The sequence below is a fragment of the Bidens hawaiensis genome, unplaced genomic scaffold (assembly GCF_021521415.1).
Source record: "Bidens hawaiensis isolate Kalapana, Puna unplaced genomic scaffold, B.hawaiensis_p1.1 tig00009309_1, whole genome shotgun sequence".
Lineage (NCBI taxonomy): Eukaryota > Viridiplantae > Streptophyta > Magnoliopsida > Asterales > Asteraceae > Bidens > Bidens hawaiensis.
In genome coordinates, this window is record NW_027491686.1 from 787,852 (window position 1) to 859,940 (window position 72,089).

Sequence of the window (72,089 nt, forward strand, 5' to 3'; positions counted from 1 at the left end):
CTTGAATATTTTTCTGACTATATGTATTTTTTCTTATAAAAAGTTAAAGAATATAATAACTGAACTACGTAAAAAGATAAAAATACAAAACAAATTGAGATTTTAAATAGTGAACATTAAAGATTAATACTATTACGGACCAGAAGAAATGAATTGAGATTTTAAATGCTAGCCATTGAGGTGTGATCCATCACTCATATCTAGCTCAGCTAGGAGAAATTTATAAAAAGAACAAATCTAATAAATTTTATTCCAAAGTTATATTAAACATAACCACTTTTGAAAAGTTATTTGAAATGTAGCAAACACAATGGTAGCTCTATCTAAAAGAATTGTCCCCGTAACTTCAACGTGTGCACGCATAGCTTATTGTCACAGGCCAAATATTTGAAGATTGATATGCCTGATTTATGTTGAAATGTTTGTGTTTGTTGGCTGTCTCAGACTTCATCGGGCACAGCCTCAGCGGGAAAGGAGACATGCATGCCTAGTCGTGCTTGCATGACGTACGCATCGCTGACAGCGAGCTGTTGCCATTCGTCTTATGAGCATCCCCATGAGGGCGTGCCAACCTAGCACCCCTCGGTTCCGTACTAGGGGAATGAAGATGATCGGGTAGACCAGTGGTCCGACAGTAATCTAAATTTTCGTTAATGAAAATAATAGCAACGAATGTAAGGGGCCACATAATTTGCAGCAAATGCCATCCAAGTATTAAATTAAATTTATATTAATTTTACACCCGACTTGACAAACCGTTTTGCATATTTGCACAACTCCCAAATCTATATGGTCAAGCTCGACGAAAGCAGCTTCGATGCCGTCGCCGTCAACTGCTTTGGAGTAGACGGTTTTGGGGTTGAACAAGGAATCCGACGAGTTTCATTTATAAAAGTTCTCCGGTCTTGTCAGAATTAAAACACGTGGCAGCATAGTATTGGATCGTGAAACTCATCGGCGCGAATCCAAAAGTGTTGCCTCCGATGGTTTTTGCAGGTACATTTATGGAATGTTTCAATAGTTTGGATCAATTTGGGGTTCTCTCTCTACAATTAGATCATTTTGGGAATTTTCTCTTGAATTATTCGTGTCAACCGGCAACCTTTTTGGGGGCGGATTTTAGTAGGCATTAGGGGTAGCGTGGCCTACTTCTCAACTTCGTCGACGAAGTGAAAATATTTAAGGTTGTTAGCATTCTTAGGAAACCAATATATATGTTATGTTTAACAGTTTAATAACATCATCTGGTTTTGTTAGGGTGGCCATCTAACTTCACTAATAATTGCTTGGACTCTACCCACGCAAGTTCAAAACCTATTTTCTACATTTTTTTTCCAAATTTTAACTTATTAAAATGATACATTAACGATTAACTGTTTGCAAAATTAGTCCTCAACTATCATTTGAACGGACCCACTTTCAACCTTCAAAAATCAGATTGATAAATTAATTATAAATTGTTTGCAAACTTAGATTTCAATTAGTTTAAAAAAAATTAGGTTACCCTTGAACATTTCTTCTAGATCCGTCACTAAAACATGTCAAATGGAAACTTTAAACAACGAAAATTTAATTTCAACTGGAAACTTTAAACAGTGAAAATTAATATGGCAGGCAAGAAATGCTACATCACCATGCCACAGGAGTAAATGCTCTACAACATCTGGCGATGAAAAAAATAAGGGTCGTTCTAGTGGGACACCCCCTTGTCTATTTAGACACCCCTTAATATGCCCTTATTGCCCAATATGGAGTATATTACCATACCTACACTTAATAATATGCAAAATGGATGGGTCCCACATGTCAAATCTTCAACAATATGCTCCACATTGATCAATATGGAGCATATCAGGCTTTCCCTGTTTCCCATTTGGAGACAAAAGCATATTCCCTCCTACCTACTCATAATCACATGCATATCGTAAGTCAAATCTCCCACAAAATACTCCATATTGGCCAATATGTAGCATATCAGGCTTTCCGCATTTCCCATTTGAAGACAAAAGTGTATTCCCTGTTACCTACTCATCGTCACATGCATAATACAAGTGTGTATTCCCTGTTACCTACTCATAGTCACACGCATAATACCGTCAAGTCTATCTTTTCTGTCAATATGTTCCATATTGGCCATTATGGAGCATATTTGGTATTTATATAACACCATCCATCACCTACGAGAAACATTCATTCTCATTTCAAAACCTTTTTTTTTCACATGCAATAACACTCATTGTCAAAATTGTCACAATGTCGTGGTGGAACGCCATCTATTGTTTCAGCGAAAATTGTAATGAGTGGGTTGTTCCAGAGTCTTACGATAGGCCAGACATTCCTGATTCTTTCGAGAAATCGTTGCATCCAACCCTAAACGAGGAGGTCACCATTGGTTTTCATTCACAAGACAAGAGACCCGTGTTGCCCAACCTAAACCAGGCAAAACATTTATTTCTAAATTTACAATTGTCTTAAATTTATGTTTACCTTTTAACCATAAACATGTTTCTGGAGCCTCTCCATCATGGTGAATCTTCATACAAACAACAGGGTTACGCGAGCTACGGATACGGGGGTGAACCTTCGTATGCACAACACGACTGCTCAGAGACAAATATAGTTGTGAACTTTCATACGGACAGGAAAAGTACGGGGATTATGCCTACAGTAGTGAACCTTCGTACATACAGAAAAACTATTCAGACCAGGCATATGCAGATGAACAAATCAAGAAGGAGTTAGTAGATGACGAGGAAGGCCATTACTCGATAGTTTCGTTCGAAACTGACCAGGTACGACAGCTCCTTATTTACGCCCATTTCCATAAATCTAAGTCTAAATGTGCCTTTTTTAGGAACTTAAATCGCTCGAAGAGTTAAAGGATTGGGTAAAAAATAGGGGAACTGATAACGGTTACGTCATTGTGACTAGAAGATCGAAGAAAAAAGAAGAAAATGGCGCGCGTGTATGGCTTCAATACAGTCTTAGCGGCGAGTACAAAAGTAAAGCCACGGTTAGAAAAACTTGCAGCAAAAAAATAGGTTGCCCCTTCAAACTTAAAGGGTGGTAAGACACAACACATAAGGTTTGGAGGTTAGATGTGTTGAACGCGGCACATAACCACAGTCCTTCTGAGAATCTGGAGGGTTACATGTATGCTATAAGGCTTTCTTCGGATGAATACAAACTGGTAGAGCAGCTGGAAACACAAAACATCTCGACACGTAACATTTGGAAAACTATAACAAAACAGAACCCCAAGAGCAAGTGTATTCCAAAATATTTACACAATGCTATTCAAAAGATTAATGCTGAAAAGAGAGTCGGTGAATCTCCCATGCAGCAACTCGAGCACTTGCTTTTTTCGAAAAAATACACTTATTACACTCGGGAAAATCCCTCCACAAACGTTATTGAGGAGGTTTTCTTTGTTCATGAATTGTCCTATAAGATGTGGCGTGCATTTCCGCATGTGTTGATGATTGATGCCACCTACAAAACCAACATGTATAAGCTTCCATTTGTTTAAGTTGTGGGTATGGAATCAATAAACCAGTCGTTTGCTATCGCTCATGCTTTTGTTTCGAAAGAAAAGGAAGAAAACTACATATGGGGTTTTGGAGATGATCAAGTCCATGTTGGAAGAGTGTATGGAGCCGCGTGTCATTATAACAGAAAGGGAGCTAGCACTCATGAACGCGTGTGACAAAGTTTTCCCGAACGCGTATAAGTATCTTTGCAGGTTCCACATTGAACAAAACATTTTAAGGAATAGCAAGAAGCGCTTTCCTAAAAAGGAGTGGGTCAAATTTACTCGTTCGTTTGCTAGATTGTGTGAGTCTCCCACGCCAGAGATATACGAGTATAACATTGACAACCTTACTGAAGAACTCAAGGCAGCTGATTATGAATGTAAGGTTTTATAAACACACACACATACATACATACATACACACATACATACATACACACACACACATACATACATACATACATACATGGGTATATTGTATTTTTTCAGATGCTTGTGAGTATATGATTACTAATTGGTTGGTACCCTACCATGAAAAGTTTGTATCTGCATGGACCAATAGAACCATCAACCTTCACCAAACTACAACCAATAGAGTTAAGAGCCAGCATGCTGATTTAAAATGATACCTTGACAATCATAACAATACTCTTCAAAAAATTGTTGGGTTTGTCGATGATCTTGTAGTTAAACAACATAAACTAATAAAAAAAATTTCGAAAACATCCTTAGAAAAATAATGAACCACCACAAAGTGATGCCTATTCTTGACAACCTACGTCACAAAGTTTCCCACCGTGCTCTTGACCTGCTAGAGCTTGAGCTACATCGGAGGCTATCCGTGCTGCGAACATATGGTGCAACCTGTGGTTGCCAGCTTTTCACGAGTTGTGGGTTGCCGTGTGCTTGTCATTTGAAAAGGTTAGAAAATGCAGGTAACAAATACTAGACATATAGCCTTTTCACGATTGCCACCTTGTTTTCATATGGTCGCAAGATTTTGACTATATATTTGTTGCAGGTCGAAAAAATCCAATCGATCAGATAGACATATTCTGGAAGAAGCTTGACTTCAAACCGTCAAAGATTAAGGATGAAGAATTTGACGCGGACCAAGAATTTGAAAAGTTGAAACAACAGATTATGCCACAACCTACGCAAATGAAAAAGAATATGTTCGAGAAGGTCTTAAAGATGTTTAACCCAAGCAATACTAACAAAAAAGCACCTGTGGTTCAACAAAATACTCGCGTTCGTCCATCATTGAAGATGCAACAACAAAGGAGAGATGATGCTGCCCGAAACAGCTCATATGAAGCGTCGGTTCTATCGTCTAAACAAAGAAAGTACGACCCCCTCGGCACAACTCGTATATACCATTACAGGACTCTCAAACACCGAGTTTCGTCATAAAGCCCGTAATGCGACGTAGTCGCTCAACAACTTCAAGAAAAGGAGAGCCACATGATAACCCCGAGTTTCCCTTGATCCAGGGGAATACATCAATAGCTGTCATCAGGCGTTATAAGGATCAAATTCCAAAACTGTTTCACCCATGCATATCCCGTATAAAGGATGTTAAGCCAGATGGTCATTGTGGGTTTCGCTCTGTAGCTGTGGCATTAGACATGGTACAAAACCAACATCTTTCTATTTGGCAACAACTTATACTAGAGTTGGTGGAACACCAACAAATTTGGATGCACATTTTTAATAGGGAAAAAGAGGGACAATATGAGGAAGTGTTTAACATGATACAGTTTGAAGGGGTTGGTGCAGCACCCTGTAAGAATTGGATGGAGATGCCTCAAGCGGGACTGCTCATTGCCCAAAAATTTGGTGTGATTGCTCATTGGTTCAGCATAAATGGCAGTGAGACTATATTCCCCCTATTACATGGTCCTAACGAAGTCCAAATACCTCATCGTGTGGTGCCGCTTATACATGTCAACAACAACCATTTCATTTATATAAAATTAAACGGGGAGTATCCGATGCCTATACCAAACGCACTTTGGATGGATTACCGAAGCGACGCCACAGCAGGTTGGTACGATGAATACAAGGACCAAATAAAGTTATTTAGGCAGATAATGAATCCTTTTCCAGACCTCAATGCCGAGTATGTTGGGTAATGGATCCATATAAGGCTGATATGTAGCACCCTTTTCCTTTTAATAAAATTGATAAAAGAAAACCATATATGGTTCACATTGGTCAATATGACACATATCAGATCTCCATATAAGGATCATATGCATCATATCGGCTCTTCCATATCGTTAAAATAAGATAGAAATTAAGAAAAAAAACTATATATGGTACATATTGGCCAATATGAAACATATCATGTCTATATGCATCATATCAACTCTTCCATATCTTTAAAATAGGATAGAAATTTAAAAATATATATATATATATATATATATATATATATGGTACATATTGGCCAATATAATACATATCATTTCTCCATATAAGGATTATATGCATCATATTAGCTCTTCCATATCGTTAAAATAAGAAAGAAATTTTTAAAAAAATAAAAATAAAAAATTGTATGGATCATCTTTCCTATTACCCAAACACACACCGAAAACACAAACGAACCGACCCGGCTACCCAACGGTTTTTTCGACCGATTTCAGACTATTTCGCCGGAAAAGGTTAGTATTTTTTACTCCTAATCATGAATTTGTAGTTTGTATGTATAGATCTAGTATATATTTGGGGAAGAACAATATTTCACCGGAAAGGTTATTTGGCAGGAAAGGTTACTTTGCCGGAAAAGTTACTTCGCTGGAAAAGTTACTCCTAATCATGAATATTAGCTTGAATCTGAGTTTTTTTTTTATATGGGGAAGAACAATATGCATCATATTAGACAAATGATGCATACTAGAAACTTCGCCAGAAAAGTTACTTCGCCGGAAAAGTTACTCCTAATCATGAATATTAGCTTGAATCTGAGTTTTTTTTTTTTTTTTTTATTTGGGAAAGAACAACATGCATCATATTAGACAATATGAGGCATACTAAAATCCATTTAAGCTAAATCCTAATTCTAGATTTGGGTTTTGCAATATTAATTAAACAATCAGCATTCATATTAGTTTATATTAATATTTCATAGATAATTTGCTATATTAATTTTAAATTCAATATTACATACTATACAAGTCTAACTTCCCGATTTAATTTTCTTATTTTATTTAATGTCATATTTAGCATTGAAATTAAGTTTAAGCAACCTTATACTATACTAGTAGTTAACATTTACCATTTGTAGGATGGATATGGATGAGGAGATGAACGAGGTCCCACATGATGAGAACAAGGGGGTTGACCTACTGCTCGGTCACCCTTATTTACAATTCGAGGATGGTAGCATAGCGCAACAGAACTGCTAAAAGCCACGCGGGATGAGTATCGAAGGACATGTCGCGATCGACTGGAAGATACTAGAGGATCTCGACGAGGCTGACAGAGCTCGGGAGATCATCGGGCACGATACGCTATGGGACCGGTTGTTTGAGACCGCGTTCCAGCCGTCGTTTAGGAGCTGGTTGTCGAATTTATCTCCTCTTTCACTTTCTCTCCTAGATCGGATCCAGAGGAGTTGGACGACCCGGAAGACCCGTTCGTAGAGGTTCGGTTTAATTTAGCGGGAAATTGGTACAAGATGTCATTTTCCACCTTCGCGATACGTAGCGGCTTGTACACTGAGCCGGAGACGGTGATGCTGCTTTACACGGAGGGGGTCAAAAGATACGATAGGCAGACCCTCGTTAGTTTTTGGATGGTGATTGCCGACACTCCTTTTGGTAAATCGACGAGGAAGGTTAACGCCATTACAGACCCCCTCTACCGGTACTTGCACAGGCTCATTACTACATCCATTGCACCACGGGATTATAGTCGTGACCAATGCACGTCTTGTGATTTGTTTTTCTTATATTGTCTTCTCTACCGAGGTCGTGTGCCCTCGCAAGGTGCTTGGTGGATTACTTCACGACCGCCTATCATCGTCAAAAGCGAGGGTCATTGTACGGGGGGGCGTACATTACCATTATCGCTCGGTCTTTGGGTCTCTTTTCGGACGGTGACACACAGTTGTCGCCACCGATCAAGCCGAAGAGGTTTGATAAGAAATCAGTGATTAGCATGCGTTGTACCCGCATGTTTAATGGAGCCCTTTGATTTCTCTCTAGGGACCACAGGAATTTTGTTTCTGTGCCATTGTCGGTGGTCATCCCGATTTATCATGAGGTGCTTCTGGGTGAAAGCGAGGCTCATGTTGATGGTCCGATCGATCATGATCTACCACCACCTCAGCCGCAGCTGCAACCACAACAGCCTCAGTATTCTCAACAAGTCTATTTGGATTTGCCTCCGGCTGCACAGGTGCTCGCTCAGGACTATGGTCGCCGGATCGACCACATTGAAAACTTGTTGGGGTGGACGGTTGAGACGTTGAAGGATTTGAGGCAGCCCTACAGATTGCAGGAGCGACCACTACCATTACCACGACAGTATCCGGCGGCCGGGCGAGATCTGCAAGCCACTCAGGATCCGCTAGCCATTCAGGATTCGCCCGCCCCTCAGGATCCACATGCCGCTCAAGATCCGCATGCCACTCAGGATTCGCCGACCGTTCAAGATTCGCTGGCTGCTCATGATCTACAATCATAGCTTAGGTTGTTGATTATGTTTAATTTCAAGTATCAGTTGTAATTTTGTTATGTATGTACAAACTGATTATCTATTTATGTAAATTTCAGTTGTTCATGTCTTTAATGTATGTTAAAAATGTTCTGAATATTTGGTTAGCTATGTATGACTCGAGAACTTAGTTTCGATTAATTCTATTTTTTAGTATAAATTAACATAATCACTCAAATAAAATCTACTTTTTATAAATAAATAAAATAACTTTAAAAAAAGTTCATAGTTTTTTACTACAATATGAATGACATGTACCATATAATACTTCTCACCATATAAGGAACTTCAACAATGGCAAAAAGTTATCACACTGTAGTTCATATGGTTCATATCGACCTTATGGTGCATATACTTGTCACCATATAAGCAACTTCAACATTGGCAAAAAATTTTCACTGTAGTTCATATGGTCCATATCGACCAATATGGTGCATATACTTAAGCAGCTTCAACATTACCAACAAATTTTCACACTGTAGTTAATATGGTCCATATCGACCAATATGGTGAATATTGACGAAGCCGCCAGACCGAAACTGACAATGACCAGCTTTTTGTATGTTTGGTGGACCAATATGCCTCATATTGATCAGTATTGGCATAACAAGGGTGTCTAAATAAAAAAATAGGGTGTCCAAATAAACGGGGCCAAAATGAATTATTTGTAGTGGTTGGAAGGGTTTATAGAGTCGACAGGCTTAAAATGACATTTGCAAAAAGTAAGAATGGCCCATACTTTATCCTAACGGGCGACGGCAGCCGTAATATATCTCCGTCCTCTCTCTGTCTCTCAACACGTGCTTCAATTGATCTTAGTATATCATTTTCATTATGTATTAAATAATACGACTTCTGATTATATAAAGTTATAACAAGGTTTATAAGAGCATGTTAAATTTATTACAGCAAGAGCTTAATCGATTATATTTATATACATTTTAAAGTAGCATGTCGTATTTACATGCTAGCATAGAATTTGGCACAAACTAAAATATGTGATATGAACCAGACATGATACAAACTTCAAAATCGTGTTGTGCAGATGAATTCGAATACGTCATGTGCTCACTCACAAGTTAGCAACAAGATAGACGTATTAGACTGGCTTCATTTTAACTTTTTTGCTTGTTAATGATTTAAAATGATAAATTTTCAATTAAAATACAAATGCTTATGATAATCTTTTACTAATTCTAATAAAAGAAAATAATTTGAGACACATGTCACTTAGTGATTTATTCTTAACCTAAATTTTTCGCTCAAATTATTTTATATTTTTAATGAAAACGTATTTATGTCAATGTGATCAAAATATATCAATCTATCATTTAAACAAATAACTAATTACCTAAATTATAGAGATTAAAAATATGTAAGTGCTTATGTCAACATTTATATCTTTTATGAAATCATGTCTATTTTTTTTATTAAGTAAATTTATATACACTTTTGAGTGTATGAGATGAATATGGTAAAAGCCAATGAACGACATTTTGAGTGTATGAGATAAATATGGTAAAACTCAATGAACGATGTTTATATGTCTAAGATAATAAAGAATAAATTATGAATGAATAACAATTTTATTCTCACATGGATCTATGGCGTTTTTATCCATCTCTTTCGAAACTGTAATTGCGTGCTTTATTCTTGCTAATTTTATATATGATGCTCTTTTTTATGTCATTTATAATGAAACATCTTATCATCTTTTATTAGAATTCGTTAGTCCGTTAAAAAAATATAATTACAACTTATAAAATCACTATTTGCATCTTTTTCGTGATTATGAAGAAATTGCGTGAGAATAAACCACGTACTCGTATGAATATTACATTAGAAAATATAATTTCAATTTATAAAACCAATTAATTTGATAAATATAAGTTTTTTTAAAAAATTAATCATTTAATTTTACAGCTTAATTGTATTTCTTTTAAGCATTTTGTGTATCACATGGACTCTTAAACTAGTTGTGTACAAATACAAACCCTGATAATTATTTCTGTCTTTAACTTTAAGATTTTTTTACTTAAGAGACCCATGTTCCATGTTCTGGTGGGAGTTATGAAAAAGTTGGAGCAACTTCGTTTAGATTTTTTTAGGGGGGGGGGGGGGGGGGGAAGCAAGGATAAAAGGAAAATGCATTGGCCGTCTTTGAAGTTGGTTCTAGCCTCGAAAGATAAAGGTGGGTTAGGGGTGGGCTCTTTGGAAGACTTTAATAATGCGTTGTTGAAAAAGTGGAGGCAAAGGTTTGTGAAAGAGTTGAATGCTATATGGGTGATTGTTTGTATAGTATGGAGGGAGGTGTCTTATCCTTTTTTAAATGGAACAGTGTCTGGGTTAGCATGCAGAAGGTCTTTAAAAAAACTCAATGACTTGGGTGTGGCTCCATATCATGTTATTTGAAAACAAATTGGGAAAGGAAACGAGACAATGTTTCAAAAATATACGTGATGTAACAGTATAGGTTTGGCCAAAAAAAAAAAGTTTCCAAGATTATATGCTTTAGAGTTGGGGAAAGATTGTTTAGTGGTTCAAAGGTCGAGAGAACATTCTGCGGCTTGGCGTAGAGATATTTGTGGGGGGGGGGGGGGTAAATGAAATGGCACGATTTTTAGATATGCAAAATCTAATTAGCTCTCTCTCTCTCTCTCTCTCAAATGATAGTGATCGATGGGTATGGAAAATGCAAGGGATGAATGATTATGTGGTTAGGGGGTCCGGGAACATATCAATGATCAAACGCTTCCAAATTATCCGAGGAAAACTATTTAGTTCTCTTGTCTACATAGGAGTATTAATATTTGTGGGTGACGAGTTTTGGGTAGACGCATGTGACATCCTTCAATTTCCAAAAGAAAAAATTAGTCTAAGTTCCCCCGCGCATCACAGAGGAATTGCCTTAGTGCCCCGCGATGCTTGAGGCAGTGCAGATACGCAGAATTTTCTAGTTTGATCGGTTTGGCTTCTTTCGGCAACCCGATTCCATATATATGTTCTTGTTAGAACAACTAGAATATGCATTGACATCATTTCTAAGCATATTCCATGAAATCTTGGAGTAAGGAACACGTTTTCTCTATTTTCGTTAACTTATTTTATTTTTGGTCTTTATTATAATAATTCAATTCTATCGATTTCTTCTTCTTTGCACTCGTTTAAACCTTTATAAACGACCCTATCCTTCTGCTAAAACATTACACCATCTCATTTCACTCTCAGTTAGGTGCTGTTTGTTTTTTAAGAGGTAAAATATCTGCAGTCTGCGGACTACATCTGCAGACATCTGTAGCAGAAGAGGTAGATCAAACCTCTACAGTCTGCAAAAAGAAGACTGTTTTTTAACACGTCTGCAAACTGTTAAAATTAACAGAAATTTAAATAAACCAAATTTTAAACATAAAAAAAGTCTTCAAACGACTTAAACTTTATGCAAACCTAATGTAACAAGATCTTCATTAAACTTAAACTTTCTACAAACTTTTTTAAAGAAAAAACTAATGATAATTGGACAATTATACAAACTAATAATTGAACAAAATCTAATAATAATTCAACAAATCAAATTCTACGAATCAATTTCTTTAAAAAAAACTAATAAAAATTCAACAATAATTGAAAAATAACTCTCGAGCTATCGTAAGTCAAAACGAGGCAAGCTAATGCTCGTTTACGCAAAATAAACCTAAATTGATATACACGACATCAATAATCACTCGACGAACATCAATTAAACCTGATTTCAACAAATTCTGATCTTATAAACTTTCAATAGTATAATCCAATACACAAATTCAAACCGATTACATCACAAATCATACAAATATAGTAAAGTACACAAATCAACAAAACAATAATACCCGGACTGGAGTTATGGATATGTGGCAGTGGGCGGCGGAGACGGCGGACCTGCGGTAGTCGAAGGGCGGTGGAGATATGGGGTGGTCGGAGAGAGGGTGGCGGAGGCAGGGGAGGGGCGACAGAGGTGTAGGGTGGCTGGATAGGGGATAGAGGCAGCAGGGGTGTGGCGGCGGAAGTGTGGGGTGGCCGGAAAGGGGGGCGGCGGAGGTGTGGGGTGACCGGAAAAGGGGCGGCGGAGGTATGAGGTGGCAGGAAAGGGGGCGATGTTGGAGAAGAGAGGAGAGGGGTGGAGGAGTTGCTAGGGTAGATGGAAGGGTTTGATGAGAATATGTGGGAAGATGTTAGAAGCTGATGATCCAAGTCTTCTCCAAGAAGAGGGCGCGCAGACGTTTTTTAATGAAATATCTTACAGAAAACAAATAGTATTCAGACCATAACATCTGCACATGGTCTGCGTGGTGCAGACATAAGAGGCCAGGAAGATCTTCAGAGAAAAAACAAACACTACCTTAGTGTTTTACTTCGACAATTCATGAGTTCTTCATAGTTTTACTTTATAAAGTCAACTTTTCCGTGTTTTTCTTTTTGTAATCAATTTTCCATGTAAGTTTGTACATGTTTTCTGATCTAAATCATCCCTGCATCAAAAGCCCTCATTCAATTTCGATGAATTGAGGGATTTCAACCTCCAAATGGATTAAATTCGTATTAGAGTTTATGTTACTTTAATTTGGGATTTTCAATTATTTGATATTCTGATGCAATTAACTTCTGATTTCTTTTCATCTCATCTTGTCTTTCACATTTTGGTGATGTCAGTTTTGAACTCGATCCCATGTCGACATTCGGACCGAACACAAACTGAATACTCGCTTAAACGCAAATCTTTCATTTTTCTTTTAAAAACCCCAAATTCCAGTCAATCCTTTGTCATAAAAATACTTAATTTTATTTCCATCAATTTAATTTTATAATTTTTGTGAGGCTTTTGTGTTCAAGTCGGATTTGTTAGCTCACCTATCTCTACTTCTTTATTATCTACTTGTTCACTCGCCTAATTTCCAAGTGAGTAATTCACACCATGTTTTCCTCTTTACTTTTGGGGGTAACATACGTACATTATATATGTAGCACCCCGGCTCTAGGCGGAATACGTCAGTGCGGTATATACAGATCACTATAAACTCGTAACACTATTAAAGTGACAATATAATATTTAATTCATTTCAATAAATCGCAAGTACACCATAGTTTAAAAGCAAATAACTTTGCATCGGGAAATTAAGCAAAGTTCAATTTATTATAACCTAAGGTAGCCTAATTGTCTTCAACCTTAGCACTTCATCGGATTAACCTGTATCACGTTAAAAATAATATATTTTGTCAACATTTAAGTTGGTGAGATTTCATAAGTTTGATATAATAATTTATAAACTTTACACGATTCACATGTCATACTATAATAATTCCAACGATAACATAAATGATAACAAGATGTTTTTATGATTGTAAAATTCATGTGATATCCTAATAGTATGTTTAACTGATATGAGATATTTATAATGGGAGTTCAAGCCGAGATGATAAGGCATTTTCTAGCAAAGGTAAGTAATTGTAACTCACAACCAGTATTCTTTGGTGTTTTGCAATAAAATATAGAGTATGGTTTGACCTAATAATAAAAATTGTTTCAATGATGGTCCAGTAGTTTAAACTTATGAAAAGATGGTGTAAATTTATACTGGGTCGAGTGACCCAAGTGCAGAAAATTCAGCTTTTTTCAGGATTTGAATATGCTTTTAAAAACTCATAGTAAATTAACCACATGCCTGTGTGGGGCGTAGTTTATATTGACAGAAAGCTCTACGAGTCTATTTTGCAAAGAATTTTAGGTTGAATCAAAACACTCACTCTAAGTGGTGGAAAACACGGAATTTCTAAAGTTGAATAAAACTGTCTTTAATATGAACCTTTATAGGTTTTACTAAATCATAGGAATTCAACCGAGAACCCGTTAAACGTGGTTTTTTTTTGGTGGTATTCCTAAAAAGTATACTTTTTAGTTTTTACTGTTTTATATTAATTTGGTAATGGATGATTAGAATACGAGTCAAATACGTTAAAGGTCGTGGTAATGAGGATTAGATAAATGATATAACTTTAATGGTTTTCTTTGATAAACTACTGGACGGGAGTAAACATGCAATGTTGTCAAGGAAAATCAGGACTCATTCGTTCGGGCAGAATGCTTTTACTTTATTCAAAGCTTCCCATCGTGTAAGCAATGTCTAATAAAAAGGTTGAAAGGATTATTTATTTTTCTTGTGATTTTAGTCATTAATTTAAAATGATGGTTAGTAATAAACCAAGCAAGTCTTATGTTAATAAGGTTTAAATGTCATAGTAGTTTACTATGAAAATTACACAAAACTTTGGGACTAGTTTCATGCGATTTTAGTCAGTATCCTTGAATGTAAATACATAATGTGTGAATGAGAATTTTCAAATGGTTAAAATAATTCCAAACATCATAAATCATTGAAGCTGGGTTAGTGCCAGCTTAAGATACACCAAAACCGGTGTAAGCTACTCTGACAACTTGCTTCATATGAGTTGTAAAATGTTGATCTTATACACTACTATTACTAACTTGTGGTAAGGATATGCCTTAGGTGATGCTTATGACTAAATTGAGGATTGAAGATCAAGCTTTCGGGACAACGGACATATCACGCATCTCATTTTGGATAATTACGCTCTATATGGTGTATTACCATGCCTTGAACTATGAATACTCAAGTTCCAATTCTAGTAGCCTTGTTAGACTTTGTTCATGACAAAACTTGGAGCAATAGCAGTTAAAATGTACTTGATATGGTTTTAAATAAATAAAGAAAAAAATATTGGGACCATTTTCCGCTGCAACATTTCCAAACGCTATTGATACCATTAAATTTTGGGTGATACACTTTGCCCATTCATATTTACCCAAATTTTAGTATTTTAAAGATTGGTTACATTTTTATCCATATATTTCTTTTAGCTTCATTTTTAAACCAAACCCCCTCGCAATTTTTAAGTAGCAATAAAATTTTCATACGTTAATATGTTACGTAATTATTAGCGTGCACCTCTCTTATCCTGTATAACTATCTACCAAAAGTCATAGGTTTCGGTCTTCGATCGCTCCCCCCACCCCCCTCCTATCATGCCACCAGATTGTCTCATTTCTGAATTGTTCAATTCTATGTGTTTAACCCGTTTAAGTTAAAATAATAGTAGTAAGCAGGTCATTGATCTTACCAAACCTGAATCGCCCTTAAATAGGTTATAACGCCTCATTTCATCATCAAACAATAATTTTCGCGGGTCATGGGTCTCACCAAACCCTGATAGCCCTTAAACGCGTTATAACATCTCATTTAAGTTAAGCATTAAGCGGGGCATGGGTCTCACCAAACATGGATAGCCCTTAAATGGGTTATAACATATAATTTATTTATGAAATCCTTTTATCACCAAACAATAATTTTCATGGGTTATGCATCTCACCAAACCCAGATAGCCCTTAAATTGGTTATAACATCTCATTTATTTGTAAAACACCGAAACCTTTCATCATCAAACCGTAATTTAATTTTCTCTCCTACGAATTCCCAGTCGCCGGTTTATCCTCTCCATCACTGAATAACTTCCAACTACCATCCACCATCGTCAACCTCCCTTCACATGCATCAACCATCATCGTTACCTACATCAACCTCTCTTTATTATTGGATTTCTCTAGAATCGCCGAATGAACACTGGTTAATCGGTCACCGATTCAGATATGCCCATTTACTGGTGGCTAATTACTAACATACTATGATATCTTAAATTTATAAAAGCATGTCTGAGTTAGTTTTTTGTGCTAATGCTCTCTGATACAAACCTAGGTTAAAGGTTCATTCATGTTAAATGAACAGTTCTTGAACATAAATGAACGCAATCAAATATAATCGAACAAAGGTAAATGGGCGTATATGAACAAACGTAAACAAATACAAACAAACATACATGAATATAAATAAAAGCACTTAAATGAGCACAAACAACTATAAAGCATTAAGTAAACAATTCATTCAATGTTTTGTCTAAATTGAACATAAACGAACATAACAAAACATAAGTGGATCAAAATATATTTAAGTATATTACAAAATATAAAAAAAAATTGTAATACGAGAATTAAAAACTAGTATTATAGTATATCTATACTAGTATTATATAATGTATACGTTGTCCTTTTTTTGAAGAAAAAAAATCTATGGGCTTTGACTTTGGTAAAATAAGGAGCGGCTATTTTGTTGTGACATAATGTATACTTGATCTTTTTATTGAAGAAAAAAAAAACTATTTCAGGGGCTTTGACTTTTGCAAAATAAAAAAGCGGCTATTTTTTTGTGACACTCAATTTAATTTCACACATTTTGTGCATTAGATTTAGAAAAATGATGCACAAAAATCATAGATAAAAACTAAAAACGGTGTGGTCTCTAATAATTTAAATACTTTTTTCAAGTTGAAATAAAAAAACTCATAGACTCTAACTAGTAATAAAATATATAAGATAATTTTTAAATGACGATTAATGTTATTTCTTTTAGTTTATAAATGGTGTATTGGGTTTTATTAATCCTAACTATTAACTTTTGGTACATGTCGGTCCCAACTAACGAATTGGTTGATAACGATCCCACATTTTATCATATTTGTTCCCAATGGTCCGCGACTAACAGAATTTTAACACCGCTAGTTACAGGTCGTCGGAAAAACATTTTTGGCCGGAAAACTCAACATTTTCATCCCAAACATTCGTATAACCATAGATCGGTCATTTAGGAACATTTTTTAATAAAAGCCCCAAATTATTGAGATTGTCAAAACCCTAGAATCATCGTCGGAATCGGTTGGTGGTGCTCAAGTGATGGTGGTGGTGGTGTTCATGTTGAGTTTTCGGCTAAAAGATGTGATTTTCCAGCCAAAACCGTTTTTCAGACAACCTGCAAGTAACGTCGTTAGGATTCTGTTAGTCGCAGACCATTAGGAACAAATACATTAAAAGATGGGACCGTCAGCAGCCAACTCGTTAGTTGAGATCGGCAACAACTAAAAGATGATAGTTGTAATTAATAAAAACCAATACACCATAAGTTTAGTTTAGGCCCAATGGCTTAAATGAATTGTGGATTAAAAAAAGTTTTGAGCCAAATTTTTTTTATAATTATTAAGATCTGTGCCTATTTTATATATAAAAATTAATTTAAAAATAGTATGTGTGTGTGTATGGGAAAGTTAACGTACAAAGTAAATTAGTGTGTTAATTGTGAAAATCAAGTAATGTAATTATGTATATTACATCATGTGTAATTATACTATGTTACATTATGCTATAATTACACTATTTTGTATATATAATTGCACTACCTGATTTTCACAATTGCACGTTAATTTAATTTATATTTGATTCAAACTACATATATATATATATATATATAGGCAAAGTATAGAATGAAAATCTACTTGAGTTGTGAAAACCCACGAAAACCTTATGTAATATCGTTTTTTTTTTGTTACATGTAGTATATGATATAACATTTCATACAAAACATTGAAATATTAAAAAAATTGTTTTGCTATTTTTTAACATTTTTTTACTAATTTTTTTATATGTTTTTAGGAGAGAGAAAAAGTTATATTTATGTTAACATTTTTTATTAATTTTAATTGTGGACTATAAGATTTAATTTTTAATTAAAAATATGTGGTTGAAAATGGGTTTCTAGAGTTTTCACAACTCAAGTGGGTTTTTTTTTAACCTAACCTTATGTATATGTATATGTATATATGTATGTATGTATAGAAACCCAAAAATTACATGTCTTAACCGATCGCCCAGTTTGTCCTCCCCAAGGCCAGCCTTGCATAAAATCTAAAATCTATAAAATAATTAAACATGTTTTTCCTTTTGTTCTCGTTATTTTCAAATCACTCGGTAACGTTTTTCAATGAAAATAATATTAAAATAAGTAATTATATGTGATGGCGTGACGCACCTAATTTTCATAATTAACTAATTTCTAAACGCCTTAAAATTTAGACTTTTATGATAGTGGTACTTTGATAATGATAATAAAAGTATATTTGTAGATAAATGTTTAGCCAAATCTGTATAGAAACGAAGATTATAGATAACGTGGAATCCTTTTTATCATCTTCACCTTAACTAGAGTGGGACCCGTAATTTTGCATCGAGTGAAAGAGAAGGCTCGGGAAGATTGAGTCTTTCAAGATTTTCATTTTAACGAAGATATTAAGGAGTTAGATAAATCTTTGTTTTCTTTTAAAGGTCAGGCTCTAGTATCATGGATGACTTAAGAGAAAGTGTGATTTAATATATAGTAGCATGTGTTATGTAGGCATGTTTTTTTTTGTTTGTTCGTTTAATAAACACCAAAAGAAAATCTATGATGTATAAAGTTAACAGAAAATTATGCAGATTATCTCCTTATTTGAATTATTTTAATATCATCTATTATTTTTATGTTTATGTAGTTTTTATGTTTATCTTTTCATGTATTAGTATAAATAGGGTTGAAGGTTGTTAAGTTTTCATTAGTTTTTAATGAAGTTTAATATAAAAGAATATTGTTCTTGGAATCTTTTGTTCGGTTTTATAGTCTTTGTTAATAATGAGTTTCTCTAGCCATTGATCGCTTCCGAAACTACATCAGTTGGTATCAAAGCTTTTAGTTCTCAAATGGCTCGACATGGAGATGAATACTTTCTTGCTCGTAGATTCACCGCCAGAGGCAACGACAGAAGTATGTTTGATTCACGTGCCCCTGGTAGAGATTGGTATTCTACTAGCAGAGTCGCCGCGAGAGGCAGTAATGGAATCCTTCCCAACCCGCGGGATCTTGAAGAGATCAAACGACTCCGACAACGAGTTCGCGATCTTGAAGAGATCAAACGACTCCGACAACGAGTTCGCGATCTTGAAGAGATCAAACGACTCCAACAACGAGTCCGGGATCTTGAAGAGATCGAGCGGCTCCGAAAACGAGTCTGCGATCTCGAGTTACAACGGGAGATGCGCAAGGCGGAAACCGAGTCGAGCACCATCGTCTGGGACGAAGGTGGCGACGGAGAGCAGCATCCATTTGACATACCGATCTATCACGAATGTGTATCGGAAGATGGTTTAAAGTTTGATGAAGATAAGTATTATGGGGAGGAGGAGTATCATTCCGATGACGATTTTATCTATGAATCACCTCCAATATATGACGAGTATGGGAATGATGAAGAATCTACGGTGGTTCTAGGCAGTCTCACGGTGACAAGGGAATCTCAAATTTTGTCCATTGTAATCCCGGAGAACACGAGAGTTGAAAAGGTAGGTGACGTGAATTATGATCTTATCAAAATGGAAAATCAAAATCAAATTGAAGATAATTGCATTTCCATAGATAATGATGCTATTCCCAAAAAAATAAGGATTGTGAGGAAAATAGCAAGTTTGTTGCTGTGAATCATGATCTGCATGTGAAAGTTATTGTAGTCTATGTATGGATGCGCTCTAGACCCACCACCAATGAACAATCCAATACTTATTTCTTTAATAAGATATTCTTTGGGTCTATCCAAAAAGTCGGTATAGACTTGAGGTTACTTAAAAACTCTTCACCAATATTTGGAGTTAAACTATTTGAGGTGGTCAAATCGATTGTGAATAAAAGATGGTCTAGTGCTCCATTAGACTCAGGTGGTATATGTTCAGAGTTGTATGAGGCGTTTTGTGAAGCTGAATTGGTTGAACGTGTCACGATGATAATAAATAAAAATCGGGTTGATGTTCCTTTCGATCCGAGTGGCTTTGAAGCAAAACTCGAGGACGAGTTTTTTCGAAGACAGGGAGTATGATGCAGATTATCTCTTTATTTGAATTATTTTAATATCTTTTATTATTTTTATGTTTATCTACTTTCCATGTTTATCTTTTCATGTATTAGTATAAATAGGGTTGAAGGTTGTTAAGTTTTCATTAGTTTTTAATTAAATTTAATATAAAAAGAACATTGTTCTTGGAACCTTTGGTTCGGTTTTATGGTATTTGTTAATCATGAGTCTCTCGAACCATTGATCGCTTCCGAAACTGCATCAGAAAAGGTTTATTTCCTTATTAATAGTTTTTCATCTATGAAAAGTAATTTGATAAATAGCAAATAAATAATTTACGTACGTATGTTTTTTTTGTTTTTTTTTTCGTTCGTTTAATAAACACCAAAAGAAAATTTATGATGATATCAGTAGTCATCATCGACCTTTATGACCAACTTTCACATACAAACTTTTTTTATTTTATTTGTGTTTGACGGGTTTATTGGTGAAGAAATACATTACTATATGGGTATAAAATTTTAATACATAAAATTTTTAAGCTTTTATTACATCTCATAGGTGAAGAAATATATTACATATGCTAATAAATATTACTTTAGATAAAAAAAATTTAATGTATGTTAACAATAACGCATGATTGGGTTCCAATTATTTTTTTCATATAATTTGGCTCTCATTTACTATTTGATTGAATATAAAAATTACATAATTAATTTTAAAGTTTCATAAAATAAGAGAGAATTTAAAAAAATGTGTTTTTATTGGTTTATTAGATTTTTTTAAATATATATTATTATTAAAAAAGAGAGTTGTATTTGTTAAGAGAGAGATGAGAAGAAAAAACATTAGGTTGGTGAGAAAAAAACATAACACCTGAGCAACACGTGACATAGCTGATCTTTTATTTTATATAACTAGCTTTAATGTGGCACACGAGATGATCCAAATAATAAAGTTATAAATAAAGCAAATAAGTACATATTGTATATGAAAAAATGATTACATCTATGTTTATATCTATACTTTGTGTATATAAATTGATTTTATTTATATTAGAAAATGATTTTTTTTAAATGAACTTAATAATAATAATAATAATAATAATAATAATAATAATAATAAAGCAAATGTAAAAGCATACCTGAGAACGGTCCATTTATTGGAAATTTGATTCTCAGTATCATATATGTGTGTGTGTGTGTGTAAGAATTTTGGTTATGAACCAATTTTAAAAAAGACTTTCATACAATAACAGTTCTAAGCTACACTATGAAAATGATTTTTATAATTTTGAGGGGCTTCTCGACTTTGCTATAATGACAACACATAAAAATAACGCGTTAACCGTTCAATTTTGTGAATCTTTTGCTTCACTTGAGCAGAATTTTGTATGACATGTTTCACATACTACATTTTAATCACCATTAAAGGAAAAGTCAATGCTGATATAAATTTTTCAAAATTGATAAAAGTTAGAAACATTGATAGGCCTGGAGGTAGCTTATCGAAAGTGTTCGCCGTCTTTTCTTAAATTTTAATAGTTGTAGAAAAAATAATCAATTAGCCAAATCCCAAATCTTTTCATTATTTCTAAAAATGTCATTGAAAACAAATTCGAAACCTAAATCACGTTTAAAATTCTAATTTTCATTTGTTTGATATTTTCAAGTCAAAACTTTGAACCCGCAACAAATTTGATGATAAATCTACTTGCATTCTCAAACTTTTAAAAATACTCATATTACCCCCTTTTGACCTGTAACAAATTTTGAGCAAAATGTAGTTAACTAGTACCACACAATCTATTTACAAATTTTTGACCCATAACAATCAAATTTAAGTTCCACACAAAACCTGAAACAATCATTGATAAAAAACCGAGAAACTGAGTATGATAAACTTTATTATATATGTAAGTGAGTGATATATATTATTACATTGTAACATATATATAGTTTAGTAAATTAACTAAAAAAAATAAATGGATAGATTTAAAGCATATATTTATAATTTATAAGAATATTTACTTTTATAAAAATTATAGTATATATACTAGGGAAAAATTAAAATACAAAGGGAGACAATAATGAGAAGTGTGAGAAGGATTTGTGACCACACAAAAAACCCCTCAAAAAAAATTCCAAAAAATTAATAAAAAAAATCATAACTCAAAATATAAATAAAGAACGAAAAAATTTAAAAATAAAAAATGTTTCCCTCGTCATTCTCGTTTAAAAAAAACAAAAAACTCCGAAAAGACACAATTCAAAGACAAAAGACACAATGATGAAAAATGAATAAAAGACACAATTATAACTAAAAAAGACACAATAAATCGCAAAATATAACACAATATTGAGTAATATAACACAATATCAAGAAAAAAAGACACAATGTCAAGGAAAAAAGACACAATCAATGACGAAAATAAACACAAAACACGATGACATAACAAAAAGACACAATAGTCTTTTTCACTTAACATTGTGACTTTTTCGAGGTTTTTTTTTTTAGAACAAGGAAGACGGTGGAAACATTTTTGTGTTTTTACCTTTTTTGTTTTTTTTATTAAATTTTGAGTTATGAATTTTTATTTATTTATTAAATTTTTTTTTTTTGAAGGGTTTTTTTTTGTGTGGCTATAAATCCTTCTTATCCTTCTCATTTTTGTCTCCCTTTGTAACATAACTTGACCTTATATAATAAAATAGAGTTTAATGTAAGTGAATAATTTAATCATGTTATAGATATAATATAAATGGAGTGTAAAAGGAAAGTGAATAATCTATATAAACGAAGACCCTAAAATCCTATGTGTCGCGATGTGGTCGCTCCCTTCTTTTATGGAAACCACCAGATTGTTTGATTTTTAAATGGAGGCCTCTCATTGATTTAACCCAAATTCATGGGTATTGGTCTTACCAAAACCAGATAGCTCTTAAACGGGTTATAACATCTCATTAAATTAAAAGTTAATATTACCAATTATTTTATATGAAAATCCTATAAAATAGTGATATACTAAACTTTAATATCCAATTTAAAAAGAAAAACATAAGCGGGTCATGGGTCACCAAATCCAGATAGCTTTTAAACGGGTTATAACATATCATTTATTTATGAATCCCTTTCATCATCAAACACTAAGTATATTATTAACTTTCTTACAATAAAGAAAATTAAAATCCAAAAAATAAATATAAAAAAAACAAAAAATATAAAACAACCATTCTCTCAAGCCATCAGATTGTTTTATTTGTAAATGAAGGCTTCTCACACATTTGACCCGAATTCACGGGTAAAGGTCTCACCAAACCCAGATAGCTCTTAAACGGGTTATAACAACTCATTATATTAAAAAATAATCTCATCAAATATTTGATATGAAAATCATATAAAATAGGGATATGCTAAAACTTAATGTCATATTTTATTTAAAAAATATATTGTTTATAATTAAGAAACAAATTTATAATAAAGAAAATAAACGGGTAATGGGTATCACCAAACCCAGATAGCTTTTAAACCGGATTATTACATATCATTTATTTGTGAAACCATTTCATCATCAAAACTCAAGTATATTAATTGTTAACTTTCTTACAATAAATAAAATTAAAATCCAAATATACATATATAAATATTAAAAATGAATACTGTATTAAAAATGAATACTATAAAATAACCCCCGTATTTTATGGAAGCCACCAGATTGCTTGATTTTTAAATAGATGCCTCTCATTGATTTAACCCAAATTCATGGGTATGGGTATTACCAAAACCAGATAGCTCTTAAACAGGTTATAACATCTCATTAAATTAAAAATTAATCTTACCAATTATTTGATATGAAAATCCCATAAAATAGGGATATACTAAAATTTATTATCCAATATAAAAAGAAAAAGATATTATTTATAATTAATAAACAATTTTATAGTAAAAAACATAAGCGGGTCATAGGTTACCAAATCCTGATAACTTTTAAACGGGTTATAACATATCATTTATTTATGAAACCCTTTCATCATCAAACACTAAGTATATTATTAACTTTCTTACAATAAAGAAAATTAAAATCCAAAAAATAAATATTAAAAAACGAAAAATGTAAAACAACCATTCTCTCAAGCCATCAGATTACTTTATTTGTAAATGAAGGTTTCTCACGCATTTGACCCGAATTCACGGGTAAAGTTCTCACCAAATAGCTCTTAAACTGGTTATAACATCTCATTATATTAAAAATTAATCTCATAAAATATTTGATATGAAAATCCTATAAAATAGGGATATACTAAAAATTAATATCAAATTTTATTTAAAAAAAGATATTATTTATAATTAAGAAACAATTTTATAATAAAGAAAATAAATGGGTAATGGGTATCACCAAACCCAGATAGCTTTTAAACCGGATTATAACATATCATTTATTTGTGAAACTATTTTATCATCAAACCTCAAGTATATTAATTATTAACTTTCTTACAATAAATAAAATTCAAATTCAAATATACATATATAAGTACTAAAAACGAATAATCTAAAACAACCCTCCGTAATACGGGGGATAAAATCTAGTTATTGAAATATGACATAGTTATTAGTTTGGAGGGAAAAAAGTTATGAGGTTTAACCGTAATTTTACTTTATTAGAATAGGTGAAAGTAGATTATATTGATTTGGTTAAATCAGTTACTTTTATATATTTTCAAAATATACTTAATACCCAACTTGCTACAAAATCTTAGACGACAGGGTTCGAGTCTATATGGGAGATAATGGTAGAACACTCACTTTACTAGTGAGAGGTAGGGGGTTCAAACCTCATTATCACCAATTTATATGGGAGATATGAGGGATGATCCTGGCTTGCCAGGGTTCGAGTCCTGATCTCACCCGGTTTTACCGGCTCCTCGCTGTCGGGCCGTTTGGCGGGCGTGTGGGTCGGGTTTTATCCGGGGAATCTCTCAATAGGTGGACCGCTAGGGGCTCTGTTCGTCCGGACTCGTGGCCGGCTAGGGCTACCTTTAGCCAATGAAAGCCACGTACGAAGTACCCGGCGTTACTTAGTTGATCGTTCAAAAAAAAAAGCGCTTCCGAAACACTGTGAAGCACATGACACGAACAAATATAACATGAAAAAAAACTTAATTTTGGGCTAATATAGCGTGCTTATTAAATGGTCAACTTGCATAATATATTCGATAAACTAGTTAACCAAACACCACGTGTTTAATTTGGGTCGACGTATTGACATGCTTAATTTTCATTTCTTTTCTTTTGTTTTTTAAATAACGATTCCATACGTTTAAGGGTTTTCTAAAAAGGTTTGTATTCATATATTAGATTAGTTTTTCCTTAAGCATTAACATTAAATTTTGATATTTTCCTTTAAAATTTTTGCATCTTCACCAACTTTTCATCCCTAACAACTGTAAGACTATGCGTTATGGGTGCAGAAGAGAGGGGGAGACAGGTGCTGAAGGCTCCAAACACCGTCGAGGGGCGCCGATAGGTGGGGTGCGGAGGGGGGGAAGGTGGAGGGGAAGATGGGCGCGGAAGGGGGGTGAGGTGGGGGGCCCACCACCAACGGTCATAAAGCCGTTTTAAAAAAAAATAAAATTAATATTTATATAAAAATTCAAACATTTTTCTCAATTTTACTCAAACAACTTTCATATTCACACTAAATTTAACCATCTTCACAACATTCATCTTCACACCAAATCATGAACCTTAACTCGAACCTGAACCCGAACACGGGCTCAAGCTCAACACCGAACCCAAACCCAAACCCGAACCCGAATCAAAACCCGTGGGATCCGAGTTGTATGTGGTGGGTTAGTTTGCTCGCAAATAACATCGACCTTAGCAACTCGTTCTCTGCAAACCAACAACGACCGACGATTCCTCCACCCATGCCACCGTTTACCCCTGATATGTTCTTTCGGGCGCCAATGCCGTATACGTCCTCGCAAATACCACAAACCCAAATACCCGAAACGTAAGCACCCGAAACGCAAGTCCCGCGTCCAAAAAGAAGTCATAAAAAAAAGAACATGGGTGACGTTCGAACAACCGAAAAGGGTGAACGACAAATGTGGGAAGCGGATGAGGTAATGGCGTTAGCCTTAGCGTGGATCGACTCTTCCGAAGACTCGATTCAAGGTATATTATAAAAATATTTTTATGTTTTCCATGTTATATTTTTTTGTTTACTAATATTAAGCTTTTATATGTATCGAAGGTGACAACAAACCTTCGCCGGAGTTTTGGGTACAAATACGTACCAAGTTCTTTGCTTTAATGGGTCGAGGAGAGTATCGCGGGAATGATTCCGTATACAACAAATGGAAGTCGTTACGCACAATAATAACCGACTTCACAGCCGTTCACACCCGCATGCAGAACAACAGAAAAAGCGACATGAGCAATGCTGATGTGTTGGAGGCCTGCTTAAAACAATACATAGCCCTTTATAATAAAGATTTTAGCATGTTGGATGTTTGGAGACAATGCATAAGCTCGCCAAAGTGGCATACGGTCCCGACATCATCACCACCGCAACCGTCCAAACGGTCAAAGACAACGTCTACTTCGGCCGATCAATCGCCGTCGCAGCCCATGTCGGATGGTCGTTGTCAAATTAATCTAAACGAGTTGGGTCCAGAATTAATTTTTGACGAACCGGATGAGTTGTCACGGCCGTTAGGAAGAGATAAAGGCAATGCGGCGGCTAGAGGTGGAGGATCTTCGTCCAGAAGCACATCCTCTAAGAGTTCCGACACGAGCTCGCATCTAGAAAACTTGGAGCGGAGGCTAGCCGAGATTGCCAACATTAAAAAACAAAGACAGGATGGCCTCATGAAGGTGCACGAAGAAAGAAAGACAATGCTTGCGGAATACAAAGCGATCCACAAGGAGCGAACGAAACAAAAGGAACTCGAGCTCATCACAAAAGATCTATCGCATCTAGATCCTGTGTCGCGGGCGGTGATGGAAAAAAGAAGAGCAAAGATATTGGCTAAATATGCAAATGAGGACGAGGACGAGGACGACCACGACGAGCATTAGTTATATTTTTATTTGTAGGATTTTTATTTTTATTTGTATTGGTTTTTTTATTTATATGTTTTTTATTTTTATTTGTATTGGTTTTTTTGTGTTATAAAAAAAATAAAATAAAAAAAGGTTGGGCTTCGAAGCCCCCTCACCATAGAGGGGCATTATGTCCCAGGGCTTCGATACCTCACGGCCTATGTGGCGCTGACGTGACAATATGGAGGGGCTTCGAAGCCCCCCACCATAGCACGCATCCTAAGTGTTATGTACACCTACTTATTCTTGTTTAGGAATAAAAACTGAAAAACAACAAATAATTAGGCACCAATTACTAATTCACACAGAGAAAAATATACTCACAAATATATGTACATGTTTATGCAGGATCAAATCAAACTAGTAAGATATTTTAAAATTTTACTAAAATCATCTTTAAACAAGTTTTTTTTTATATGTTATAAGTTTTGTCTAAAGTAAAACAAAAAGTACATGTGTTTAGCAGGATACATATGTGTAGCTCGTAAACTATATATATAGGATCAGGATCATGTGAGAACTTTTTGGAAATTGAGAACTATGAGAACCATTTTGGACTACAAAAAAAACCCAAAAATAAAAAAAATCATAAAACAAAAAAAAACACAAAAATAAAAAAGTAAAAAAACCAAAGTTCTTATTTATCATCCCGGTTTCTAAAAAAAAACGTAAAAAAAATTTCTCGGTTTAGCTAAATTATATATATACATATATGTATAATATGTACATATGTACACACATGTTTTTTTTCCTATACACATATGTATAATTTAAGGTAAATGATAATGTACATATGTGTACATTACATAACTAAAGATTAAATGAAAGTATACATATGTGTATAGGTATAATACGAATTAAAAAGAAAAAAAAATCGGTTTTTTTTTATTATACATATATGTATAATATGTACACACATGTTTTTTCCCATACACATATGTATAATTTAAGCTAAATAATAATGTACATATGTATATATTACATAACTAGAGATTAAATGAAAGTATACATATGTGTTTAGGTATAATACGAATTAAAAAGAAAAAAAAATTTCGGGTTTTTTTTTCTAATGAAACCGGAATGAAATATAAGAATTTTGGTTTTTTTTACTTTTTTTAAAATTTTCGGTTTTGTTTGTTTTATAATTTTTTAAATATTTTTTTAGAGGTTTTTTTAGTGGTCCAAAATGGTTCTCAAAGTTCTCAATTTGCCAATAGTTCTCTTAGGATCCTTACCCTATGTATAAATATATATATATATATATATACACACACATACACACTTCGTATGAGATATGTATATGCAACTTCACAAACTACATATACAATTATATATACTTTCGCAAGCTACATATATTTTTAACATTTTTAAATCTTTTTTATTCACACATATTGTTACTAAATTACCATGTATTTATTATTCGTAATTAAACATTAAAGGAGCCGACTTGAAACTTAAAACGAGAACAATATGATTTTAAAAATGTCTAAACCATGATTTATGTATTTGAAACAAATAAATATATAAGTCATTTTGTAGTTTATTTATTCAACGTACACATCAACCTTGCACCCATTAACATGCAAATATTGATACAATTTTACCCCCCACAAAATTGGACATGGAAAACATAAATCATATTTTCTTAATCTGAATTTTAAGCTCACTCTTTTATATAAAATCAAAATATCAAATAAAATAAATGTTTTATTATAAAATAAATATCTATGGCCACTACGAGTTCAGAAGATCTATGGTTGGTATCCAACAACGTTACAACAGCAATAATCCACACGTGATAACGGCTGTCGTGTCATGCTTCCGGCGCCCGTAATTTAATAAATCAAAAGTATTATAATTTTAGGACGGAAAAATTATTATTCTAAATTTTGCAAGTGACTACAAATGGTTGTTTTCAACAAACATAAAGCCTATATATATGGCCCTGCCTCCCAAAGGATCTTCCATCGCTCCTGTACACTACTTATTTCTCATAAGGTAACACACCATTTCTCAATCATCATCACATCATTTGTTACTACTATTATTTTTATCATATCACTATTTTTTACTATCCAGATAATTGTATTTTTTATTTTGGTATATATCCTTTCTTGTAATTTGTACCAAAAATATGGTTTTAAAGTCGGATTTTGTTGAAAACAGTTTCATTATATCGTGAGATTGAGAAAATGTTTGTTCTCATCTCATCTTCCCTAACTTACTTTATAAATACTAGGTTTATTTTTATTTACATTTTTACTACAAATGGTAATTATGGTTGAGTCCATCTAGCATTAAGTTTCTTGAGTTTTCATGTAACGGGATTCTTACTATTAAAACCGAAAATAATTGATCTTTAAACGCCCCAATAATGTATTATTTGGAATGTGACATCAAGAAAAGTGTATCTTTAGTTCAATTTTATGGTTCTTTTTATAATTATTACTTTGTTATAATTTGTTACAATTTCCATTTGAATAACTTGCAGCCAGTTGATTGTAGAATCAAGGAAATGGAGAACAAATTTGATTCAGCAACAGTGATTCAAGAATTTGAATCTTTAACCAAAGATGCAAAAAAGGTTCAAATTGAAACATTAAAGAAAATCTTGAAAGATAATTGTGAAGCAGAATACTTGAAAAAATGGAATCTTAATGGTAGATTTGATCCTCAAACTTATAGTTCTTCTGTTCCTGTTGTAACCCACAAAGATCTTGACCCGTATATTCAAAAAATTGCCGATGGTGCTTCTCACCCTGTGCTCACCGGAAAACCGATCACGACCATCACTCTAAGGTAGTTAAATTTTCTGATTAACCAAAGATTCTATCAGGGTTTGTTTGGTGAGTTACTAATTCTTTGTTGATGTTTGTAGCTCTGGAACTACACAAGGGAAGCCCAAATTTGTACCGTTCAATGACGAATTGACTGAAACCACAATGCAGATTTACCGCACTTCTTTTGCTTTCAGAAACAGGTATTTTGATGGAAAAAATATATTTTGATTATTTAAATGGTTTACGGGTTGTGAATCAATTAATCCGTACACTACCCACATACTTATTTGTGGCAAAAACTTCAATAAATGGGTTGGCGAGTTTACATTATAAAAGTACATTTTTTATTCTGATTTTAAATGTGAGTTTACCTTACAAAACTATATTTTTTACTTTAGTTTTTAACGGGTTGACGAGTTTACCTAATAATTTTTTTTTGTTCTAAATCTAAACAGGTTGACAAGTTTACCTTATGAAAAATATAATTTTGTTCTAGTCTTAAACGGGTTAACAAGCTTACCTTTATAAAAATATGTTTTGTTCTAAATTCAAACGGGTCAACGAGTTAACCTTATAAAAATATATCTTTGTTCTAATTTTAACAAGTGAAAGGATCGACATCGTTGAGTAAACTAGCCAAACATATTAGTTTCTTATTGAACGAAACATAAGTGACGATCCAAATCTCATTATCTCCATATCGTGTTTCATGTCATGTTAGGAATTGGGACCCCTAAATTACAGCACAAATGCGGTACGAAATTTACAAACTAATTAGACTTTTTCTGCTAATTATGTTAGGGAATTTCCTATTGGAAATGGAAAAGCTTTGAGTTTCATCTTTGGAAGTAAGCAGTTCACAACCAAAGGCGGTCTACTCGCAGGAACCGCGACCACAAACGTATACCGAAGCACGCAATTCAAGAAAACGATGCGGACCATGCAAACCCCGTGTTGTAGCCCGGACGAAGTCATTTTCGCACCTGATTTCCATCAGTCTTTATACTGTCATCTCTTATGTGGACTCATTTTCCGTGACGAAATCCAAGTCATATCATCCACATTCGCTCATAGCATCGTTCACTCGTTCAGGACCTTCGAGCTAGTCTGGTCGGAACTTTGTTCCGACATCAGAACTGGTGTTCTGTCATCCAGGATCACAGTTCAGTCGATCAGAAACGCCATGGCGGCAGTTCTGACACCGAACCCTGATTTGGCTGATGAAATTCAAAGTAAGTGTTTGGGTTCAAATGATTGGAACGGGTTGATCCCAGAAATATTTCCCAACTGTAAGTACATTTACGCGATCATGACCGGGTCAATGGAGCCGTATTTGAAAAAGCTAAGGGTTTATGCGGGCGGGTTACGGTTGTTGAGTGCGGATTATGGGTCGTCAGAAGGGTGGATCGGGGCAAATGTAAACCCAGAATTGCCTCCGGAGATGACGTCTTTCACTGTGCTTCCTAACATTGGGTATTTTGAATTCTTACCGTTGAGAGAGATCGATGAGTCCGATTCAATTGAGCTCAAACCAATTGGGTTAACTGATGTTGAGCTCGGTGAAGAATACGAGGTTGTGGTCACTAATTTTGCAGGTTTGTATCGGTATCGGCTAGGAGATGTGGTTAAGGTTATCGGGTTCCATAACGCAACCCCAAAACTGCAATTTGTTTGTAGAAGAAACTTGATGCTAAATATCAACCTAGATAAAAACACTGAAAAAGATTTACAATTATCAGTTGAAACAGCTGCAAAACTTTTAGCCGATGAGAAACTCGAAGTCGTTGACTTCACGAGCTTTGTTGACCTGACCACCGATCCTGGCCACTATGTGATCTTTTGGGAAGTGAGCGGGGACGCAAGCGACTTTGTTTTGAAAGAGTGTTGTAATTCTTTGGATAAGTCGTTTGTTGACGCGGGCTACGTGAGCTCGCGAAAAGTCAATGCAATCGGGCCTCTAGAGCTCCGGGTTCTAAGGAGGGGTACATTTCAGAAGATTATAGATCATTATGTTGGGTTAGGATCCGCACTAAACCAATTCAAGACACCGCGTTGTGTAGGCCCAAGTAACCGGAAAGTGTTGCAGATCCTTTGCAACAATGTTGACAGGAGTTATGTCAGTAATACTTTCGGTTAAGGTAATTTGTCGTGTTCATGTATGGTTTGATTTTCATGAAGGCTTGAAATAATGTATTTGAATCGTCTATAAATGTCTCTGTGTATCGTTTATAGTTACTTTTCGTTTTTATATGAATATAAAATGTATCTTTTATATATTTCATCTTTATGTAGACAATATATAACTGTACACTTTATGAACATGATGTAATTTACAGATTAGATTAGATGTGGGCGTAACACCCGGACCCATTAGAACCGGTTCCACCTCTACCTGGTCAAAACCCGGACTTGACTCTGTCAAAACCCGATAAAAACAAGCAAACCCCGGTTAAAAACCCGACCTTACCCGGAATCAGTTCCCACCCGACCCGGCTCTTGACTTTTGTTGACTAAACCCGGAACCGGTTCCTATAAAACCAAGTTTGCCCCCCTCCAGATTAGATAGACGAAAATAATAATACGTGTTTCTAAAACTGCATTGCTTGCAAAAAAAAGTATTATTATACAGAGTGCATCTATTTATTTTGACCCACATTTAAAAGTCAAATCAAATCAAACCCTAGCTAACAACAGTTCTCAACTCGCACAAGGGCATTTTGGTCAAGTCACCATTAAAACATCAAACTTACAATTCAAAAGGACATATTGGTCAAATCACCCATCTTCAAGTCCTTTACAGCCAAGCCCGAAAGACTATCGATCATTGCAGGGATATCTTCTTGCAAAATCGCAGCCAATGCCTGTAAACGAAAGAGTTAGATCAAATACATCATTAACCAAAACGGTTACCTTCTTATAGTATATGGTGATGAATTACCATTTGGTCCTCGTCTTTTTTACTCTTAATAACCTCCAAAGGCCATTCACTAACCAACTTCTCGAGCTCTGCCATTATATCAGGCCTTTTCGACTCTGGTAATGTCTGTCATCAAGTAATAACATGTAAAAGGACAACATTATTTTGTATTCTTTTACATCATTTTACTTTTTTTTAAAAGTATGGGACCCACAAAATGAAAGCTAAACAGTACCTGAGTGACTACTTGAATTACTGCAGCCGCTTCTTTAGGTTTGCGTTCAAGAAGAAGCCCCTGCAAAAACTCGGCCACTTAGTCAAAACACAATACGCGAAACAAAACATATTTACAAGACGGTAGCAAGATTCGAACGCTTAATACCTTGGCACATGAAAATCCGCTACCGATTGTGTGTGTTTTCATCAATCCTGACCTCAATTTCTCAATCTTCCATAAACTATCAGCATCTCCTGTAAAAAGATATCAACAGGTGTAAAATGACCAAAACTTAACAAAACTAATAATATTACAAATAACAATAATAAACTAATAATAATAAGTGACGTAAATGGGCACCTATTTTGGCAGCATATGTCATCCAAGTATCAAATGAAGTTCGTCTCAATTTTACTCCCGACTTGACAAACCGTTTTGCATACTTACACAGCAACTTCCAGCTATCGGTATTGTAGCAAATGCTGTATGAATAATAATAATAATAATAATATAATATGTGATGCTTTTAAATGTCACGTTATATAAAAAAAATGTAGTTAATTAGCATACCTAAATACAATATCAGCGGTACCAGGTTGCATGGGCACATCATTTGCTTTCAAGAGTTTCAGTATATCCACCATGAGATTAACATCATTATGTTGTTTAGCATACAGCTGCAATAACATGGCAACAGATGCATAAAATACCATATAAAACTAAGAAAAGGGAATCTTATACAGATTTACAAAAATAAGATACCAGTATATTGTTTGCAGATGCTACACTAGGAGTCAACCCGTACACATTGCGTTTCCAAAGCGTCTTCTTTCCTGTTGCAAATATGCAAAATATAACTTAGGTTGTGTTTGGACTGTAAATGAGCCAAGACGAGCTGTGAAATTTGAACTCTGGCTCGGCTCGTTTACAAACCAAGCTTGTTTATCTTAAAGAAATTAAATTTTTAGCTTGAGCTTGGTTTGTAAAAAACTAGAAACGGTTAGAAGCTCGAGCTTGTGGTTTGTCAAGCCAGTTCGGTTATTTAAAAAATAAAAGTTATATTTTCAAACATACTGATATATATACAAAGAAAAAAGTATTATTTTTAACATACACATAATTTATTATTAATAAACTAAAGAATTAAAAATTTACATGTATTAAATCTGGGTTATACCCTCATAATTTATAAATATTAAAATTTGGGCTTTATTTAAATGAGCCAACCAGCAAATCAATGATCCAGCCAAACAAGCGAGTCAACGAGCCAAGCTTACCTTGCTCGGGATTGGCTCATTTACATACCCAGCCAGCATGGCTCATTTAAAAAATGAGCCAATTTCAAGCGAGTTACAAGCCACAAGCTTTTTGAACTGCTTTAAACAGGATCGACCATCACTTAATTATTTTCTTCACACCATAAAAGTGGGACCCACAAAATGAAAATGCCATTTTGAATATTATAAATGAAACCCACAGAATAAAAATGCCATTTTGTATATCGAATTGCATACATATAATCATACCAAAGTCTATAGCCTCTGCTCGTACACACGCCTTGGATACTGCCCGACAAAGATTATCATTATAATTCTCAAAAATTCTAAGATTTGATAGCCTCTGCAATTTAAACACATCAAACACTATCAAATCACTTCAACCATAAAACCACACGGTTATATGATGTTTTCAATAAGATTATAACTAACAAATTTTCGAAGATTCTCCAAGGCATTATACAGAAGTTTGATGTCTTCACGGTTTTGACATTTTTCTATAAGACTCCACAGCAAATTATTTGGAGGCGCGGTTCTTTGTTCTGTCACAGATTTGATCATTTTATCATGCAATTCCTTAGCAGTCTCTGCAGTTAAGCATAACAACAACTCTAAATAATGATATATGTTTCTTCAAAAACAAACTTTAATAGTGCATACCTGTGGGACCCATTTCTTGCGTGGCAACATCTGTGGAGTACAGTGCCCTTGACAGGATCATTGAGCATGCTGGATGTGAAATTTCGTGTTCTTGATTGTTGAAAGAACACTGGACTCTATTTTCACTAATGATTCCTGTATATTTCAAGGTGTTTGTTTGTGGTTTAGCGAATAGAAATGAAATGATAAAATTCAAAAATTAAGGTGATGTGAACCTGCACTCCTTCCAAACTTTGGGGAAGTGTGATAAGAACATGGAAATAAGGTTTTAACCGACTTCAACCATGAGTTCTTTGACACCTATACAAGAAACAAGTGTGAGACGGATATTACATATAATCACAATGAGGCGTGAAAGGGAAAACTAATGGATACATATGTTAAAAAGGTCATTTGACAACACAAAATTCTGGTAATAAAAACTATCGAACATCTTTGTGTGCAGAGATTGTTAACCGTTAACCCCTTTTACTAGAAACATTATAATATTATATAACTAACTCAAGCATGTTACTACTAGCAACCCAAAAACAAGCCCACCTTGCAACTTTCGTTTGTACCAAAATAAGAGTTAAAATAATTGAACTTTCTTGTAAGATTGGATAACTAGACATTTTGTTAGCTTGAAACATTATCTTAAATACATGAATAGGCTCCTTTTTGAGGACTACTAAACGGAAATACTCAGCACTGCAATATTTCTCCTAGTTATAAACCTTTTCACAGTCAGTATTTATAGATTCGATCCAGTGAATACAAAACCAACTGTGAATCCAATGTTGATTAAATTCGAGATGATTGGCCCTCACTAAAAACTCTAAAGGAGGTGCAACTTCGAATCATACTGATCATTATGTCTGTCTATATTCTGTTCTGAAATCTACGCTATGGTGTGTGAACTATATTGACTGATGGTCAAAGTTTATTAATTTAGATAGTAGAAGTCTGAAGTGTAAAACGCAAGTAGTCCTAATGCTTGTTAAATAATGGTCAAGTCCATTAACTTTAGAAGGTTAAGTCTGTTGTCAAAAATGACAACAGACCTATGCTTGTAAGCATAATAATACTAATAATTCGCTTCAACAAAGTTTTACGTTTAGTTCCTTGAAACTATCTTTAGTATTTCAAGATGACGAGACGCTTCCGCTTTCAATGGTTCAAAGGGTGTGACTTGTGAATGTGTGTAAAATGAACAGAACGGTGATACAAATACTCCGATTACATCAGTGAGCAGCTTCATACTTTACACCAAACCAATAACCCTAATGAAATCCAAATTCTATTCCACTCACTAAGAATCCCCTAAACATGAAAGATAAACCTTGCTTAAACCCTAAAATATTCTTTTCCCAATCCCATTCAAATCATTAGAAAGTTTTAAGCCAAATGAAACCCTAATTAGGTTTAAACCAAATTGGAAACCGACGAAATATAATATTAACAAAAGAAATATGGAAACAAAATGCACAATTTCGTATTCCAAATCACACAGAAATAAAAATATATGATTTGTGGAGGGTGAACGAACCTCAGCGAGAAGGCGCCTGGAAGCCATTTCGATTTATTAACTGAAATGAAATAATAATCGCCAGTGATCGGATTATGTTGTCTTCTCATTCATCGACGACGACACCCACACACTGTTTAAAACCTATTTGGGCTTTTCTCTTCAGGCCCAATATTAACAAAAAAAAAAAAAAAAACACCAACATTCTTTCTTTATTCATTTTCAAACCCGGTTCCGGGCCTCACCCAGCGGTTCCTACCCGGACCCGGTTTCACCTTCAACTAGGTACAACCCAGCCAAAACCCGGTCAAACACCCTACCATACCGGAAACCGGTTCCTACCAGACCTGGTTCTTGACTTCTGTTGATCATACCATAAACCGATACCTACCCGGTTCAAATTCCTGAAAATACCTGATTTGTGCATGACTAGTTTAATAAGTGTTTTAGTTTTAGTTTCTAACTTTATATTTAGGGGCAATGACTTTGTAAAATTACAATAGTTAAACAATAAAGTTTGTGTAATTAATTACATCAAGATCGGAATTTGAGTGATTGTTATGTGATATTCATATGAACCATAGCAAGAAAAATACTTTGAATCGGTATATTGTTTGTGACAAAAAAATTAGGATGGCCATCAGATCCTTGATGCTTCTTCAACCGTGATTGTATAATGCCTTCATCATTGGTATTCTGTTTACTTATTTATCGCCACTCTCCATGTGTAACAGTTCTTTTCTAATGGAACCAACATTAACGCTCTGTTCCCGAGTTCACTTAATGGAGAAAATAAAAGAGACAAAAAAAAATTATTTTCATTTATTTCCTATTTTATCTTGCATTTCTTTTCTTCTCTTTTCTTTTCAAATTGGAAAGAAAACATTTTCTTTCAAATTGCTCTGTATTTCTTCATGTTTTCCTTTCATTTGTTTTCTTTTCCTCCATTTAATGAAACTCAGGAACACAAGTTTGTCTCATTTTATTCCTTTTCTTTCCTTACAAAAAATCTTTGGAATACAATATTTTTTTTCTTTTCTTCCATTTCATTTCTTTTCCATCCTTAAATGAACTCGGAAACCGAGTGTAAATCAACTGTGAATATAACCTTCTTCATTCACCCTATTTTTTTCTCTAGTCAGATGTCTCAACAAAGATATATTGAAATCCTCCAATTAATCACCCAACCAAAGTCATCTATCATTGTCTTTATACGCCAATATGTTTGTTGAGATGTGAACGGCATTGGTTTGTAAAGATTATGGTATCAAAAGCTCTTGAATTATTTTATTGAGTGGTGGCATATATAAATACATATGCATTCCTAATTACTCTTGAATTATAAATCATATCGAAAGAGAATAAAAAGAATAAAAGATAAAGCCTAATTAGGTATAGAGATAAACATAATGGAAAACATATCATAAACCAAATATAAACCAAATATGAAGATCACAAATCCCCAGCTTGCCAAGCAGAAACCGAAGTTGTTGAGCCACTAATGGTTTGGTAAAAAGGTCTGCAGTCTGTTGTTTGGACTTAATTTACAGCGGAAATATTTCATGAGACTCGAATCTTGGTTATCATAGCATAAGGGAGTAGTATTGTTGTCCCTAACTGACATCAATAACACTCGTGGGAGCAGCCCGCAGTTCCTTTAACAACTATCTTAACCACAAAATTTCACTAACAGTAGATCCCATAGCTCGGTATTCTGCTTCAGCTGAGGAGCGAGAAACCATTGATTGCTTCTTAGTTTTCGATGAAACCAGAGCACCTCCCAATAGAAGAACGTAACCAGTACGAGATCGTCTTCTGAAGGAACAACCTAACCAATCAGAATCACAATAAGCAACAATGTCCAAATTGCCATCTATAGGAAAGAAAATTCCTTGACCTGGTGTCGTTTTGAGGTACTGTAAGATACGTCTTGCAACTTCCGTGTGTTCTCGTTTAGGATCTGAGACAAATTGGCTAAGGATATTAATAGATTAGGCAATGCCCGACCGAGTAAATTGGAGATGTGAGAGACGCCCAATAAGACGTCGGCTGATGGCCATCTGTTTTCTCACTTTCGACATAGTAATCGAGTTTTAGGTTTTGTTCCATCGGGAATAGGCTAGGACAACAGCCAAGAAGACCACTATCTTCAAAGATGTCAAGAGTGTATTTTTTTTTGGCTTAAATCCAAGCCGTCTTTAGTTCTCGCCGCTTCAACACCCAAGCAATACTTTAGCTGCCAAGATACTAAAGCGTTTGTTAAGATAATCTTTTGTTTGCCTTATCTTCTCTATGTGATTCCCGGTGATAATCATGTCGTTAGCATATATTAAAACCGCAACAGTGAGTGTCGATTCATTGAATAAGAACAAAGAGTGGTCGACTTTGTATTGTGTAAAACCATTCTTAGTAAGTGCAGCAGTGAATTTTTTGTACCAATTTCTAGAGGTCTGTTCCAATCCATAAAGAGATTTGTTCAGCTTATAGACTCTTGTCTCGTTTTCTTTGGAGAAGCAATGTGGGATTTTTATATAGACTTCCTCCTTTAAATCCCCATTCAAGAAGGCGTTATTTACATCGAGCTGGTGGATAATCCAATTTCGTTTTACCGCAATCATGATCAAGGTTCGTACAATGACAAGTTTAGTCACCAACGTGAATGTATCATGGAAATCCGCGCCTTCCATCTGAGTCAACCCTTTTGCCACCAAGCGTGCCTTATGTCGCTCGATTTCGCCACTGGGTTAGTATTTAATTTTGTAAACCCACTTTGAGTCGATAGCACGTTTACCTTTCCGAAGTTCAACCAAGGTCCAAGTCTCATTCTGTTTAATTGCCTAATCTTCTTTTTGCATTACTTCTCTCCAGTTTCGTCCTGCATAGCTTGGCCAAAGGTTTTTGGCTCATCATTGATACTGATGGCCACCAAGAAAGTTTTATGTGAGTCAGAAAATGTATCATAAGATAATTAGCAAGGGTGTGTACCGTCAAGAATGAATTGATAACGGAAACATAAACGAGGACACAATATTTAGGGTAAACCTCACGTATTATTATTATTGTTGTTATTATTATTATTATTATTATTATACTCAAGAAACTAGCTCAAAGCTTGAATACAATAATCCCTCTCACAATACAATAACCTTAACATGGCTATGTATTTAAAAGGAGACCCTAACTTGGCCAACAAGTAAAGCCCAAATATAAAAGCCCAATTGTAACCCCATAAACCCATTACATCATTAATGAATCCCATAGACCCAATAGGTCTAACCCAGTCACCTACACGTGACGAGCCTAATAAGATAAAAATTACCAGCAATCACCCCCTAATTTCCGACTCGAAACTAGGAGATCTTCAACGCAAAGCAATCTTCTCATCTCGTCAAACTTGATTCTCGCAAGTGCTTTCATAAGAATGTCAACTTGTTGTTCCTTGCCACTAATGTGCTCTACCGCTAACTCATTTCGCTCCACACACTCCCGTATATAGTGAAATCGAGACTTTATGTGCTTGCTCCGACTATGAAAAATAGGATTTGTAACCAAGGAAATCGCTGATGTGTTATCAATCATTAGCACTACCTTTTACAATTTCCTTCCGGTCAATTCTGCCAACAGTTCACCTAACTATTCGGCTTGTCCCGCAGCCGAACTCGCTGCCATATACTCTGCCTCGCACAATGAAAGCGCTACGGTGCCTTGCTTTTGTGAGCACCAAGAAATCGGGGCTCCCCCATAATAAAATACATGACTGGTAGTGCTTTTTCCATCATCTTCATCAATGTTATGGCTACTATCGTTGTGCCCGATCAACTCCTTTGATCCACCTCATTTATACCTGATCCCCCATCCAACAGTTCCTTGAATAAACTGAAGAATTTGTTTAAATACTGCCAAGTGAGCCTTCTTTGGAGTTTGCATGTATCTACTAGCCATGCCAACTGAAAACGCCAAATCAGGTCGAGTGTTTAGCAAGTAACGAAGACACCCAACCAACTTTCGATACTCCATTGCATCTTCATCAACATCATCCTTGGCTTTAGAAAATTTCACATTAGCATCCATGAGTACACTTTTAGGATAGCAATCCTCCATCCCGGCTTCTTTCAATAACCGTCGAGCAAAAGCACTTTAATGGATTTGAATCTCATTCTCCAACTGTGAGACTAGATTCCGAGATAGTATGTGAGCATTCCCAAATCAGACATCTCAAACTTCTTGGGCATCGCAAGTTTGAACTGATTAAGTGATCGTTGTTTGAACCCGTAACGACCAAATCATCAACATACACGCCGACAATAATAATGTTGGTTCCAATCAATCTCCAATACACCGCTTGTTCTTTGGAGGACCTCACAAATTTCAAACCCTAAAATACCATCAAGCTTGGTATTCCATGCCCTTGGTGCTTGCCTCAAACTGTATAAAGCCTTGGTTAGCTTGTAGACCTTGTTTTCCTCCACGGGTTTAACAAATCCATTTGGTTGAGAAACAAAGACCGACCTCTTCTTGTAGCTCCCCATGTAAAAATGCCGACTTTACATCCAAATGATGTAATTACCATCCTTTAGTAGCTGCAATGGCAATGAGCATACGTATGGTTTCAAGTCTCACCACCGGAGCAAAGACCTCGTCGAAATCGACTTCGGGTTGTTTCATATAACTCTTTGCCACGAGTCTTGCTTTATATTTATTAATCGAACCATGCGCATTTCTCAGTAACTCGGTCAACTTCCATGTGTCGTTTCTTCTAATGGACTCTAGTCCCGTTTGCGTAGCTTTTACCCACTCTAGTTTGGATTTTGCTTCACCAAAATTCCTTGGTTCACCTTCTTCTAACAAAAGAAGTTCAATGTCCTCCACTTCCGAACATCGGACACAATCATTGAACTTAACCAGTGTGATCGAAACACGTGTAGATCTTCGTAGGTTAAATTCTGGTTCGTCAAGTACTACTGTCGCTAAACCAGTTGCTGTTGGTGTCGCTAAAGAGGTTGTTGAGTTGCAGAATTAGTGACTAGAGTATCAAAATCTGTCGCTAAAAGTGCTGACGGGCTATCTAAATTAGCGATAGAAGCTGTCGTTGAATTTGGCGACAAAGCTGAATTTTCGTCGCTAATGCTGTTGCTTCCCCTAGGCTCGGTTATAACTTGCCCAACTCTGGTATCAATAACCCCATTCCAATCAACCCAAAATAAACCCGATGCTAACTCAGTTTCTTCATTGGTTTGACCCGAATTAAACCAAACCCACATCTTTTTCTCGTCAAAAACCACATCACGAGCTATCACAACCTTCTGGGTATTCAGATCGAACAATCGGTAAGCTTGGACCCGGTCTTGACTCCGATATGCACTAAACTCCTCGAACGATCGTCGAGCTTCTTCAAGTGTGTGCCCACTATCTTTGCATACGCCACACAACTAAATACTTTAAGATGAGCAATATTCGTTTTTTTTGTTTTAGCATCTTGTATGGCGTTTTCTCCTTTAAGGCATAAGTAGGAATCCGATTCTCGATGCACATTGCTTGTCGGATTGCCTTACCCCATAAGTAATTCAGAACACCCATTGCTTTTAACATACTCCGTGTCATATCCAATAAGGTTCGGTTCCATCTTTCAACCACCCCGTTTTGTTGAGGTGTGTATGGTGTCGTTAGATGTCTTCGAATGCCTTCCATGTCAGAAAACTGGTTGAACTCATGTGAGGTAAACTCACCACCTCGGTCGGTATGAAACGTCTTGATCTTTTCTTTCAACCAATTCCTTAAACTTCTTGAAAGCTTCAAACGCCTCAACTTTAGCCTTCAACAAATACGTCCAAGCAAATCGTGAGTTATCATCGACTAAAAAAACACGTACCTGTTACCCACTATTGTTTGAGGGGAAATCGGTCCACACAGATCGCCGTGCACAAGTTCTAGGGCCCAAGTTGCCCTAAACTCCGCTGAAATAGGAAATGATTGCCTCGTTTGCTTCCCGACCAAACAAGATTCACATAACGTGTTTTCATGGGTAAGGCCACGCATCCGTTCAACCATCTCCCTCCGAGCCATTAGCTTTATTAACTCAAAGTTCAAGTGACCAAGCCTAGCATGCCACAAGCAACTTGTTTCTTTAATTCGGCTAAGTAAACTAACCGGTTTACCAATTTTTAATTGTATCCGGTATAGCCGATTAGGGGAACGAGTCACCATCATCAACAACCTACCTTGCCCATCATGCATCGTAAGGTAGTTATCTTTTATATGAATATCACACCCGCGTTCTGAGGCTTGACCGAGACTAATATTGCTTCGAAGACTCGGTATAAAATAAACACCCGTAAGCAAACGCTGTTCACCACTTTTAGCATCAAATAAAATCGACCCTTTACCATTTATATCAACATAAGAGTCATCTCCAAACTTAACCTTTCCCGTGACACGATTATTAAGTTCAGAAAAGAAAGACCGGTTACTCGTCATGTGGTTACTCGCGCCATTGTCTAGGTACCATTCATCTCCATCTTTGGACTCGTAGTTTCCGTGCATAACCTTATTTTCATTCAAGAACACCGTTTCCTGAACACTCTGCATCATAAACAGAGATGGATCCCTTGTCTCGGATGCTTCAGTTAACTTTGCTTCACCTTGAACGTTTTGTTTCCGGTTGGGGCACTTGTGGACAAAGTGTCCAAACTCATCACATCGATAACACTGAACCTTTGCGAGGTCCCGGGTTTTGCCCTTATGTTCACGATTTTCCCGGTTCATGGCTTTTTCTTGATGACTGCAGTTTTGGCCCGACCCACGATCACCTCGTCCTCGCCCTCCTCCACGTCCAAGACCTTCACGAGTGGACTCACGATCATTGTACCGACTACCAGAAGATTCAGACCTTTGAAACATAAGCTTACCTTGGGTTTCGGAATTCATGTCTTCTTCCCGAAACCACTCCTCGTATGGTTTTAAACTTCCCACCACGTCTTCAAACCCAACAGTTTTGAGATCCAAATTTTGTTCAAGAGAGGCAACAATTTGAACAAACTTTCTTTGGGGTAGACTTGAAAGGAACTTCTTGACCATCTTAGTTTCCTCGATCATCTCTACTAAACTTGCCGCCTTCGACGCCGTACAAGAGAGTTTTGCCACAAACTCATCAATGGTCTTCGTCTCTTTCATCCTCATACCATCAAACTCGTTCATGAGAGTTTGCAATCTTGCCTCCTTAACCCGATTAGCCCCCAGATTATGCGTCTTAATCGCATTCCAAATCTCCCTGGCCGACTCAAGATTACCTACTTGCATGATTGTTGCTTCTGGGATCGACTGATAAATCAACGCAATCGCGATGTTGTTTTTATCATCATCGGTTGCACCTAGATCAATGGTATCCCAAACCTTATGCACGTTTAAGAGTACCTTCATTCGTATAGCCCATACCGTGTAATTGGTAGCGGTAAGCATGGGACTTTGGAATGCATTCAGGTTCCCGCTCGTCATCATTGTTTCTTTATCACCCATCGTTCGCCGTAAAACTCCAGCCACAAAACAAGTTGATCAAACTTTGTTGAACTAAAGAAAACGAAAGAATTAAAACCAACGTTTTATTCCTTTTCCTTTTTAGATTGTATCGTCTGAATTCGAAAACCAATGGAAGAAGTAAAATAAAACCAAGTTTTATTATTATTTATACTTTCTTGTACTCTTGTCAGGAAACAAAGAAAAAGAAACCATATATAACTTCAATTGACTTTTTCTTTCAATGAACCAATCAAGGCACCTACATGGCAAGATTTCTTTTTCTTGCAAAAATCGAACAACAACGGCTATGTTTAATTTGATGACAATCAACCATGAATTTGATTGATAAACACCAAGAGCACAAGGCTTTGATACCAATTCAAGAATGAATTGATAACAAAAACATAAACGAGCACACAATATTTAGGGTAAACCTCACGTATTATTATACTTAAGAAACTAGCTCAAAACTTGAATACAATAATCCCTCTCACAATACAATAACCCTAACATGACTATGTATTTATAGGGAGACCCTAGCTTGGCCAACAAGTAAAGCCTAAATATAAAAGCCCAATTGTAACCCCATAAAACCATTACATCATTAATGAATTTCATAGGCCCAATAGAACTAACCCAGTCACCTACACGTGACAGGCCTAATAAGATGGAAATTACCAACATACCATCAAGGAAGCTTGATCATGTGTGGTCTATGGATGGAGGCAAATTCACCTTGAAGTCACTAAGGTGCTTGGGTTGGTTTATATTTCTTCTTTCACATGGCTCATTAATGGGTCCATGCATGACATCTTGCTCATGCATGGCACCATTATTTTCGGTAACAGAAGAAGGTGGGATTTCATCCACTACATAATCATCATTGGGTAATAAATTATCGCCATGTATTAGGCCATCGAGTATTGGATCAGATGGCCATTTGCTTAGTCTCACTATTGGGCTGATTTATTTTTGGATCAAACACATTAGTGGACTTGCTAATGGGTTGATTTTTTATGATTTTTTCAGGCTCAAAATAAATATCGAACTCTTGAGGAAATTTGAACTCTCTTATGTTTTCACTTCTCACATTGACTTTTACAATGGGGAAAATATTTTCAGCGAACCTAATGTCTCGAGTTGTAATAATCTTTCCATGTTAAATGTCTTGCACTTTATAGCCTTTAGTGCCATGAGAGGATACCCCAAAAAAGCACCCGGCCTCCCCCCTGTCTCTGTGCTTCGACAATAAACCAGGCAACCAAAACTTTTCATGTGATCATATGAAGCCTTTTTGGAAAAAACGATTTCATAAGGTGTCTTGTTGATTGCTTTTGAAGGTAGTTTGTTTATGATATTAGTGGCTGTTTGGACACATTCTGCCCAAAATCTCTTAGGCAGGCTTGCTTGAAACATAAGTGCATGAGTCGTTTCGAGTAAGTGGCGATGTTTTTGTTCCACCACACCATTTTGTTGAGGCGTGTGTGGACACGTTGTTTCCAATAAGATCCCTTCATTTGCATCTAAACTTATCATCAAACTCTCCCCGATTTTCACAACGAATTGTTTTGACTAAACATCCAAACTAAGTTTTGATCATTTTTTGAAAGCTTATTAAACATTCGCTTGCATCACTTTTTGTGTTTGATTAGGTAAGTCCATTCAACTCTACCAAAATCATCGACTATAATGAGGAAAAATGGCACATAACCGGTAGAAGACTTACGATATTTATCCCAAATATCATAGTAGATCAATTCAAAATACAAATTTGTATTAATAAAACCCTTAGGGAAAGGTTTACGAGTTTGTTTGTAATAAATAGAAACATGTTCAATAAAACCAACTTGACATAATTTCGAATAAGAAGTGTAACCCAGTCTTTTATGCCAAATTTCTGCATCAGTTCTTATTGTCAAATCCTTTCTTTATCTTGTTACCATTGCCATCCTGTATAGACCATCCGCACACTTCCCCGCACAAATCAATTTCCTCGAGCATAAGTCCTGCATGACACAAAAGTCCAGAAAAAAGTTATCCTAGCATTGTAAATCTTTTACCAAACGACTGAAGAAAAGTAAATTGCAATAAAAATTAGGAACATATAGGACATCTTTAATTTTGATTGCTCCCATCAGGGTGCAACCTCTTTACTTTTACTAGTATACTACTCTCGTTGGGTATCAAAGCAGGTGGTTCATTCTCAACACTTTTGCTATTTTCAAGTGAGTCGAGAATGTGTATAATGGGCTTCGTGGAGCCCGAATCCATGATCCATTCTTCAAAATTTATTAACTTACTGGCCATGTTAGCTTAGGCGTTTTATCACCTTGGGTGGCTGATTCGGTTTCGGTTACATGCTTTAGTAGGGCTTGATATTGACTTTTGGTTAAGCCTCCAATTAAGGTTGGTTCGGAATCTACACAACCGACCTTTGGTGTTCCTTTTTCATGCTTTCCTTTACCCGTCCACCTCTCAGGATAGCCGATCCTCTCGAAACACCGTTCTCGGTTATGGCCGTTTTTACCACAGTGGGTACATCGTTTGAGTTCTCATGTGTTGTTTCGCTTCACTTCCTTTTGACCATTTTATACCTTTGCGGTTGAGATGGGTTCCCATCCCTACGATTCTATGAGAAAGCTTGGAACACAGCAGATTCCATTGCAGGCTGTCTTTGAGGCTATAATATTTCTTTGTTGCTCATCCTGAAAGGCTAACCGATAGGCTTCACCTAGTGTTGGGCCTCATTTCATTGAGAGAACATGAGTCCTTATTAAAGAAAAGTCTGAGTCCAGGCCCATAAGGAACTCATATAGTCGTTCCTTTTTCTTGAATTCGGTCATCCTTTTTCCCAACCCGCAAGAACAGTTCCCGCATGTGCCATGTGGTATTTCGTCCCATATCCCCCTCAATTTCTGTAGTATGTTGAAACCAATGAACCGTCTTGTCGTGTATTTGTGAGTGATTGCTTCAATTCATAAGCTTATGGTGCACTCTCATTTCCAAACCCTTCTTTAAGATTTTCTTCCAAGATTTCTAGAACAGTGTTTGTGTATTTAACGCTACCTCTAATTTCTTTATCCATGGTCGTAGTTAACCATCCTTTTATAATTGCCTGGCACAGCATCCATATCATATACTTTCCGTTTGTCTTCTCTGGTTTTGGGATTGAACCGTCAAGGAATCCCGTCTTGTTCATAGCAAACAAGAAATTAGTCATCTCCCGAGACCAATCCCCATAGTTGATGTCAGTTAGGGATTCGTTCACCTACATCTGTCTTGATAGTCCGAGGCATAAATGTAATATGGAGAGCTGGGATCGATGGTTGTGGATTCTGCCATCTCTTTGCTGCTGGAAGAAGTTTCTTTATCTCTAACCATGTTATCGATGGGGTAGTATCAGGGTTTTGTTGTGGATTTTAGTAAACTCTGCTCTAATAGCATAAAGATTATGGTATCAAAAGCTCTTGAATTATTTATTAAATGGTGGAATATATAAATACAAATGCATTCCTAATTACTATTGAACTATACATCAATTCAAAAGACAATAAAAGGAATAAAAGATAAACTCTAATTAGGGATAGGGATAAACATAATGGAAGGTGATGCAGGAGCATCCGGTCCATTAAGTTGGCCCGACCTAATTGTTTATTTTATTTATAAATAAAGTTGCTGGGTCTTTTGTTGAAAATGTTGATTGATTTTTAATAAAGAATTTGTAAGCTTTAAGCTTTGTCAACCAAATCATTCGGTTCGAATCGTTTAAATGAAATCATTGTGTTCTTGAGCCATTTGATTGCTAGTCGAAACGGCATCAGTTGGTATCAGAGCTTTGGTTGTTCAAATGGCTTTGCGTGGAGCGAGATGCTTGCTCGAGCGTAGATTTGCCGCCGGAGGCAACGAGAGAAGTATGTTCAATTCACGTGCTTGTGGAGAAGATCGATATCCAATTTGCAGATTCACCGACCGAGGCAGCAATGGAGTCTATCCCGATCCATGGGATCTTAAGATCAAAACACTCCGACAAATAATACGCGACCTCGAGTTACGACACGAGATTCGGTGACTCAAGCAACGGATCCGAGATCTTAAGGCAACGTCGACATGGAAGGAAACAGAACCGGAAGAACCCGTCGAGGACGAGTTAACCGGGGATAAGGAGGATCCTGTCCATGGCGATTTTATCTAACATTCACCTCCTTGTTTTTATAATTGTGAAGACAAAGAGGTGTATCCTTCTGATGGTGCTTTATCTATAATTCGGCACCCGTGTTTGATAACTATGGGGGTGAGGAAGCATAATCAGAGGCCATGGGTAGTGATGCGGTAGTCTTTGGTGTCACAATAGAGGCTATTGGTGGTGATAAGGTGGCTACCAATGAAGATGAGTTAGCTATAGAAGTTCCATTCATTCAGCCGACAATTGTGGGAGAATCGGGTAACTTGGGATTTCCTATTGATTTGAAAATTCAAATCAACAAGAATGGTTTGAATATTGAACCGCAACTTTAGGGATTAATTACGGAATATTCAGTTCAAATTGAAAGTGAGATTGGTGTTACCAAACATAGTGATGATTTACCCATTAATTATGATTATGTGTGTGCTATGCATAATGATTGCATACACACAATGCAACAAGAAAAAAATATACGGGGCCTTTATGTTTTTGAATCGGATATTTAAGAAAAAATGATGGTTCAAATATTAATGTCAGTCACGTCGGTGCTGTAGAGCCTAATCTAGTTAACTCAACTATATATGGGCCTCACCAAAGCTCAACTTCTCTAAGCCTTACAAAGAATTGCAAACAAGGATTAAAAGGTTTGAGCAACACAAATGCAAGGGCCCTCGATGCTCTCTGGCCCAACTTGGCACCGTTCTTTTAGTCAAATATCAACGAATAAAATGAACAACAAATGCTCTAATGCTCCCTTCGACCCGGGTGGTATACATTTAGAATCGTGCGAGGCGTTTTGCGTCGTTGAACTATTTGGGCATGTCATGGTGTTAATAAATAAGGAGCGCACCGATGTTCCTTTCGACCCAGGTGGCTTTGGTCAGGAGGCAAAACTCGAGGACAACTTTTTTTCAAGAGAGAGAGTATAATGCAGGAGCATTCGGTCCATTAAGTTGGCTCGGCCCAATTGTTTATTTTATTTATAAATAAAGTTGCTAGGTCTTTTGTTGAGACAGTTAATTGATTTTTAATAAAGAATTTGTAAGCTTTAAGCTTTGTTAACCAAATCATTTTGTTTGAATCGTTTGAATGGAATCATTGTGTTCTTTAGCTATCTGATTGCTAGTCGAAACTGCATTAGAACGCGTTATAAACCAAATATAATTCCTTTAGTTTGACTCAAGGAGTTCATCGCTATCCAGATATCCTTTCCAATTCCATTTCCAAATGATGAAGTTTAAGTGTAATAACATTCTATCTCCCACATTGCAAGCTTTCTCTTATTCAAGTATGAATATATTTGAAAGCACATCATTTAGCATGTTGTTTAAGTATTGGTTTATAACAAATATAATACTCTTTTGTTAATCAATTATCCAAATAAAAATATTTTAGTCCAAACATCACACACACACACACACATATATTTATAAACTAAATACACACGAAATTGTCCAAGTCTTGGTTGTATCATTTTTAACACCCGCGGTCATGAGTTTATATTAGTTATTCACTTTTATACTATCGTTTTCAACATTCGTTTGTAAACTAACTACAGTTAAAAATATCATTAACCATATATCAATAGTCCTAATTGAACTCATTAACTTTATTTATGCCAATCTATCACAGTCTAACTTTATCAAAGCTTAAAGGATAAAAGTGATGTGTTGTAAAACACACGTATTTTCCGCACCTTTTATCTAGGTTTTTGTATTACATTTTATGTGATTTAACTTGTTTTAGATAGGTTTTACATAATTTTATTCATATTGTAGGTTTTGGGTGAAAGAAAGAAAGAAACCGAGCTTTTGGAGTAGTTTACGAGCCTTTTACGCATACGTTTTCAAGTAAAACTCAAAGCCCGGCCCGTTTACATCATGGAAAAGCCCAAGCCTCTTGTTAATATTATAATAAAAAAAGAAAAAAAACCGTAAGGAGGGCTATAACCTGCGATCGGCCAGGCAGTAGCAAGGGGGAGGAAGAAAATCTTTTTTTCGGCTTAGGGTTTGATCGTGTAACGGCTAGGGAAGGAAGAAGAAGCAAGAACCAAGTGTCGGGATCATTCACCGACAAGTTTTACAGCCAAGGAGCAGTCTGGAATAGCCATATCCTTTCAATAATTTCATTGTAACTTTGATTTTCTTGTTTAATTGTTAACTAGTTTTACAATTACTTGAAAGATTGATTTGTTATTGATTATTGTTGATCATTGGATGTTTGTTAAGATGATTGGTATGAGTTTAATGATGTGTTTATTAAATGTTCATGGCTGTCCAAAAAGTATGAGAGGCTAATCTTGTTAGTTCTACCTAGGAATGATGATTATTGTTAGTGTTTGATAGGTTTTATGGATTGTTTGATTAATAGACCTTAATTGTTATTGTAAAGTTTGATTTAGACATGAAATAGGTTGTGTTTAAGGGCTGGAAATTTAGTGATTCATTGCATAAACCCCGTGTGTCGGTTGATTAGTTTTGTATTAATTGATCGGTGCATTGTTTGATTCTAGACTTTGTGTTTAGGGTTTGTTTGCGGTAGGTATCGCCGTAGGGTTTTGTTGCGTGATTATATGAATTAAGTACAGCGGTTAAAAACCTTCTTTGAGACCGAGAGGTGATAAGAAGTTAGGGTTGTCTTATTGCCTTTGCATGCTAGAATAAGGATTGCGCGAGAGCGAGTTCGTTTCTTGTCAGGTTTAGGTGTTTTGAGCGACTAGTTGATCTATTTTGGTTTAAGTTGAATTGTTCCTCTATCCTTGGTTGTGTAGTGTTCATTGCCATTAGGGTCGAGTGTTGGTGAGACCGAGAGGTGATCCTTCATTAGAACACGTTAGCAATTGTTTCCCGGTTTGGTCGTTTTAGGCGATTTTGAGTAATTTAGGCTTATTGAGTGAGACCGAGAGGTGATCCAGTGAGCCCAAGCGATCCTTAGTCGTGTCATCTTTAGGGACCGGTGTCTTGAAGTCATCCAATCCATTAGCTTGTTAGGCCTACAATTTGATTCAGACCTAGGTAGACGTTTTTCCCCATCCTAAGTTAACATAGTTAGTTCCCCGTTAAGTTTTCTATTTTTGGTAAGTTTTGTCAGTCAGTTAGGTTAGTTCAGTTAAGTAATTAAAAATCAAAAATCAATTAAATATTATTCTAAGGTAGGTCTTGTCTAGGGTTAGTAATCGTTAGCGTCTTACGTGTCCACGTGTTCGATACTCGGACTTCTTAGGTCTATACTACTTGCAATCGGTACACTTGTTGGTTGTGTGTGGTTTTAGGATTTTCGTTTTAATATTAAAGCTTAGTTGTGAGGGTCATTATTATAGGGTTATTAGACATACATCAAAAAGCTACACCATCTCACGCGCGGTTCACATCTAGAGATTATTCAAAACCGCATGTAACGCGATCCGGATATGCCAACACGTTCGTTTTTGCGTCATGAACATTTCTTCGGTTTCGAATCGTCTGTACGACACCTCAAAACCTACTTGCAACTCATTTTAAGAAACTATTTTTGTTCTAGATTCTGACCAGTAACTTATGAAGCTTATAACTCACCATCCAAAAATCTAATCATCGATTCCTTTGGTGGAATCAAATATCTATATGTTAGGAAGGACTAAAAATTTAAGCTTGATCCGAAGGCCAGTCCACGGATCAACTTTTCTTTAGAGTTGCGTTTTGCAAATCTGATCAGAAAGTGAGTCGCAAAAAACAGTCTAAACACCATACTTAGACAGCTCAAAACCTCATCTCCCCGTTCATAATGTTCATCTTTCAGTTATTAACTCTCTGTACAAAAATCAAGGTAATCAGACCGTTAGATTTCTCGTACCAACACGATCTTTGAAAGCACGAAATTCTAGAACAATCTGTCCATATTTTAAAACATGATTTTAATGAACTTAAACTCAAAATTAGGACAATCACGGCTTACCATCGCGTTCGGGGCATCGAGAAATGGTTCCGGATAGAAGACGGGCTTTGGCCGCTTTCGGACACCACCGCCGGCCACCAATGTTTTAAAAACCGTTTTTTAACTCATACCGGATTAGGTTAAAAAATGATACAACCGGTTGAACCGGGTTGTATCAGAAGATTCAACCGAGTTTTGTAGCTTACCTTGTAATTTGATATAATTGCAACTTCAACTTAAAAATAACCCAAAAACATATGATTCCATAATAAAATATGATCCAAAAGTTAATTCATAATTAAAAAATAATACAACACTATTCGTTTTTTAAAAAATAATCCAAAAGTATACTCATTTTAATGTTAATCACTAGGTTAGAAGTAATTTTAAAAAATAGAAGCCACAAAATATCAAAAATCTATTGGGATTTAAACTGGTTTGCCGGTTTAAACCGATATTTTAGAAAAAACCGCCGGTTCGATGTTCCAACAAACCACCCAAAAATACTGGGCTCAAAATACAGGCCTGATATTCAAAATCTGGTATTACCGGTTCAACCGGTCAGTATGAACTAGTATTTAAAACACTGCCGGCCGCCACCACCATCGCCGGAATTGTCTCCAGCTCCCCCCCTTCCCTCTACTCTCTCTCTCTAATTTTCTTAGTTATGAAGATATGTGTGGCTGGTCTTGTTTTTGGTGTCTCAAAACTGGTCACCCAACGTTTCTATATAGCATCTTCCATGTGACTAAGCAGAACATGTGTCACGTCTAGAGTCACCGACACGACATTTTGCGCGAGACTCACCAGAATGCGACACTTGTTCGATGGCTCACCCACATGAACGACACTTTTCATGCATTGAGGTAGGCATGCTCATAAGAAATGTGGAGGTGACCCGCTATTTGTAGTGGTGAGTTTTTCTTCCGCAGTCTCTGTTCGCGTGTTGGCCTCTTGCTCCAATGAATCAATTACTTCAAGTGACGTTATATTTTTCATATATCGTCAGGTTATTTATATCGGTTCCAACCCAACTTGTCTCGTTAATTTATTTTTCAAAACAAATTATTATTGGTCGTTTAGACATTGTCGGTTCCACATTAACCCAAAATACTTAAAATATATAGATGTGATATTTCCTAAAAACAATAATAATTCATCCAAGATTATTATCTTAATTCGATTTAATTTTGTCCAAATAATAAATCTCAGCTATGGCAACATGAAAGAGCTTGGGGTTCGGATCTAAATCTTATGATTACGACGATACATGATGGTTAGGTATACGATTAAGGTCGATATACGTTAGGATTGATGCGAATGATGTGAGAGAATGAACTGGCAGAGTAACGAGAGAGAATTGATAAACAAACTTGAAAAGGCTTACATTAATGAATAATTTACAGCATATATATTGGGGATGACCACATTCGTTAACATAACAGTTAACGTGTGTCATTCGTTACGTTAACCACACGAATGAACTCTTCATTCGTTAATACATTTAACATATAACGAGTAGCCCTCATTCGTTATCTCATTCGTTAATCTGGGTTAACGAATGAGCTTACAGATTAGACGAATGTGTTACATTCGTTACAGGGTAACGAATGAAACTTACATTAAAGCGAATGGCCCATTTAGCCATATTTACATTAAGAACCCTATACTTTAAACTAATTACATTAATGTCCTGATAAAGAATAAGACGTACAAAACGTGTATCAACAAACTCCCCCTCGTCTCGAGCTCTTTATCATACTTTAGAGTTGAAACATCTTTGTCTTCCAATCAACGCAACTATGAATCTTGTATGTGTAGCAGACACGAACAACCCTCTGAAACTGCATTGCAAGATCATAATCCTTTACATTAGCGAATCTGATCTGATTTGTGAATAACGCGTCGTTGTCAGACTCAGATAGATTGACCAGCCACATCGGATCAAATACACGTAATGTCTTCATGCGTGAACCCTGCCTTAAACAATAACCGCTTCACCTGTATGATTATCATAATACCAATAATTAAATGAGGTGAATAGACTCTGAGGGAATATCTTCATCGGAACCCTCTTCATCGTCTTCGGTGGCTTCACTATTAAGATTAACTTCCTCCATCCCGTGCGTGCATCTATTTCGTCAATATATTTGTGTGTCGGCACCTGAGGCTGGAAGAATTTGAAACCAAAGCGGGTTTCATGCAATAACTGCCTGTAGAACCAGCTAGCCCATTTATCGTCTCCACGGTTAACAAATGGACGATTAGCTAAGGTTCGTACATCCCATCGAGGCATAGATAAAATATCGTGTAGGCGTCTGAAATAATAAATACCATGCTCCCACTTCACGATATATACCTTAAGATCTGAATCGTACTGCCAGGCCACCATATCACCTTTAACATCTTTAGCAGGCTTGTACTTCTTCATCTGGTATGCAGATTCCCAAGCTTTCTCAACTTTCACATTTTCTCGGTCATGATATCTGAAGGTCTCGATCATCTTATTCATCTTCTCAATGTTATGCTCAAACATACCATCAAAAGCACGTTTCCGCTTCTTCTCTGTAGTGGACACATGGCTTGATTCTGCAGCTTTTAACTTATCATTTTCTTCCTGTAATCGATGCTCTGCTGCATTGAAATGCTCAGTTGTAAAGAACGGAATACCCGAGTCATTGTTATTATCTGTGTAAAACTCTGGATATTCTTCAGCAGTAACATCTTACACTTCCACTTCTTCAAAATTAGGTACATTCCCGTGAGGAATACCTGTATCAGTACTATCTTCCATCTCCACATCCACATTCTTACCCAATTCCTCAATCTCATCATCATTTAGATCCAGAAGCAAGGCAATTTGTTCTTTCTTTAACGAATGATCAACAAATTCACCTTCTTCGATCTCATCAGCATTCACCATACTGTATACAATCCCATCCATTCCTACAAACGTTTTTACAATTAACCATATCAATCATGTTTTGGAAATCAGTTGCATGTACGTAAAACAATGATTTTTTAGTCTAATGTTGATTCAGTTAAGAATTTTATCGATCGTTAATTCATCGATTAATATTCAGAGTTTTACTGAACCAATTAACACTCAAACAACGATGAAATTCCACGAGAATCATATGGTTATGATTGCCATTACCTGTTGAATACAAATAGACCGATCAATGAGGCAAAAATGCAAGTAATGAATTTAGAAGAAATTTTGGCAGAGTTTCGTTTAGAGAAGACAATGGAATAGGATGTAGGCGAATGAACCGTCATTCGTCTAACCTTGGGATTATATCCAATAATTTCACGCGAATCAAGGTCATTCGTTCAAAATTTGAACTAACGAATGGCCTCATTCACTAACTGTTGAATCTCATTCGTTAAAATTTTTAACGAATCTTCTCTCATTCGTTAAAATTTTTTTTTTAACGAATCTTCTCTCATTCGTTAAATTGTTAACGAATAACTAAGTCATTCGTTAATCTTTAACGAATAATACATTAACCATTCACATTCGTTAAATGTTTCAACGAATGTCTTCCATTCGTTATGCACAACGGAATCGAATGTCTATATAGCGAATGAGATAACTCATTCGTTAGATTTAAATAACGAATGGCTTTACATTCGTTAAACATGTTAACGAATCACCAAACCTCCTTAACGAATGAGAAAAATAATTTCTCATTAAGGAATTAAATAATCATTAAAAACCAAATTAGGGTTTTCAAATGAATTAAATTAATCAATTAAATCCAAATTAGGTTTTAATTTGTATATATTAAAATTCCCGATCAACAAGTATCGGTACTGATTAACTTAAACGGATTTTTACATTAAAACATCAATTGTTACCAATTGAAAATACGTTAAGCACGATTTAACTTAAACTTTTTCCGAGGTTTAACTCTTTTTCCTTTTCTCAATGATTAATTTGCTAGCTTGGCAAATCGAAACTAAAGCAGAAAAATAAAAAGAATATAAAATCTATTTGTATATTTTGAAAATTTTCAAGTAGCAAAGAACTAAACACAGTAAATGAAAAGCAATACATATTTTTGTGAGTTGAGCAGGGAATCATATTGACTAATAACGTCCTAGACTACACTTCAATTTTGACATCACGTAACCCAAAGAAGATTGCAGATATAATTGTCCTCTTTAAACTTTAGACAGATCCGTCCGTAACTTTATGATACATTTTGAGGTTCAATTAAGGATAAATCTTATGTGGAACCCACCTGTCAGACACAGTTTCATATCTCTTATACATTGAATTTCACATGTACGTTTTTTTCTTCTTTGAATTGATTAGCTGTGACTCATACAAAAATAATGAAAAGAAATAAAGCAGAAAATTAAAATTTTCCCTTAAGATCGGTATTACTACACGTAGATAAGGTTCCATTTTAACAAAAATAATATGATAAAAAATAAGCAGAAGTTGCATAAAATCTTAACTCTCAATTCGGATAATCCCGTATTATCACGTGTAGAAAGTCCAAAATTTTATACGAAACACCAAGAAAATAAAGCAGAATATCCAAATCTTAACCCTTAGGTCGGATAATCTTATCGCGCAGGAGAGGATCCAAGATTTGAATAAAAATAAAGAAAAAATGAAGTTGAATTTCTTTGCAAAATTAAAGATAAAACAAAGCAGAATTTTCTTCAAAAATGAATATATGCACACACAGCAATCTTTAAAGCTTTTTGATACTTAATACAGATATTAACTAAGCATCAAGATGTAACACCACTAGATTTGGCAAGCATTTAGGTTTATATCTTTTCAGCACTTATACGATCTGTTAAGCCTATCATACACATCATACAATTGATCTTACGGCACTTTTTAGTCTACTTTATTCATGTGTTAGGTCCGCTAAGTCAATGTGCTATCATTTTCCCTTTTTGCATCAAAAACTCAATTTTGAGGAGCATTTTTCAATGTTTTTGGATTTTTCAATATTTGAATGTTTTTGGAGTTTATAGAATTTTTCTGTACAAACTAAAACACAATATTTTTGTATTTTTCTATTTTCTCCCCCCTAAAAACAGTAAAAATTGAAATAACAAAAAACAAAAAAAGTGATCTAACCAAGCTTTTGAATTTTTGTGAAAGATTTTAAACTGTTTATACCAAGCAAGTATTGAAAACGCGTCTTGTCAAAAGCTTTGGTATAAAGGTTAGCCTTTTGAAAATCCGTATGAATTTTATCAATTGATATTAATTTCTTTTCATAGCAATCACGTATAAAGTGATAACGGATTTCAATATGTTTGTTTTTGAATGTTGAACCGGATTTTTGGTGATAGAGATTGCAGCAGAATTATCAATAAAAATAGGAGTAGTATGAAACTTCAAACCGTAATCCCGCAAGTGTTGCTGGATCCAGAGAACTTGTGAACAGCAACTCAAGGCCGCCACATACTCCGCTTCGGCTGTTGAAGTTGAGACCGTTGTCTGCTTCTTACACTGCCAGGAAACAAGCCGGTTTCCTAAGAATTGACATCCCGCCGTTGTCGATTAGAAATTGATCTTGCAACCTCCATAGTCCGAGTCAGTAAATGCGGTGAGATCGAACTTATCGTCTTTGGGGTACCATAACCCGATATCTGGAGTTCCCCTCAGATAATGTAAGATACGCCTTACTGCCACCAGGTGAGTCACTCGGGGACTCGATTGATACCTAGCGCACAAACAGACAGTAAACATAATGTCCGGTCGAGAAGTAGTCAAATACATGAGTGATCCAATCATAGCTCGATATAGGGTCGGATCTACGGTATCCTCCAATTCATCCGGTGATAAATTGTGACTCACGGGAAGAGGAGTAGAGGGAATTTTTCCATCGTATATCTTGAATCGGCTCAAGACATCGTTCACATATTTTGTCTGATGGATAAAGATCCCGGCGTCAGACTGATGAACTTGCAAACCCAGAAAGAAACTCATTTCTCCCATCGAACTCATCTCGAATTTTGTCTGCATCGTTTTCTCGAATTCTTTGCATAAACTATCATTTGTCGAACCAAAAATAATATCATCCACGTAAATTTGGACGAGGAGCAGATCATCACCCATATTCTTGTAAAATAACATACAATCCACAGTTCCCCTCGTGAATCCATTTTCAATCAGATGGTTAGCCAACGTGCTGTACCAGGCTCTCGGGGCCTGATGCAAACCATACAGAGCTTTGTTTAAACGGTAAACACGCTCAGAAAAGTCTGGATCCTCGAAGTCAGGAGGCTGTTTCACGTACACTTCTTCATGAATTGCTCCGTTCAAGAATGCCGATTTCACATCCATTTGATAAATTTTGAAGTTTTTGTAGGCTGCATAGGCAAGAAAGATTCGTATAGCCTCCAGTCGTGCCACCGGAGCATACACTTCTGTATAATCTATGCCTTCCTGTTGATGGTAACCAAGAACGACCAATCGTGCCTTATTTCGCACAATAACCCCACTGTCGTCCTTCTTGCACTTAAAAACCCATTTTGTAGGAATCGCCTTTTTAACGCGATCGGGTTTGTCAATTAAGTCCCATACACCCAGTCTTACAAACTGTTGCAGCTCCTCCTGCATAGCCTCAACCCATGATGGTTCCGTGAGTGCCATTGTGACACTTGTCGGTTCTATCTGTGATAGAAAGCAGGTGTATTGTGCGATACTAAGGATACCCGAAGAGTGCAAATCCGCATAAGCACAAACAATCGAATCCTCAATAGGAGATACATTATGATCAGATTGATCATCACATATGTTAGCCAATTGGTGCCTTGTGCGAACCCCGTCGTTCACATCACCAATTATCTGATCCTATGGATGTTGCGAATGAATCCGTAAAGTAGAATTCGCAGGAACAGATACATTATCACCCAAATTGGTGATATTCTCCTCCGCAGTGTCTAAAGAGACAGATGATGAATCATCACTGATTAGAATAGGCTCGGTAGTTTCTTGAGCTTCATCTATCATTACAGATGATGAATCAACAAACTCAGTATCATCGGAGAATTCAGAAACATCGTTTAACGTTTCAGATACATTAGGAGAGTCACTTGCATCAACTGAAGAAAACCTTGGACTTGGAAGACATTGGTCCTCCAAATACGATCTAACAAGATCTTCAGGTATGTCATTAACTGTTGATGTAAATGAGTTAAATAATCAATCGTAATCTAACATCCAATCGGGACCTGTACCAGTTGGTGGAGTCGTATAACTTTGACAATCAACGTGATACCATTCCTCCACGCAACCAGAAGAAAGATTCAAAATCCACTTCTTCGGAGAGTTATAACCCAAGAAATAACCCTCAAAAGCTTTCTCATCGAACTTTCCAACGTCTTTCTTCAACACAGTACATGAACACCCAAATGGTTCCAAATACTTTAAGTTCGGCTTACAATTATGTAGAAGCTCGTAACAAGTCTTCTTGAGCTTCTTTACCATTAGTACGCGATTCAATGTATAGCAGGCGATATTCACAGCTTCGTTCCAGAATTGAACAGGTAGCTTTGAATCAGCCAACATTGTACGTGCAGCTTCAATCAGTGTACGATTCTTTCGTTCAGACACCCCATTCTGTTGAGGAACATAAGGTGCACTAAATTCCCGATGAATTCCTTTCTGTATACAGAAGAAATCCAATACATTATTCCTAAACTCAGTTCCATTGTCACTACGAATTCGTCTCACTTTCAGTTTGTAAAGTGATTCGATCTTTGTAATAAGGTTCTGAATTAGCACAGGAGTTTGATCTTTCAATCCCATAAATAATACCCACGAGTAACAAGATAAATCATCCGTCACAATTAAACAATAAAAATCTCCAGCAATGCTAGCACGGTTCACTAGACCAAAGAGATCCATATGAAGTCGTTCCAGAGGAGTAACGATATTGTTTAGTGATTTGGTTGTGTGTGATTTCTTCTTTTGTTTCCCCTTCTTGCATGCGACGCAATGATCATTAAATTTGAAGTTCTTGAGGGACACACCATTCACTAAATCATTTGTCATCAAAAAGTTCATTTTTCTTAAGTGAATATGTCCCATGCGTCTATGCCAAAGAATAGAATCTTTCTCCGTTGCTTTAGACACGAAGCAAGTCGATGAAGGCGAAACTTTGACATCGTAACTCATGTCAAGTACATAAATATCATTTGATCGAGGTGATCGCATGACAACCATGTCTTCTGGAATTGTGTATCCCGGTTGAAGAATAACACATTCCTTGTCGGTGAATATGGTGGTGAACTTCTTATCGCAAATCTGTGAAACACTCAACAAATTGTGATCCACCTTTTCAAAATAATTAACCTTTTCAAACGTTATTCTACCGTTTGAAACTTCCCCTTCTTTTATAATCATTCCTCCTTGATTACCAGCAAACGCCACATAACCCCCTTGAATATCTTTAATGTTGTTCAGAAGGTCTAGGTTGCCAGTTATATGCCGAGAACATCCGCTATCCAATATCCATTTTTGACTTGATACGGACCTAGATGTACCCTGCACAAACAAGTAAAATGATTAGTCCAAAAAGGCAGCCCAAGCCTCAGTCTTGGGCTCTCCCTTTGAAACTTTTGGAGAACTTAATAATTTAACACACGTATTCGGTACTTGAGAATAAGTGACAGTTTTCTTAGTTTTCTTATTAAGATAACCATCACGGATTCTTCCCGAATCTGTGTTTGAACAAATGGGTTGAGCACGATCAACACATGTGTTCAATACATTAATTGTATCAACCCAAATTACTTTCCTCGAATTGATGTTTGAATACATTATCATAGAATCATCAACTTGATTTTCCTTTGTGTTTGAAAAAGATTTAATCTTGCAAGTTGAATAATCTTTGATATTGTTGATCTTTGCTTTGCATCGTCTTGAAACATGACCCGGTTCACCACACTTGAAACACAGTCGAGAGTCATTTAAATTTTGTTGTGATGATGTACCGGTTGTTTGTGATATCAAAGTTTTAAGATCAACAGATTTAGGTATTTCACAAGTGGCCTTCTTTGATGACTCATGTTTTAAACCCTTCTTTGTTTTGTAAAATTCAAGATTTGTCAAATTCGATGAATTTTCCAAACCTAACGATTTTATGAATTTTATAGGTTTGAAAACATTTGTTTTTTGTTTTTGAACTTTACTAGTTTTTGATTGAAAGAATTTCTTTTCAAGTTCAGTCATTTCAGTAGTTTCATCTTGAAATACACTTTCAATCAATTCTGGTTTAAGAAGATTCAATGGAACTTCTTTGTCTGAAAACACTTTTGAGAGACTTTTTAATTTAAATACTTTTCCAGTTGAAGTTTTCAGTGGAGGATTAATGAATCGCATTAATTCCTCATTAGACATTGAAAGCTTGTCTGTGGAAGTTACATTAACATGTTCCTTTAGAATTACTTTAGGAATATCCTTAGGAACACGTGAATTGTTTGAAGAAACACTTGAGGATTTTGCACCATAAACAGCTTTTTCAAAATCTTCTGGTTCACACAGAATGTGATTGTCAATTGGAATGTCCTTATTTTTAACAATCACATTTGTTTCAGTCAGCTCCTCAATTGAACCGTCCATTTCATTTTTGGTAAACACCTTTTTGCTTTCAATATTAACTGGTTCACTAGTCGGTTCAAATGAATCAACATTTTCAGGTTTATCAGTAGACATATTTAAAGAATTTTCTGTCTTACGAATGCTACTGTAATCCTGATTAAATGGAGGAGGAATTTCGACGTATCCCAAACCTGCTTTTCCGTTCTTTTTATGTGAATGATTAACCTCGATTATTTCATTCAACAAGAAAGAAGAATTTCTGAATTTACTAAGTTTATGATTTAATTCCATTTTTTCTTGTTCGAGATTGGAAATGCAAGTTCGAAGATGAAGAATCTCCTTTAAATGTTGATCCACTTCAATAATTTTACAATGGACCTTAGCTTTAAGATCATGATTACTATCTGATAATTTCTGAATTTTCAGATTCGCTTGCTCAAGCAATTTTGTCTTTTACTTATAGCATTCCTTGATAGTAAAGTAATCATTAGTAAATGTATTGTTTTGAGTTAATGTTGTTTCAAGTTTGGCTTTTAACACAGCACACTCAGAACAATCCACCATTATTGATGCAGATCATTTACATTAATTTGAGGTGTAGGACATACCTCATCAATCTTAGCCATGCAAGCATAAGATTCAGTTTTCTTAGGAGTTGATTCTGGTTGAGATAACAGAGATTGATCACTGTCAGTTTCCGAGTCAGATGAATCACTACTCTCCAACACATTATCGCTACTGGCATCCTCAAAATTCTCCACAGGCTCAACGATAGCAACGTTTGCCTGGTTTCCCAATAAGCACTGAGACCAATCAATTCCATCATTTACCAATAAAGCTTGAGTAACGGGAGATTTGTCTTGATCACCAGAGCTAGCAGTGTTACTTTTATCTCCTCCAGATGAAGATTTTGTAGAAGCACGGTCAGAATTGCATGAGCCAGAATAATCTTTCTTCGGCTTGTCACATTCTTTGGAAAAATGGCCAAATTCACTACAATTATAACACTTGACTTTTAACTTATCAAACCCAACCCTTTTGTTCAACGTGGGAAGATCTTTTCCCGTTCGTTGCATGAATCTTTTAACCTTTCGGACAATCATGGCCATGTTCCACTTCAAATCCATAAGCTCAAGATCATCTGGGTCGATTTGATCGTTGTCCTCATCTGTGAGATCGCTCGTAGCAATCTTACTTCCCACCAGTTGTTCATATGAAGTCATGAATGCACATACAAAAGCGAACTGTTGTTCAGCTTCTTGTAGATTAACCTTGGGTAAGCTTGATGCATGAGCATTTGAGTTGCCAGTTGCACCACTCGCCATGAAACATACATTATGAGGATTGTTTACGTTAAGATGCTCTTGGGATTGAGCAAAGAATGCATTAATAGGCACTGAGCTTGTCGCATTATTTGCTGGTAATGCACCACCATAAAGTAACGGGTTTTGAGTTGACGACTGCTGATGTTGATTTTCTTTCAAAGTAGATTGACATTTAAGATCGAATTCCCTTTCTTCGATCTTATTAATGAATTGTACTGCAGTCAGTTCAGGTTTTTGAAAGAATCCGTTCTCTTTAAGCACAAACAGGAACGTCGAATAGTCTGTAGGTAAAGCATTCTTCAAAGAATCAATCTTGTCATGTTCTGTAGGCTCAAGATAAACAGAAGACATTTCAACAATCAAGTGGCTGAAACGGTTGATCATTTCTTCTACAGTTTCATTTTTCATCAGAATAAAGTTTCTGAATTGGAATTTCACTAAAGTCTTCTTACTTTCGAGAGTATTGCCCAAACTTCTGGTTTTCAAGGTAGTAAACAGTAGCACAGACTTTGATCGTACTATATTGATGAAAAATATGTTCCGGTAAAGCCATAGTGAGTGTAGAATAAGCTTTCGTCTCACTTTCAAAGTCCTTCAACTAATGTATCTCATACTCTTTAAACGGTTTCGGAGTCCAACTCGTGTTGTCATTACCGATCAGTGGTGCAGCATAAACATCATCAAGAAAACGAACACTGCTAGGATGCACAGATCCCAGATGTGCACGAAATATTGGTTCCCAATGGGCAAAGTCCGATAGTTTCAACAGCTTGGGACATTTATTATGACTGCCTATCTCGTTGTCCATCGTCAGCATTTGTTGCAATAAGACGTTCTGTGATGCTAACGAATAATAAGATGAATTCTGAGCAGCCATCATAAACCAACTGATAAACTTCAGGGATTCAACAAAGTTTACTGTTCACACGAATGAGTCAGTAGCGAATGAACACGTAACGAATGGGTTTTAATGAATCTCTTAACATTCGTTAACAGATTAACGAATGAGCTAATAATGAATGGGTTTTAATGGAATATTCGTTAAAACTGAGATACTTTAACGAATGGGATATTCGTTAAAAGTTGATTACTTTAGCGAATGTCTAAGATATTCGTTAATGAATGAAAGTTAACGAATATGGCTTAACGAATCAGGCTTTAACGAAGAAGGTTGAACGAATAAGGTTTGATCTTCGCGTATAAGTGTAACGAATCAGTCTTCATCCTAACGAATAAGTCTTCATCGTAACGAATCAGTCTTCAACTATTCAAACTTCCAATTTCAACTTCAAACTCGTCCGAATCTTACTGAAACTACTTAAAACTTATACCAAAACCATCCAACACCAAATCCGAACCTATCTAGCCATGTCCAAAGTCACAAACATTCTTCAATCAGGTTCAATTTAACAAATAACAAGTCTCTGATTTTGAACTTCAATTAAATCACAAAATCAATCAATTCATGTTTGAATTTGATCAATTGATTACAATTAAAACTCGATTATGTATCGTAGATCAGATCCAAGGCTCTGATACCACTTGAAAGAGCTTGGGGTTAGGATCTTGATCTTATGATTACGACGATACATGATGGTTAGGTATACGATTAAGGTCGATATACGTTAGGATTGATGCGAATTATGTGAGAGAATGAACTGGCAGAGTAACGAGAGAGAATTGATAAACAAACTTGAAAAGGCTTACATTAATGAATAATTTACAGCATATATATAGGGGATGACTACATTCGTTAACATAACAGTTAACGAATGTGTCATTCGTTACATTAACCACATGAATGAACTCTTCATTCGTTAATACATTTAACATATAACGAGTAGCCCTCATTCGTTATCTCATTCATTAATCTGGGTTAACGAATGAGCTTACAGATTAGACGAATGTGTTACATTCGTTACAGGGTAACGAATGAAACTTACATTAAAGCGAATGGCCCATTTAGCCATATTTACATTAAGAACCCTATACTTTAAACTAATTACATTAATGTCCTGATAAAGACTGAGACATACAAAACGTGTATCAACACAACATTATATATTTTTACGAACTCGTCGGTACGTGTACTTTTAACGAATGTTTTCGAAAATACTAATTTACATTTTCCTGCTTCCTTATAACTCAGAATTGAGTTCTTTGTTTTCGACCCTCTACAGTATTCAAATTGGTTCATCCATGAATATTTTCTCGAATACCGGGTTGGATATTCCCAAGTTTAACCGAAAATGTTTGTTTCTTCATAACTTATAGTCAAAATTCTTTTCTTCGGTCTGACTTCGCACATGTTTTCCATTAAATATATTTCCTTTATTCTCACAATAAAATAATATTTTCACTTATGGGTTTTAAATCTCGCATAATCCAATTTAAACATATCTTAATCTGAATTGTGGAATATTGTAATATTTTTTATTTTACATATGATAATATAACTAAATTCGAACAAATAGCAGCTGGAATAACATAAAAACTAGACACGCTTCTTAAGTTATGATAATAACAAAATTTAAACAAGCTGATGCAGGTGGGTCAGAATACGAACAGTGAATCTGGGTTCGAGTTTTGGTCCGTCACATGTAAAACATAAAAAACAAAGCTAAAACTATTCTGTAGCGAAAGCTAGTTCCGATCAGAAAGTATAGTAATTAAAAACCCCCAATTTAATATTTAAGAACCCTAAACGAGTTAAAACGAAATTGAATCATTAAACTGCCTCAATCGATGAAATTGATTGAGGACTTTTGTTTGAAATGAAAAATCAAACAACTTTCATGCTTTACACTCACCTGGAATCCTAACGGAATTAGCAGAAACGAGAAGTGCAAGACTTTGACTTCTAAGCGTCAAACTTCAATAACTTGGATAATTAGCAACCAAAAACAGGAATTGATTGAGAATTGAGGTGGGGTAAACAATTATTATTAGCTAGGGGTCGTTTATAAAGGCTTGATTGAGATTTGAATGAAAGAAATTGTCATAAATGGTGATTTAATTGAACATTAAATAAAATGGTCTAAATATCAATTATTAATGAAAATAACTCATTTCTTGTTCCTTACTCCAAGGAATCAAGGGAATATTCTTTGCATGATGCTAAGGCATATTCCGATTGTCTTATATGGAAGATGCACGAAATCGGATTGCCAAATTAGCGAAACTGACCAAACAAAAATAAACGATTTTTAAATGTGCAGTTGTGGCGCGGGACAAATCTTGAAAGTTTGAGAAATGGCACACATGACCCCTGGACTCTATTTAATTGAAATTTTGGCATGAAATACATGAAATTGAGTTTGTAAAAATATCCCAAAATATAGATGAACATAATTTGAGAAAATTTAACATAAACGAACATATGAATGAAAATCCAAAAATTTAAACGGGTCGGGTTTTCGAGTTTGGAAAATAGCAAATATTACAAATAATGCATATTTCTAAATTTGACATCAATGTTTTCACAATTTAAGAAGCCTATTGCATATATGTGTTAGGTTACGCTATTAATGGAAGAATAAATTGCTATTATTATACGTCAGTAACAAATACGGTCATCTTGTTGTCCAGATCTCACTCAGTCGTGTCATTGGAGGATCATGTCTGGTTGTATAGTATATCAGTGATGGACAACATCCTGTTGGGTTTCAGTGGTGATCAGTTAAAATTTTGTTTATTAAAACCGGTTCAATAAACGTTGTTAATAATAATTAATCTTATTAATTATAGTTATACGCAGCGGAATGTATACAATTAATCAGCACCAAAACTAAACCCGACAGGATCCGATTACAGACAATACGAGTACGAGTCAAAACATTAAATATATAATTATAAACTAACAATATATTTAAGTTCACCTTGGTTAATAATTAACCGGTTGAGACACCGAAGGCTAACGAACCGAGCTAGGTGACACAATGAGATCAACGACCAATGGTGGCGTTGCACGACGGCAACGGCAGCGGTGGTGGTGTACGGCAGTGGCTGTAGGCGCGGTCTGCAGTGGCGGACAGCGACTGTAGGCGGCGGACAAGCGGCGGCAGGCGGCGGACGAGCGGCGACAGGCGATGGGGAACCGGCGGCAGGCGGCGTTGAACCGGTGTTGGTGGCTGGACAGGCGCCGGTGGCTGAGCAGCGACGGTGGTGCAGGTCGACCGGCGGTTGGATGGAGGAAGAGAGGAGATGGACTAGTTGATTGGCTTAGGGTTTAGGTTATGTAAATATCATTTATTTATATAACCCTTAATTAGGTTTAACTAATCGAATTAGTTATAAACCCAATGGTCCAATAAGTCCACCTCTCCCTCCAAAGCCCGTTCCACGTAATTTTATCTCGTTAAAGTATCTAACCCGGTTAACTAACTTAAGCGGGTTAATGGTTCGTTACCTCACGGTGTAACTCTCACGGGCCATAACCAGGTTGGCCGTATTGACTTACCCGAACCGGTTCATAATTCCAACACATCCTTCATCCATTCAAAACTCCTTTCCTACTTTGCACTTCCATGGCATCTTAACCGTTATCTGGATTCTTTTTTCTTTTACCTTCGCAATGCACCCTAATCATTATATACTTATATTCAAGCTATAATTATGATTCACTACTAATCGTTATCTAAAAAGGGTCACTACTATCATTTAGTACTTCATCTCGTTACATCGGTAAACTGAAATATTAATTTTGGGTACAAGGTTTTAAGTTTCAAAAAACATATATATTCCTCAAGATATCATATGACGGTATTAAACCAAAAAAGAGCTTGAAACCAAACAAATTTGAGCTCGCATAAGTTAACTAAGCCGAGTTCTAGCTTGGGCAGGCTCAACTCGCCTCTTTTAACACCCCCCCCCCCCCCCCACATACAACCTTGAGATCCCGTTATGAACTTTTGATCACACAAATTATGATTCATAAATCTCATGACTTTATGCAACATGTGTAATAATTATAAGCTTTACGTATAGCATAAACACATGTCATTCCTCGTACAATTTAGCATAAACCTCATACGCTCATAGTTCATCAAATTCAATTCAATACGCTTAATCATATACTTTAGTTTTTTAAATTCTTGGAAAGAGTGGTATGGATTGAAGTGGAAGGAAATCCTCTTTGCGCGTGGTCGTTAAACGCGTTTAAAAAAATAGCCGGGTGTTGGGGAGAGTTCTTATTTATGGATGAAGATTCTGATGATAGTTTGTCAGTAGGTCAAATCTGTGTACTTAACAAAGTCCAAGAAATGATTAACGAGAAAGTTCAACTCTTAGTGGATGGTAATGCCTTTTGGATTCATGTTAGAGAAAGTGGGGGGTGGACACCAAAATTCGAAAAAAGGCTAGAAACGGAAGAAGAAGAAGAAGACAGTGATAAGGGTATGATTTGAACGGGAGTAAAGAGGATCTAGCAAAACTTTTAAGGCGAATGAGTGATGTTAGTGCACGGATTTGGTGTCCGCAGCTGTTCGAATAGGATAGGGGTTGTTTAGTCTTTATATTAATGTATAAAGGCACATTCGCTAAGGATGTTTAGCAAATGGGTCTCATTCGTTAAAGACTAGACATATTCGTTAATGTAAGAGTTATTCGTTACAGTGTTTAACGAATGAAAAGCTCATAACGAATGAAACCTCTTTCGTGTACTGTTCATACGAATGAGGGTGATTAACGTATGGAAGACATTCGTTAAGGGTTTAACGAATGTGAGTTTAACGTATGTGGTTATTCGTTAATAAGTTAACGAATGAGACCCATTCGTTCAAGTGTAACGAATGTGGATGGATGCTGGACGAATGTGCTACTGTTGTAGCGAATGAAGACCAAGATAACGTATGAGAATTTTCTTAAAATAAAAGTATTTTCGGAAAATTTTCTTAAACGAAATTTTTCGGGGATATTTTAAATATGCGGGATACTCTTCTAGCAAATTTTGGTGACATATTTTTTGGCCGACTTTTCACGCATATCGAGGGGCCGGGGGGAGTAACTGACTAAGTTAACGAGAATTTTCTTGAAGATTTTCGAAGAATTGATTAAGACCTTGCCTAATTTGTCAAGAAATGGGGGAGATAAAACTTTCAAAGAGTTTAAACGATTGGTATCTTTCCTACATTTGCAAGGATTTCTTGAAAAATTACTGCAATTCGGGTGGTAATATGTGATTGCAAAGCTATGTTTGACCGAGTTCAAGACTGTGTTTGTTCTTCAATTGGTGATTGATTTGTTCAAGATTGAAACCTGACTATGTGGGATACGAGTGTCTGTCCGTTTACTTCTTTCTGAGGGACTTTGATCCTGACTATGTTGGCTACGAGTATTCGGTGGATTGCTTCTGTTGAAGGGGACATTCTTGAATGGTTTGATGTAGTTGAGGAATATACGGGTCTTGTTATTGGATTGAAGAATCTGATCGTTCGGGATTGATTAACGAAGGTTGGAACTCTGAATCATATGTCCAAAGCATTAGCGCATCCAAGCGTATTGGTTGCCGAAGAGCTTCAAAGGGTTATATTTTGGGATAGACGTTATCGAGAGAGTGAAGACCATTGTGAAAGATGTGGAATGATGGGTTGTTCATGAAGATGTGTGACGAGGTTAAACGTAAAGACATTTTTACTTTATCGGTGCTACAGATAGCCGATGACTTGCTGCTAATTGATTCGTTTGATTGAACCATATCATATGCCAGCTGGATGATCGAAATGATCACCTGGACATGCTTGTTTGAGGGGGAGATCTATACGAGTCGCTACAAGTGGTTTGCTTACAAAGAGTTATACTTTGTCTGTTTGCTCAAGCCCGAGAATCATCAGTCAAGGGGGAGGTTGGATGTACGGCTGATGATATGCAGTTAAAGTATTAACGGTTAAAGTATTCAACTTTAACGTATTCATTGTTAACGTATTCGACATTAATGTATTGGTCTTTAACGTATTCGTTGTTAACGTATTCGATGCTAAAGTATTGGATGCTAAAGTATTGGAAATCATTCGAGAGCTACGGACAAGGGGGAGTTTGTTAGTGCACGGATTTGGTGTCCGCAACTGTTCGAATAGGATAGGGGTTGTTTAGTCTTTATATTAATGTATAAAGGCACATTCGCTAAGGATGTTTAGCGAATGGGCCTCATTCGTTAAAGACTAGACATATTCGTTAATGTAAGAGCTCATTCGTTACTACTGTGTAACGAATGGAGGCTCATTCGTTAAAGTAATGCCCATTCGCTAAGGATGTTTAGTGAATGGGAGGTCATCCGCTATGGGAAGTCTCATTCGTTAGTGATGTTAACGAATGAGGAGGACTGCCTATAAATAGGCCTTCCCTAGTGAATGTGCATGGAGATCTGTGCCATATTTATCCCCTGTAACGTTATGCTGCCGGATTCTCTCCAAGCGTAATGTATTGATCTCCATTAACGTATTGAATGAACACGACTTAACGTATCGATTTGCGACTAGTTCCTAGGCTCGTAAACATTCATATAACGTATTCACAATTGAATCGATGGTTGATAAATGAATGTGATGTCTATTAAGTCATGTGGGAGCGGGGACGTGGAAAAAAAAAGAAGATTAAAAAATTATGCTCTAAATTTGGTGTGAATTTTTTGGCTATCCAAGAAACTCGTATGTCAAATTTAGACTTGTGTAAAGTTAAGGCGATGTGGGGTAACTATAATTTTGACTTTGCTTTTAGCTCAGCTCGAAGTTGGTCCGGAGGCATTCTTTCGGTGTGGGACAAGTCTTTGTTTATAAAGAAATCTATTTCTTGTTTCAACAATTTCGTAGTGGTGGAAGGTATGTGGGTTTTTCTAAATATTCAATGTTTTATGGTAAACATCTATGCGCCTCAACTTGAAAAGGATAAGTTGGATTTATGGCAAACTATATTACGCTTTATGTACGATAACCCAGGTCATTATTTTCTTATGGGAGACTTTAATGCTGTTCGGTTTGAGCACGAAAGATTGGGTTCGGTTTTCTCAAGCGGTGGTGCCTGTTCTTTTAATGAATTTATTTCTGATGCAATGCTTATTGACATCCCCTTGGGAGGGTTTTCTTTTACTCGGGTGGATGCTAACGGGACAAAGTTAAGTAAATTGGATCAATTCTTGGTAACGAACGAATTATATTCTTTAATTAGAGTTATCGATTGCGGATCACCATCCAATTCTATTTCGACAAAATAATATGAAGTTTGGCAAATCCCATTCAAATTTTTTAATTCATGGTTAGATCTTCAAGGGTTCGATGAGTTGGTGAAAGATGAATGGAAAATTATTCCTAATGTGAATTCTTCTAAGCCTAGTATTGTTTTCAAAGAAAAGCTTAAGAATTTAAAAGTGGCGATAAAACGTTGGAATACAAGTAGGGTGAAAGAAGGCGATGTGGTGTTTACGACCCTATCAGGGCGACTTCTTGTCATCGATAAGCTTATTGAGGTTTGTGGGTTGAGAATCCAGAGGATATAAAAGAGGTTTTCCTAAAGCATTGTAAAAAACAATTTAAAAAGGTGGAAGGGATAAAAATAAACTCGAGAAGTCAGTATTTCAAACGGTTATCGCCAACAGACTCACTTTCATTGGAAAACGGGTTTTCTATAGATGAAATTAAAGACACGGATTGGTCATGTGGTAGTCAGAAATCACCAGGTCCTGATGGATTTTCATTTGGTTTCGTCAAAAGGTATTGGGATCTTCTGAAAGATGATATTTTAAAGTTGGTTGATGACTTCTTTTGTTCGGAATACTTACCTACGGGGTGTAATTGTTCTTTTATTACTCTCATTCTTGAAGTGGCTAGCCCGGTGATCGTGGAAAAATTTAGACCTATTAGCTTGATAAGTTTTCAATATAAAATTATTGCAAAACTATTAGCTAATAGGTTGGCTAAGGTTATTGATTCGATTGTTAGCGTGGAACAATCTACTTTTATTAGAGGGGGGCAGATCCTTGATGGGCCTCTTATATTAAATGAGATTGTGGAGGATTATAACCGTAGAAATCAAAATCTTCTTTTATTGAAACT

General features: G+C 35.8%; 3 protein-coding genes across 3 annotated transcripts; 1 reads left to right on the plus strand and 2 right to left on the minus strand.

Annotated features, from left to right (window-relative positions):
- The first annotated feature begins 29,663 nt into the window (after nucleotides 1-29,663).
- Nucleotides 29,664-32,116, plus strand: LOC143531928 (jasmonoyl--L-amino acid synthetase JAR4-like). Its single transcript, XM_077027111.1, has 3 exons — nucleotides 29,664-29,971; nucleotides 30,051-30,152; nucleotides 30,754-32,116. The coding sequence occupies exons 1-3, from the start codon at nucleotides 29,688-29,690 to the stop codon at nucleotides 32,087-32,089; spliced, it is 1,722 nt and encodes a 573-aa protein (XP_076883226.1). The 5' UTR covers nucleotides 29,664-29,687; the 3' UTR covers nucleotides 32,090-32,116.
- A 403-nt stretch (nucleotides 32,117-32,519) lies between these two features.
- Nucleotides 32,520-40,601, minus strand: LOC143531939 (uncharacterized). The gene is made up of 13 exons (XM_077027121.1): nucleotides 40,375-40,601; nucleotides 38,222-38,345; nucleotides 35,239-35,323; nucleotides 35,024-35,158; nucleotides 34,796-34,950; nucleotides 34,613-34,706; nucleotides 33,849-33,919; nucleotides 33,657-33,763; nucleotides 33,447-33,568; nucleotides 33,252-33,340; nucleotides 33,105-33,164; nucleotides 32,891-32,995; nucleotides 32,520-32,813 (listed from the first exon to the last, which is right to left on the minus strand). Exons 1-13 carry the CDS (start codon nucleotides 40,599-40,601, stop codon nucleotides 32,706-32,708), a joined length of 1,482 nt encoding a protein of 493 aa, XP_076883236.1. The 3' UTR covers nucleotides 32,520-32,705.
- Nucleotides 40,602-41,521: 920 nt separating this feature from the next.
- On the minus strand, nucleotides 41,522-44,042 carry LOC143531940 (uncharacterized). The gene is made up of 3 exons (XM_077027122.1): nucleotides 42,400-44,042; nucleotides 42,083-42,342; nucleotides 41,522-41,940 (listed from the first exon to the last, which is right to left on the minus strand). Exons 1-3 carry the CDS (start codon nucleotides 44,040-44,042, stop codon nucleotides 41,522-41,524), a joined length of 2,322 nt encoding a protein of 773 aa, XP_076883237.1.
- Between the last annotated feature and the right edge of the window lie 28,047 nt (nucleotides 44,043-72,089).

Bases quoted from the DNA above. Each gene is read 5' to 3' on its own strand.
- LOC143531928 (XM_077027111.1), top strand. From the start codon at position 29,688: ATGGAGAACAAATTTGATTCAGCAACAGTGATTCAAGAATTTGAATCT. The intron at 29,972-30,050 runs GTAGTTAAATTT...TGATGTTTGTAG, and splicing joins ATCACGACCATCACTCTAAG to CTCTGGAACTACACAAGGGA. The intron at 30,153-30,753 runs GTATTTTGATGG...TAATTATGTTAG, and splicing joins TCTTTTGCTTTCAGAAACAG to GGAATTTCCTATTGGAAATG.
- LOC143531939 (XM_077027121.1), bottom strand. From the start codon at position 40,601: ATGGATGCTAATGTGAAATTTTCTAAAGCCAAGGATGATGTTGATGAA. The intron at 33,920-34,612 runs GTATGATTATAT...TATTTGCAACAG, and splicing joins AGCAGAGGCTATAGACTTTG to GAAAGAAGACGCTTTGGAAA. The intron at 32,996-33,104 runs GTACTGTTTAGC...ACTTGATGACAG, and splicing joins TAATTCAAGTAGTCACTCAG to ACATTACCAGAGTCGAAAAG.
- LOC143531940 (XM_077027122.1), bottom strand. From the start codon at position 44,042: ATGGGTGATAAAGAAACAATGATGACGAGCGGGAACCTGAATGCATTC. The intron at 42,343-42,399 runs GTACGTGTTTTT...TATTTGTTGAAG, and splicing joins CAAACAATAGTGGGTAACAG to GCTAAAGTTGAGGCGTTTGA. The intron at 41,941-42,082 runs GTAAGGCAATCC...GCGTATGCAAAG, and splicing joins TGTTCTGAATTACTTATGGG to ATAGTGGGCACACACTTGAA.